Source organism: Chiloscyllium punctatum, chromosome 2, assembly GCF_047496795.1.
Source record: "Chiloscyllium punctatum isolate Juve2018m chromosome 2, sChiPun1.3, whole genome shotgun sequence".
Taxonomy (NCBI): Eukaryota; Metazoa; Chordata; class Chondrichthyes; order Orectolobiformes; family Hemiscylliidae; genus Chiloscyllium; species Chiloscyllium punctatum.
Window position 1 is genome coordinate 12905001 of NC_092740.1, and position 53649 is coordinate 12958649.

Consider the following 53649-nt stretch of genomic DNA (forward strand, 5'->3'; position numbering starts at 1 on the left):
AAGGGTCACAGAGCGACATATCCCGACAAAGCAAGAGGGTGATCATCATGAACCCTGTGAACAGGAACCACTTAACTATCATTACAATCTTTTCCTCTGACACCCACGTTTTTACTTTCTTTCTGTGTCTATCTGTATGCATATTGTTAGAAACAAGTTTAATAAAATTTAGACGAGACCACCAAAACTGGAAACAAGACAATTTATTCTACGATCTTGCAAGAAAGGGCATCAAATGCAGAAACAATTGAGCAATGAACATTCAAACTAGTACACAGTTATACGTTTGAGCTGCGTGAGGTCACCTCTCCCGACTCTTACATTACCCAATCTTTCTTAATATTCTGCCACTGCCCATCTGTGCTCCACCCTTATTGCCCCCTTCTCTCCAAGTTGGCAATCTTTCCCTCTGTAAGTGCTGACATAAGGCTAAACTTGTATCTTGATGTTCTTTTACTTTGCTTGTAACATCTTCCATTGTCCAAAAGTACATTTCATTCTTGAACATACGTTTTAACAATGTATCTTTTCATGCTTGGTTTATGTGTTTCAGCTGTCTCAGCTATTTTGCTGAGACTATTATTTAATTATTTACCCTACTAATTCTGCACTAAAGTTAGTATTTAATTATCATTAAAGATAAAGACACACTTCCCTAATGCTTGCTTAGCTGATATTTTTCTTGTACCCCTTTCCTGCACATACACTCTCTTGCTTTTCTATTTGTGCAAAAACAAAACACTTCCCCGTTTCTTACAATTCCCCCATTTATTTTCTTTAAACATTTGTTGTTTTTGCAATTTTATTTTCTGCCCTCTTTTCACTCTATGGTGCCGAGGTTCACAATCAAGTCATTTCTGTCCTTCTAAGTCTGTCTTTTCTCAAACTCTAGGAGTAATCTGCTACTCTCTCTTTCTTGTGCTTTGGAGATGCCGGTGTTGGACTGGGGTGTACAAAGTTAAAAATCACACAACACCAGGTTATAGTCCAACAGGTTTAATTGGAAGCACACTAGCTTTCGGAGCAACGCTTCTTCATCAGGTGATTGTGGAGGGCTCGATCGTAACACAGAATTTATAGCAAAAATTTGCAGTGTGATGTAACTGAAATTATACATTGAAAAATTGATTGTCTGTTAAGCCTTTCATCTGTTAGAATACAGTGATAGTTTCACTTCTTTCATGTGTAAATCACAAAACCCTTTTTTTTTAAAGTTGCATTCTCAGGTTAGCTGTTAACAATGGTGATAGCTAGACAATATGTTGAAGAATATGTCGAGAGAGGAGGAAAACTTCTTCAAGGCAGGCATCCTTGCAAGAGGATTCCCTGTAGGGTTAAAATCAACGAGGTAAAAACAATGACTGCAGATGCTGGAAACCAGATTCTGGATTAGTGGTGCTGGAAGAGCACAGTAGTTCAGGCAGCATCCAAGGAGCTTCAAAATTTATTCCTGATGAAGGACTTTTGCCTGAAACGTCGATTTCGAAGCTCCTTGGATGCTACCTGAACTGCTGTGCTCTTCCAGCACCACTAATCCAGAATCTGGTTTCCAGCTTCTGCAGTCATTGTTTTTACCTCGTTGATTTTAACCCTACTGCGAATCCTCTTGCAAGGATGCCTGCCTTGAAGAAGTTTTCCTCCTCTCTCTACAAGAATCTCAGGGAGTCCCTCTCCCATTGCAACTTCCAGGTCATTTCCTCTGCCCTGAAGCTCTTCAACCAATATGTTGAAGAATATGTCTAGCTATCACCATTGTTAACAGCTAACCCAAGAATGCAACTTTTAAAAAAAGTGTTTTGTGATTTACACATGAAAGAAGTGAAACTATCACTATTCTAACAGATGAAAGGCTTAACAGACAATCAATTTTTCAATGTATAATTTCAGTTACATCACACTGCAAATTTTTGCTATAAATTCTGTGTTACAATTGAGCCCTCCACATTCTCCCCGTGTCTGCGTGGGTTTCCTCCGGGTGCTCCGGTTTCCTCCCACAGTCCAAAGATGTGCAGGTCAGGTGAATTGGCCATGCTAAATTGCCCGTAGTGTTAGATAAGGGGTAAATGTAGGGGTATGGGTGGGTTGCGCTTCGGCGGGTCGGTGTGGACTTGTTGGGCCAAAGGGCCTGTTTCCACACTGTAAGTAATCTAATTACCTGATGAAGGAACGTCGCTCCGAAAGCTAGTGTGCTTCCAATTAAACCTGTTGGACTATAACCTGGTGTTGTGTGATTTTTAACTTTCTTGTGCTTGTGCTATTGTCATGACCATTATTGATTGTTGTCCTCCCAAAGACATTACCAGCTTAGTCATTATCCACTATAACACATTGAACCCTATCAATAGACCTACTATTCTTCGTAATACATAAATGCCTAAATTAACTAACCATTTTTCCCAACCAGTCAGTCCCCAGTTGCCCCATCCCCATCCTTCACCTTTTCGGAGTTCATCCCCAATTTCTCTTATATTTCTTACCTTTTTCTTTACTATTTCTGCCTTATCTTCCACTATGGAAGAGGTGTCTGGGATGAAGGTGCAACATTCTTTATCAATCAGAGCACAGGTTTCCCCTTTTTCGGCCAAAAAATAGTCTAAAGCGATTTGATTCTGTAAAGCTGTCAGTCTTGTGGCAATCATTTTGGTGGTTATGGCCGATATTTGGGATTGAGTTTCTCCCATCGCACCAGAAGTATCATTAATTAAATTTTCAAGGGCAGCTGCCAGTTTCTGTATTTCCACCCCTGTCCTTGTAGTGCCGTAGTTTGGGAATAGTGTCCACAACAGACGGTCTCCTTCAGAGACCTCTCAGGTCTTACATCTTATTCCCTCTTCCTTTCTCAGGTTGGGCTCATGTTCTTCTATTCGGAGGTGAGGGATTATATAAGCGAGGTAACAGCAGCCACTCCAGCCTTTCTGGTTATGAGGCAGAGGCTCATCAATTTCATAACATGCATGTATTTCTACACAGTCGGTCACGCAAATATATTTTTCCCCGGGACTAAATGGATAGGCCTTAAGACCACATACCCAATATGTTCCGTTTAATATTCGAGGAGTGGTCATGGCCATAGCTTGGCTGGAATAGATGCAAGATGATCTTCCTAATTGGAAGGGTGCGGCGTCATTCTGATTACAGAAACAGGTGGTATTCACTGCTCCTTTCAGTGGGGAAATTCTAAGGCTATTGATGACACCCAGAGTTTTCGGGGCTGGTCTAGGGAACCATCCCGCAAAGTTATATTCACCCCTGTCAGATCTCCACTTTGTATCATTTGAGCCCAAGTCAAATTGTTGTACATCGTACACTTCTCTTTTGGTGAGCGATATTACCGAGGTGGGGATTCCAGATTCGCCATGATGTGGGACTTCTGCACAGACCCAACAGTCGGCAAGTCTCTCTTGTTTAGCATAATTTTGGCATATTCTGGATTAGTGGTGCTGGAAGAGCACAGCAGTTCAGGCAGCATCCAAAGAGCAGCGAAATCGACGTTTCAGGCAAAAGCCCTTCATCAGGAATAAAGGCAGTAAGCCTGAAGCGTGGAGAGATAAGCTAGAGGAGGGTGGGGGTGGGGAGAAAGTAGCATAGAGTACAATGGGTGAGTGGGGGAGGGGATGAAGGTGATAGGTCAGGGAGGAGAGGGTGGAGTGGATAGGTGGAAAAGAAGATAGGCAGGTAGGACAAGTCCAGACAAGTCATGGGGATAGTGCTGACTTGGAAGTTTGGAACTAGGGTGAGGTGGGGGAAGGGGAAATGAGGAAGCTGTTGAAGTCCACATTGAAGCCCTGGGGTTGAAATGTTCCGAGGCGGAAGATGAGGCGTTCTTCCTCCAGGCGTCTGGTGGTGAGGGAACGGCGGTGAAGGTGGCCCACGGGGCGGTGTGGTTGATTGGTGCGGGTGTCCTGGAGATGTTCCCTAAAGCGCTCTGCTAGGAGGCGCCCAGTCTCCCCAATGTAGAGGAGACCGCATCGGGAGCAACGGATACAATAAATAATATAATGGATGTGCAAGTAAAACCTTGATGGATGTGAAAGGCTCCTTTAGGGCCTTGGATGGAGGTGAGGGAGGAGGTGTGGGCGCAGGTTTTACATTTCCTGCGGTGGCAGGGGAAAGTGCCAGGATGGGATGGTGGGTTGTAGGGGGGCGTGGACCTGACCAGGTAGTCACGGAGGGAACGGTCTTTGCGGAAGGCGGAAAGGGATGAGGAGGGAAATATATCCCTGGTGGTGGGGTCTTTTTGGAGGTGGTGGAAATGTCGGCGGGTGATTTGGTTTATGCGAAGGTTGATAAGGTGGAAGGTGAGCACCAGGGGCATTCTGTCCTTGTTACGGTTGGAGGGGTGGGGACTGAGGGCAGAGGTGCGGGATGTGGACGAGATGCGTTGGAGGGCATCTTTAACCACGTGGGAAGGGAAATTGCGGTCTCTAAAGAAGGAGGCCATCTGGTGTGTTCTGTGGTGGAACTTGTCCTCCTGGGAGCAGATCCGGCGGAGGCGGAGGAATTGGGAATACGGGATGGCATTTTTGCAAGAGGTAGGGTGGGAAGAGGTGTAATCCAGGTAGCTGTGGGAGTCAGTGGGTTTGTAAAAAATATCAGTGTCAAGTCGGTCTTTATTAATGGAGATGGAGAGGTCCAGGAAGGGGAGCGAGGTGTCAGAGATAGTCCAGGTAAATGTAAGGTCAGGGTGGAATGTGTTGGTGAAGTTGATGAATTGCTCAACCTCCTCGCGGGAGCACGAGGTGGTGCCAATGCAGTCATCAATGTAGTGGAGGAAGAGGTGGAGAGTGGTGCCGGTATAATTACGGAAGATCAACTGCTCTACGTAGCCAACAAAGAGACAGGCATAGCTGGGGCCCATACGTGTGCCCATGGCTACCCCTTTGGTCTGGACGAAGTGGGAGGATTCAAAGGAGAAATTGTTAAGGGTGATGACCAGTTCGGTCAAACGAATGAGAGTGTCGGTGGAAGGGTACTGTTGGGGACGTCTGGAGAGGAAAAAACGGAAGGCTTGGAGGCCCTGGTCATGGTGGATGGAGGTGTAGAGGGATTGGATATCCATGGTGAAGATGAGTTGGGGGCCGGGGAAACGGAAGTCTTGGAGGAGATGGAGGGCGTGGGTGGTGTTTCGAACGTATGTGGGGAGTTCCTGGACTGGGGGGGATAGGACATTGTCGAGGTACGTAGAGATAAGTTCAGTGGGGCAGGAGCATGCTGAGACAATGGGTCAGCCAGGGTGGTCACGCTTGTGGATCTTGGGATGGAGGTAGAACGGGGCAGTGCGGAGTTCCTGGACTATGAGGTTGGAAGCTGTGGGTGGGAGATCTCCTGAGGTGATGAGGTTCTGTATGGTCTGGGAGATGATAGTTTGGTAATGGGGGGTGGGGTCATGGTCAAGGGGGCAGTAGGAAGAGATGTCTTCGAGTTGGTGTTTGACTTCAGCGGTGTAGAGGTCAGTGCGCCAGACTACCACTGTGCCCCCTTTATCCGCTGGCTTGGTTGTGAGGGTGAGAGGTTGGAGTGGGGGATGGGGGTAGACAGGTTGGGGTGGTTAATGTCCCGGCGGCAGTTGGAAATGAAGAGGTCGAGGGCAGGTAATAGGCCAGCGCAGGGTGCCCAGGTGGATGCAGTGTGTTGGAGGTGGGCGAAGGGGTCCTTGGAAGGTGGGCGGGAATCCTGATTGTGAAAGTAAGTCTTTTATCTCAGTTCATTCCTTCTTTCACAGCTTAACTTTCAGAGGGTTGTCTGTAGGATGAGCGTGCCACTCCGCCAATGGGGTGTTCACAGGACCCTTGACGCGAGTGTGATGACTCCACCCTTTCTCAGCAGTTCGGATAGCTGTCTCAGTAGTCAGGAGGGTTAGGAATGGTCCCTCCCAGCTCGGGTAAAGTTTGGTATCTTTCCAAGTCTTGATCAGGACCCAATCACCCGGCTGTATACGGTGTGCTGCAAATTCGAGCGGCAGTGTCTGTACCAACAGGCCTTTATTTCTAAGAATAGATAATGAAGAGCCAAGTGCTACAATATAATTTTTCAAAAACTTGTCATTAAACTCAGCTGTAGACACCTTTCCTTTCCCACCTAGAAATGGTAGCCCAAACATCAATTCTTAAGGAGAAAGGCCGATATCGCGCCTTGGAGCAGTCTGAATGCGTAATAGCACAATAGGTAAACATTTGGTCCATGGTAATCGAGTCTCTAGGACTAGTTTAGATAATTGCTTCTTTATGGTCTGATTCATTCGTTCCACCCGCCCAGAGGAGGATGGGTGCCAAAGAGTGTGGAACTCCCAAGAGATTTCTAATCTTGCCATTACTTCTTGCAAGATATTAGAAGTGAAATGGCTACCTTGGTCTGAGTCTATACTTACCACTATTCCATATCGTGGCATGATATTTTCGAGGAGGGTTTTCACCACTCCTTTTGAGGTGGCTGATGACATTGGGAAAGCTTCCACCCATTCGGTTAAATGGTCTACTAGTACTAACAGGTACTTTTGTTTTCCCATTGGGGGTAGTTCGGTGTAATCCACCTGTATACTTTGGAAGGGTCTCAACCCTGCGTTTCTTCCTCCTTTGAGCCCTTCCCTTACCATTTTCTTATTGATCTTTTGACAAGTTATACATCCTGCACATATCTGTTTCGCCAACGTATATATTCCCTTACATCCATATTTTCTTAATACTGTATCACATAATGCTTGGGAACCCCAATGACTACCCTGGTGTAAGGTGACTAAGATGTTTCTCATGACTGGTTTACTCAGTAATTCCCTCCCATCTAGGAGGATCCACTTTCCTTCAGTTGTCTTAGTGGCTCCTATTTCTTGGAACTCTTTTTCCTCTTCTTCTGTGTATATGGGGTTTATGGGAGAAGAGTCAACTAAGGGTGTAAGAATCTGTATCCTTATTACTGTATGGTTCATAGCTGCACCTTTGGCTATCTCATCTGCTAGCCGATTTCCCTTTGTTTCTAGAGTATTCCCCTTCTGGTGTCCAGGTACATGGACTATAGCTATTTCCCGGGGTAATTTCAGACTTTTCAATATTTGTGCTATTAACTCTTCATGTACTAATTCTTTTCCTCAACTATTGATTAGTCCCCGTTCTTGCCATATTTTTCCAAAGGTATGGACTATCCCATAGGCATACTTAGAGTCAGTGTAAATTGTCCCATCCCGTTTCTCTAAGTGTTTCAAAGCTTGGTTTAATGCGCACAATTCACAGGTCTGGGCTGACCATATGTTAGGCAGCCAGTCTGCCTCCACTGTTTGGTTTTTGTTACCATCCACTACTGCATATCCATTGTGTCTTTTTCCTTCCACTACTCTCGATGACCCATCTATAAACAATCTATCCCTGTCATGTAAATGTGGATCTCTCAGGTCCTGTCTAACTTTGGTTTGATATTCTATGATATCTAAACAGTCGTGCTCTAATTCTCATTTGTCCAGAGGTTCTCCCTTCCAAAGAAAGGTAGCTGGGTTTAGACAGGTGTCTGTTGCTAACACGAGGTCATCTTTCTCCATCAGGATAGCCTCGTATTTAAGAATTCATGAATCTGTCATCCATCTCCCTGCCTTTTGGTTTAACACAGTTCTGACTTGATGGGGAGTGCTAACTACTAGCGCTCCTCCAAAAGTACGTTTCCGGCTTTCTTCTACCAATATGGCAGATGCTGCAATTGCCTGTATACATTCAGGCCATCCCCTTGAAACAGGGTCCAGGATTTTGGACAAGAAGGCTGTTTCTTTCCCCCTCCTTTCTGGGTTAACACTCCTAAGGCTGCTCCATCATTTACTGTCACAAAAAGGTGAAATGGTTTCTCCAGGGAAGGAAGGGCCAATACTGGAGCTTGTGTAAGACTACGCTTCAACTCATGTAACCTTTTCTTTTCCTCTTCTGTCTAGTATAGTCCTTCGTGTTCTGATTCTGTCAATTTGTAATATAACTTCTTCGTTTTCTGGGCATAGGCTTCTATCCATAATCTGCAATAACCCATCAGCCTCAGGAACTTTCGTAATTCTCGTTTGGTGTTCGGGAGAGGTAGTTCTACTATCCCTCGTGTTCTTTTGGGGTTAATACGTCTAATTTCCTTGCTAATAAGGTGTCCTAAGTATTTCACCTCTTTTTTTCTGCATATTGCAATTTATTCCTAGATACTCTTAAACCCTGTTGCTCCAGGAAATTCAACAATCCATTGGTGGCTGAATTTACATTATTTCTCTTTTGTCCTGACTTAAGTAGATCATCCACATTTTGCAACAGTGACATCTCCCGGGGCATTTTATATTGTTCTAGGACTTGTTCTAGTACTTGCCCGAATAAGTTAGGTGATTCTGTGAATCCCTGGAGAAGTACCGTCCATTGGAATTTTTGTTTTCTGCCAGTGTATGGGTTTTCCCATTCAAAAGCAAACATGTCACGGCTCTCTGGGGCTTAAGGACAAGCCCAGAATGCATCCTTTAAATCTATTACACTAAACCAGCAGTGGTTACACGGTATCCTACTAAAAAGGGTGTATGGATTGGGCACCACTGGGTGCCGTGTCCGGACCAGTTGGTTCACTAATCTGAGATCTTGTACCAGTCGGTAAGTTCAATTTGGTTTCTGAACAGGTAGTATTGGGGTATTAAAGGGTGACATACATGGTTCTAATAGCCCTTCTTTTACTAGAGAGTCTATTACCGGTTATAAACCCTTGCGTCTCTCTAATGAAACTGGATATTGTTTAAGCCTTACTGTTTTATTCTCTTGGGACAGTGTAATTAAGGTGGGATTAACGTTTAAATGACCCATGTTCCCGGTTCTCGCCCACACGTTAGGGTTTATCTGTTCTTCATCACTGGTCGTTAGTTTATTTATTGTTACAGTTATTGAACTATTCTCTACTCCAATCTTCAAGTTTAACAACATTATTAAATCCCTACCCAAGAGATTGCTTCCAACATCAGGAATATATAATAGTTGTCCCGTCACTTCTTCGGTATTTCCCCTTATTAGGGTCGGCTCAAAAATGGGCACTAAGAATCCTTCGCCTTTTACTCCAGAAACCCTGAGATTCTTATTGGTCAATTTAACACCGGTAGGTCTAAAACTTAGGGATGACCGTGCCGCTCCTGTGTCCACCAAAAACTCTGCCTCCTCCCATTCAGGTCCCCCCTTTAGATTTATCAAGGGTTCCCGGTGGGTCTCAGGAGGAAGAAACCCCTGACTCCCCTATTCCTCATCAAAAGTCATCAATGATACTGCTTCTCTTTGTCGTCCTAACTTTGGACATTGCCTTTTAAAATGTCCTGATTTTCCGCAGTAATAACATCCTGCCAGTTGCTTTCTTCCCCTACCATCTGTTCTCTGTCTCTCTTGTTCTCCTCTGTTGTTCTCTGATTCTAACTTTCTCGTCGTAATTTCCTCAACCACTGCAATCATTATTTTAGCTTTCTGTTTTTGTTTCTCGTCTTCCTTTTTCACATACACTTTCTGTGCCTCATGTAACAATTCTTCCATCTGCTTTTCATTCCATCTATCTAATTTCTGTAACTTCTTTTGTATATCCAGCCATGATTTAGTCACAAACTGGACCTGTAAGAGTCCCTGTGCTACCGGATCATCAGGATTCATTCCCAAATATTTTCTAGTGGCTTCTTTTAATCTCTGTAAAAAGGCTGACGGGGCTTCCTCCTTCTCCTGTCTTACTTCAAAGGCTTTAAAGGAATTCTGAGATTTAGGTGCTGCTTCTCTAATACCCAAAATAACCATTACTCGAAAGTCTCTCATTTCTCCTCTATCGTGTTCATCCAGGCCCTGCCAACAGGGGTCCACATTGAGAAATTTGTTTTCTGCTGGTATTACTCCTTCACCCACTGGGTGTCTCTTTTCCCATTCCCTCAGGGCAGCTCTTCTGATCATACCCCTTTCTTCCCCTGAGAATATCGTCCCCAGAATGCTCGTCAGTTCACCCCATGTATACAAATTTAGCCCCAAGAATTGGTCCAACTGTTCTGCCAATTCTACAGGGTCTTCAATCAAGCTTTTCATTTTTTTTAAAGGATCTAACTTCATTGCTAGTTAGTGGTGCATTGACATACCCGATTTCACTGTTACCAACGGGTACTTCTCTAAGGGGATATATTTGTGCCGCTGCCCCGCCTATGTCCCCCTCTTCCCTCCTTTTCACTGATGATGTAGTCTTAATCGGACTCGGGGGAAGGTCTTCCCCGGGCCTTTTTCAAGTTCTTGTACTGGGGAGGACGCTGTGGAAGAGGGAAAAGACGACAACGGACCATTACTATCGTTGTCGTAAGGTTGGGGGGTAAACTTGACAAAGGATCCCAACGGAAAACCTTTGTTTCCTCATCACTTTCTTCTGACTTTTTCAAAACAAGGATTTTCGGACTCCCTATCCAACAGGCAGCATATTCAGATTCTTTACGGGAGTATTTTTGTTTCTTATTTACATATATATTTAAATCTTGACATAGCCAATCTATATCTGACCCATATTTAGGCCAAAATATACTTGGAGTTTTAATGCTTTCCTTCGTCCAGACAAAACAACAAAAGTTTATCATTTCTTTTTTATCCTTTCCTCGTGTCCAAGGATTGTACTTCCAAGTACTTAACATTTTTCCTAAAGGACTGTCCGTTGGGATGTGGTCTTCAGATGTCCCTCCAATGTCTCCTTCTAAACTTATATCACTATTTTTATTCCCCATTTCAATACTCGGCCGTTTCTTTATGTAATTTAGTTAACCTTACTGAGGTCTGGTGTCACCTTCTTCCACACCCACTTCACGGTCCTGAAGTTTGTGTGGGGGATTTCCCCTCTTAACAACCGGTCTAAGGCTGGGTGATCGAATCAGGTAGACACTTTACTCATCAGATTAATCTAGCCAATTAAATACTTTATTTTATATGTTGCCAATTCCCCGTACTTCGCGTACATCCCCGACCACTAAGGCAATACTTAAAGATCCCTTTTCTTACCTTGGTCTGTGCACAAGAGTTACCTGGTCGAATCCCGCGCACCCTGTCCCACGGCAATACCTGGCAACCACTACCATTGTCTATCCCGGTTGCTTACTCGACCAAACCTCCCGCTGCATGTCAGTGCGCCCTGTCCTGCAGTATATCCAACTGGCAGCAATTACTGTTGCCTACCCTGGTCGACCAGATTCGCCTAACCCGGTCGTCCAGAACCCCGGTTCCCCGGATATATCCAACTGGCAGCAATTACTGTTGCCTACCCTGGTCGACCAGATTCGCCTAACCCGGTCGTCCAGAACCCCGGTTCCCCGGATATATCCAACTGGCAGCAATTACTGTTGCCTACCCGGGTCGACAGGATTCGCCTAACCCGGTCGCCCAGAACCCCAGTTCCATGGATCCCCGGATATACCGCAGCGCTTCCTGTCCCGCAGCAATTCCCCGGATATGTCCAACTGGCAGCAATTACTGTTGCCTACCCTGGTCGACCGGATTCGCCTACCCTGGTCGCCCAGAATCCTGGTGAAATCCTGTCCTGCAGCAATTCCCCAGATATAACTGGCAGCAATTGCTGTTGCTTACCCTGGTCAACTGGATTCGCCTAACCCAGTCGCCCAAAACCCTGGTTCCCTGGATCCCCGGATATATCCGACTGACAGCAAATACCGCTGCCTACCCCGGTCGCCTGGATAAATCTTTTAAGACCTTTCTTAACCGGGTCTTGTGCACACAAGAGTCACCCAACCAAACCCGCCACGTCTGCCCGTCTTGTTTCCAGGGTGTCTCAGTCCGGGTCACGCTCGCCCAAAGCCGCAGTGGTAAGGAGGGAAACTAGAGACCGCTGAAATCAGCGAGGTGCACCTTCGCCGTTTTCTCAAAGATGTTGAGCGACCGGAGCTTGGGATCCCGGACGAGCCCCAAATCTGTTAGAAACAAGTTTAATAAAATTTAGACGAGACCACCAAAACTGGAAACAAGACAATTTATTCTACGATCTTGCAAGAAAGGGCATCAAATGCAGAAACAATTGAGCAATGAACATTCAAACTAGTACACAGTTATACGTTTGAGCTGCGTGAGGTCACCTCTCCCGACTCTTACATTACCCAATCTTTCTTAATATTCTGCCACTGCCCATCTGTGCTCCACCCTTATTGCCCCCTTCTCTCCAAGTTGGCAATCTTTCCCTCTGTAAGTGCTGACATAAGGCTAAACTTGTATCTTGATGTTCTTTTACTTTGCTTGTAACATCTTCCATTGTCCAAAAGTACATTTCATTCTTGAACATACGTTTTAACAATGTATCTTTTCATGCTTGGTTTATGTGTTTCAGCTGTCTCAGCTATTTTGCTGAGACTATTATTTAATTATTTACCCTACTAATTCTGCACTAAAGTTAGTATTTAATTATCATTAAAGATAAAGACACACTTCCCTAATGCTTGCTTAGCTGATATTTTTCTTGTACCCCTTTCCTGAACATACACTCTCTCGTTTTTCTAATTGTGCACACACAAAACACTTCCCCATTTCTTACAATATGTAGGGATGGTCTATAAGTTTTAACCTGTAAAGTAAAAATGTTACTGATATATAATTATACAATACAATACATACCAATAATTTGGATGAGAATGTACAAGGCATGATTAGTAAGTTTGCTGATGACACTAAAATAGATGGTATCTTGGACAGTGAGGAAGGCTATCAGAAATTGCAGCAGGGCTTTGATCAACTGGGGAAGTGGGTCCCAAAATGGCAAATGGAGCCTAATATAGATAAGTGTGAGGTCTTGCATTTTGGAAAGTCAAATCAAGGTAGGAATTTCATGGTGAATAGTAGGACCTGAAGTTGTGTAGAGGAACAGAGGGACATTGGAATTCAAGTGCAAGGTTCTCTGAAAGTGGAGGCAGAGGTAGACGGGGCAGTGAAGAAGGCTTCTGGCACACTGGCCTTCATCAGATTTTGAAAAGCCTGGTGCAGCTAAAACTGGTTTGGTGATTAAAATGGCTTTCAAATGGTTGAATGCTTCCTTGCATGGTTCTGTCCACCGAAACTTTGTGTTCTTCTTCAGCAAATCGATTAACGATGTCACTGCACTGCTGAAGTTTGGAACAAACTTCCGATAAAATCTGCTGAGTCCTAAGAATCAAAGCACATCTTACTTCCAGGTTGGGCGTGGAAATTCCTTGATGACCTTCATCTTTGCATTCCAAGGGGTCAATCTTTCATGACCGATGTTATGTTCCAAGAACGTCACCTCTGTTTTCCCAAATTCTGTTTTATTTAAGGTTATCACCAGTTTTGCTTCTCATAGTTATTTAAAGAGCTCTGCCAACTGTACCATGTGATCTTTCCAGGACTTGCTAAAGATCACTACATTATCCAAATAGATTGCACTGTTTGTTAATCCGGTCACAACTCTATTCTTGAGTCTTTGGAATGTGGCGGGTGCGTTCTTCATTCCAAAGGGCATCACTTTAAACTGATTTAGCCCATTTGGGCTTACAGACACAGAAATTTCTTTCACCGTCTCTGATAAAGGTACCTGCCAGTAACCACGCATTAAGTCCAACTTGGTGATGTAACTGGCTTGTCCGAATTTCTTGATGCAGTCCTCCAGTCTAGGAATTGGATATGAGTCCAAGTCCAAGTTTGTTGACCTTCCGATAATCCACGCAGAATTGTTGAGTCCCATCCAGTTTGGGAACTAAGACAATCAGCAAACTCCACTCGCTCTGGCTTGGTTCGATGATGTTCTCATCAAGCAAGGCCTCCATCTCCATCTCGACCTGTCTGGCTTTGAAGGGATTAAACTGATAGGGGTGTTGTTTTATCGGAGCAGTGTTCCTTACATCTCCTTCATGTACAATAGCATTCGTCCTCCCTATCTGATGCTTACGTATGTTCTTCTACTACTGTAACAAACCTTTCAACTGTGTTCTACGCTCCTGAGACAGATAGCTTACTAACCTATCCCACTCTTCAAGGGCTTCTTCATTTTTTAATCCATTTTGAGCCACATCAAAGTCTATCTCACCTGGATTTGATTCCTCACCCTGTGAGGCAGTAACTAATACCTGTTTCTCCAGTTCTTTCTCTCTAGTATAATATGGTTTCATCATGCTCACAAGACATACCCGATACCTTTTTTTGTTGATCTGGCATCATTACTAAATAGGTTGGGTCAGGTGAACTATCATTTGGCAGGTACGACACATTCGGCAAAAGTTAACCACATCCTTGTGCATTCCAGGCCATTAATATTGTTTTTGTACCTTAGCCTGAGTCTTTCATACCCCTAGGTGACCTCCTGCAGGTAGTTCATGTGCTACCTGTAACACCTTCTGTCTGTGTGCTACCAGCAACACAAGCTGGTGCAATTTGGCCTATTTCTCCTCTGCACTAACCTGCCTTGGTCTCCATTTCCGTCTTAGGACTCTATCTTTCAAATAATATCCCTCTGGAATATTCTCTGCCTCCTTTGCAGAGTACGCATCCACATATAGCTTTTATCATGTTGTCTTGCTGTTGTTAAGTCCCTTAGACTTTCAGGACTAAATACTTCTGTCTGACTGTTCCTGTTCTGGTTTTTCTTGCACCATTATGTCAAACAGGGTATCTACTAAATGAATCTCAACTCCTTCATCTTTCTGTTTGCGTTTCGATTCGTGCAGTGACTTATGATTGTGGGATCTGGTTACCACATAGTCAGGGAAAATACCAGGATATTTTGTTTTAACTCCTCAGTTTCTTGGCCTTCCTTGATTTCTCCACAACAAGGGGTGTCACTCCTACCTTGGCTCCTGCCAAATCATTCCCAGGAAAGAAACAACCTTGGTAATTATAGACCAGTGAGCCTTACTTCGGTGTGGGAAAAGTGTTGGAAAGTCTTATAAGAGATAGAATTTGTAATCATCTAGAAAGGAATAAGTTGATTAGGGATAGGCAGTACGGTTTTGTGAAGGGTCAGTCATGCCTCACAAACCTTATTGAGTTCTTTGAGAAGGTGACCAAAAGGTGGATGAGTGTAAAGCAGTTGATGTGGTGTATACAGATTTCAGTAAGGCATTTGATAAGGTTCCCCACGGTAGACTAATGCACAAACTACAGTTGCATGTGATTGAGGGAGATTTAGTGGTTTGGATCAGAAATTGGCTAGCTGAAAGAAAACAGAGGGTGGTGGTTGATGGGAAATACTAAGGCTGGTACAGTTGTGGATAGTGACAAAGGATTTTGCAGGTTACAGAGAGACTTAGCTAAGTTGCAGAGCTGGGCTGAGAGGTGGCAAATGGAGTTTAATATGGAAAAGTGTGAGGTGATTCACTTTGGAAGGAGTAACAGGAATGCAGAGTACTAAGCTAATGTTAAGATTCTTGGTAGTGTAGATGAGCAGAGAGATCTCGGTGTCTAGAAACATAGACGCAAGGTTTGTACTCAGTCTTAAGATGGCAATGGAAGCTATTAAAACAATTTTTGAGTATCTCAGAAGTTTCCATGGTACAGTTGCAGGGTACAAATAAAGTCTAGGGATTATAGTAAAGTGAAAAGAGGTATTCTAAATGGATATGTGTTGGCCCCAAAAGCATACAGGCAGAGGTTTAGGAATGGATGGAAACAACCTGGACAAACTTATACCAAATCTGAAAGTGTTAAAAGAATACATTTGATGGGTGGATATGCTTTCAAAGAAACTATTGCTTTTGAAGAATTTAAAACTTCCTTACCTTCTGTAATCAGAACTCATATAAAAAACCAAAGGGTAGTAACAACAAGATAAGCAGCTATAATGGCTGACGATTATGAACTGATCCATTAACCTTTTCTCCCCACAGAAATTTGAGGCAAAGGAGTGGGAAAGTCAAAGGGAGGCAGGTATCCAAGATAGAGCATGGCCCAAGACCTCTTCCTCAGATTAAGTAGGAAATTGCTGAGGGTGGATGTTCGATTTGGAAATTTCAGTGTTCCTATTCAACTTATTTGGGGCATGTCAGTTCGGAATATTGGAGGTTGTAAGGCAAACCCGTGGGACATACAGGAGTTAATAAAATGAGTCAGAAAATGGAACGTAAAAAGGTAGTACCATGGAGCAGGGTTGAGCTCTCACGATAATGAAAAGGCTAGAGATGAATTCTGTCATTAGTAAAGAAATATTGTTACGACACAGCAGTGAACCCTTCTGTTAATTAAACCAAACATACAGAAAAGCTCATCACGACTCGTCATCTGTTAAAACTTGAATGACAGAGAACTCCCAAATTCCACTATTTAAAGAAATTAAAATCAATTTATTCTTTAACTCTATAAGTGAACATTAAATAACAACTATTCACAACTGTAAGCCCTCCTTTTTCTTAACTGCTTATTACCTGCCTCCAACTCTATAACAATATGCTGTCCCAATAAGATACTTATTAAAATTACATCAACTTAATTTCAAAACCAGACAGCGGCTATCAACTTTGATGTCTGTCCTCTTCTAGTTGAAGGTCTCCCTGGGTCATCTTCTGTCTTTTACTGTGAATATGTTTAATATTAAAAGGTACATTTGAGAAAGAGTGTTTCCTAATTTTTTGGATCTGTGTTGATGGCAGTTGCTCTGTCTGCAATTTTCAAAAGCCTGCATTTTTATATCCCCAGCATCGATCATCTCATTGGTTCAATGTTGACAAACAATAAATTCAAACTCAATTAGATTTTAGTATCCTGGGGCATAATTTAAGCTGATTGGTTAAATTCAAATTGTTGTCAAAACAACAACCAAAACACAGATATCCATTTCACAGTCAAATGTTACATATTTTCAATTTTCCAATACATTCTGAGACTGCTATCTCATCATATCACAGGTGCTTGTAAGCTGTCAGTTCAGAACAGCATTCACTCTCTCTTAAAGGTACCGTATATGCTTTCAACTTCATTACAGTATGTAGGGTAGATGAGAGGGATGCAGAACTTTCATCACAAAGGAAGATAACTCCTTTCTCTTCAGGTGAGGTAGCTTATTCCATCACCATACTAAGCAATACAATGGCAACTCAAATTCTCTCACTGGAGAAAGAATTGATTTTCCCTCTAGAGACTTTGATGGAAGCTAAGATTTTAAATGGGATTGGTAGAGAATATATTTTGGTTTCATTATATAAATTAAAACTTGTATGTGCTTTATCAAGAGAAATAATTGTTGGATTAGATTAGATTACTTACAGTGTGGAAACAGGCCCTTTGGCCCAACAAGTCCACACCAACCCTCCGAAGAGCAACCCACCCAGACCCATTCCCCTACATTTACCCCTTCACCTAGCACTACAGGCCAACTCCTGTTCCTATATCCTGTGTTACTGGGTGAAGGAAGGATGTACATACATTGGAGGTGGTTCAGAGGAGATTTACTGGACTAATTTGAATAGTTGGTGAGCTCAGCTGGCTGGAAAATTGGTTTGTGATATTGTCTAATGCCAATAATGTGGGCTCAATTCCCAGACTAGTTGAGGTTATTGTGAAGGACTCTCCTTCTCAACCTCTCTCCTCACTTGAGGCATGATGGCTCTCAAGTTAACCACCATCAGTTATCTCTCACTGATGAGAGAGCAGAGGTGTGTGTGCAGCAGTGATGCACATGTCTCTTATTAATTCACTTTGTGTAATGGTTTTCCAATTGAAATTCCTAAATCTTCTGTGCAGATTTTAGAGAGAGAGAATAGTCCTCGGCAATCAATGCCTTAACACCTCCACCCTAACTTGATGATTGTAGTTTTCCAACTGCAGTAATTGGCCTCAGAACTCACATACCTCCTTACTCTCTAATGTCTCCACTGATTTCATTCTGTTCTCATTTCCAGAATCCCAAGGCAGCCTATTTAAACAGTAACACCCCTAGCCACAATGGCCGCATACTGAGTCTCCATGGTAGCAATTTGTGCTGTGTTGGAAGCTCAGATTGATCATCAGATGCTCCAGCATTGTGCATGGTCTCCACATCCGTTGTTGAAGGCAAGTGCCCATTCCAATTGGAAATTAATGGGGGCTCCAGATCTGTGCTGATCCAAGTTGGAGATTGGCTCCTCCAAGTTCCCTGGCATTTGGGCATAGACTAAGTGAACTGAGCACTCACCCCCATTAGATTTCTGTGATGCAGCCCATCAAAATCCTCTTTTGAAGGAATACAAGTCTGTGACATTGCCTATGTCAAGCTGGCTGCTGTGGAATGCTTTGTCTGACCCTTCTCCTAAGCTCCTTCTTTACTTCACCTCACCACCCCATGATAGAGGAAGTCCCTCCCCCTTGCCATCTCCAGTGCACCATCAGAGAACTGGGATTCACTCAGGCAGTCTTGTGCTGGATATCTCAGTTTCCCTGGAAGTCTCAAGCCACTTCCCTTTCAGAACTACTGTCTGCTTCTAAATAGCTATTGTGCACTTCCAATTTCAGTGCCCACTCCTGAGTCCAACAGCCAGTCAATAACTTTGGTAACACTGGCTTCACACAGCAATCATTGAAGTGAGCAAACAGCTTTGATTATACCTGTGCCTGCAGCCTCGGGTTAGATTAATGATTGTTTCCCAATGCCTATACCCATTCTCTGCACCAATCAATTTCATTCCCACTCAGTTAGAAATTCTGACAACTGCATTGAAAGCTGATGCACTAACTTTCATTCTCACTCCATGTTGTGGTATGCCTGTTTTTCTAATCTCTGTTCTGGTCTGTTCGTTAACAATATTTTAAGCCATTAGACAATAAGATGGAGAAGCAGGCCATTCAGCCCATCAAGTCTGCTCCACCATTCAATGAGCTCATGCTTAATCTGATAATCTTCAACTCCACTTTTGTGCCTTATCCCCATAACCCTTGATTCTCTTCCCTATTAAAAATCAGTCTATTTCAGCTGACCCTCTGAAGAGTAACCCACCTAGACCCAGTTCACTCTGACTAATGCACCTAACACTATGGGCAATTTAACATGGCCAATTCACCTGATCTGCACATCTTTGGACTGTGGGAGGCAACAGCACCCAGAAGAAACCCATGCAGACATGGGGAGAATGTGCAAATTCCACAGTCACCCGAGGCTGGAATTAAACCTGGGACCCTGGTGCTGTGAGGTAGCAGTGCTAACCACTGAGCCACCGTGCCTTCCTCAATCTTTGAAGTTTCTGTTCACTTTGACCTCTCACTTCCTTTTATATATTTAAAGGAACTCTCGTTTGTTTTTATATCGCCTGCTAGTTAACCCTCGAAGTTTATTTTCCCCCCTTTTTGACATCGATCGTTGGATTTTAAATCTTTCCCAATCCTCTGGCTTATCACTAGTCTTTGCCACATTTGATGCTCTTTTCTTGCAATTTGATTTTCTCCTCAATGTCTCCAGCTTATTTTCTTCTCAGAATCTTCCCTCTTCACTGGGACATAACTTTGTTGTAAGCAATGAACTATTTTCTTAAACATCTGCAATTGCTCCATAACCATCTTGCTGCTAAACTCTTTTCATAATCTACTCCTGCCAATTCAGCTCTCATTCTTTTGAAATTGCCTTTACTTAAGTTTGTTTGTTTAAGTTTTAACAGATGTTCCTGACCCAGGACTCTTATTTCCATACTGAATGCTAAATTCTACCATATTATGATCACTATTTCCTTGGGTATCTATTATTCTGAGATCACTTATTAACCCCGTCTCATTACAATTTACTGGATCCAAACATAACATGATCCCTGATGGTCAGAAATTTTACCAAATATATTCTATGAATTTTTCCTTATGGCTACTTCTGTCGATTTGATTTTCCTAATTTACATGAAAATTAAAGTCACCCATGATTAACGTGTTGTGATTTTTAAATGTTCTCATTATCTCATGGTTTATTCTCGATCCCACTGTGTAACTACTGTTAAGAGACCTTTAGACTACTGCCACCGGTGTCTTCATTTCCTTGTAATTTCTTATCCATCCCATTTCCACCCAAATGGATTTTAACCTTCCAATCCAAGTTCATGTCTTGCTGTTGTATGTATTCTGCCTAGTACAAATAAAGCAAACACAGCACCACTTCCTCCTTTTTGAAAAGCTTTGATCTCCTGGGAAGCACATCTGTGTAATGTCTATAAGAAAAAAACTCATTAATATCTATTTGTGCCATTAACTTATTTATTTTGTTCCATGTAGTGTCACCTAGCAGAATTAGCCCTGGACTATTAATCCAGAGATCCAGGCAATGTCCTGGGGACCCAGGTTCGAATCCTGCCCTGGTGGAATTGAGAATCAAATGATGACCATTGCTGATTGTTGGAAAACCCACTGCTTCACTAAGCTCATTTAGAGAAGGAAATCTGCCATCCTAATCTGATCTGGCCAATATGTGACTCCAGACTCATAATAATGTAGTTAATTCTTAGTTGCCTTCATGGCAAAATATAGATGGGCAATTAATGCTGGCCTTTGAATCCAAATCCTATGCATGAATTTTAAAAAATCAATTTTCCAAGACACTGGTTCCAGCATAGTTCAGGTGAAGCATGTTCCATTAGAACAGTTCCCAGTACATCAATACACTACAACATGAACCTATTCTAATCTGTAAGCCATTCCTTGAACTCACTGACTTTAGTTATTTGTTGCCAGTTTAAATTTCACCACCACCAACACTGGAGTGGCCAGAGGTACCAGGTTTCACAAGAGCCTAAGCTTGAATTAATTACCAGTGCAGCAGGGAACCCTTGCATCATCATCTCCTCTTGTCTCTGTTTTTGCTCAACAAACACAGACTTCCTGTCAGCCACTGAATACGAGGTAGCCAGCACATTTTGGGTAATTTGATGGGAAGTGAAGAAACATTTTGAGCAACTGCTGTATTCTGATGTCAGGAGACAAGAAGCTGTTAATGCGAAAGAAGAAACGCTGAAGAAATGGCAATGATTTCTCTCTACATTTGGCTTTCCGCAGACCTGCTGTCAGTCTTTGTGCACGGATCCAGTGAGTGTTTTCCAATAACTCTTCAAATTCATATACTCTTTTTTAATCACTTCACTCAAAAGATCAGGAGTGGTGAAAATTCAGTGCAGTCACGGTCAGAGTCACAGAAACAGGGACAGGGGGAAATCAGATGGATCATGAAACAGCAAGATCATGTAACAGCAGGAGATATTCAACCCATCGATCCTGTGCACAGATTCTGTGAGATCATGGCTGATTAATATCCAAATTATATCCACCCAGGTTTGTTCCATATCTCTCAAAATCCTTCCCAAACAAAACTGACCAATTCTGATAAGTTCAGTTGTTTCCCAGGAATCCCAGGAAACAATTAAAGATTTTCAGAGTCTGTATGAAGTGGTGCTTCCTGACCTTATTCCTGTACAGTGCAGCTTTCAATTTAAAATTCACTCCTTTGTTCTGAACTATCTCATAGTCATAGAGTCATAGAGATGTACAGCATGGAAACAGACCCTTCCGTCCAATCCGTCCATGCTGACCAGATATCCCAACCCAATCTAGTTCCACCTGCCAGCACCCGGCCCTTATCCCTCCAAACCCTTCCTATTCATATACCCATCCAAATGCCTCTTAAATGTTGCAATTGTACCAGCCGCCACCACATCCTCTGGCAGCTCATTCCATACATTTGTACCACCCTCTGCGTGAAAATGTTGCCCCTTAGGTCTCTTTTATATCTTTCCCCTCTCACACTAAACCTATGCCCTCTAGTTCTGGACTCCCCGACGCCAGGGAAAAGACTTTGCCTATTTATCCTATCCATGCCCCTCATAATTTTGTAAACCTCTATAAGGTCTCTCCTCAGCCTCCAACGCTCCAGGGAAAACAGCCCCAGCCTGTTCAGCCTCTCCCTGTAGCTCAGATCTTCCAACCCTGGCAACATCCTTGTAAATCTTTTCTGAACTCTTTCAAGTTTCACAACATCTTTCCAATAAGAAGGAGACCAGAACTGCATGCAATATTCCAACAGTGGCCTAACCAATGTCCTGTACAGCCGCAACATGACCTCCCAACTCCTGTACTCAATACTCTGACCAATAAAGGAAAGCATACCAAACGCCTTCTTCACTATCCTATCTACCTGTGACTCCACTTTCAAGGAGCTATGAACCTGCACTCCAAGGTCTCTTTGTTCAGCAACATTCCCTAGGACCTTACCATTAAGTTTATAAGTCCTGCTAAGATTTGCTTTCCCAAAATGCAGCACTTCACATTTATCTGTATTAAACTCCATCTGCCACTTCTCAGCCCATTGGCCCATCTGGTCAAGATCCTGTTGTAATCGGAGGTAACCCTTTTTGCTGTCCACTACACGTCCAATTTTGGTGTCATCTGCAAACGTACTAACTGTACCTCTTATGCTCGCATCCAAATAATTTATGTAAATGACAAAAAGTAGAGGGCCCAGCACCGATCCCTGTGGTACTCCACTGGTCACAGGCCTCCAGTCTGAAAGACAACCCTCCACCACCACCCTCTGTCTTCTACCTTTGAGCCAGTTCTGTATCCAAATGGCTAGTTCTCCCTGTATTCCATGAGATCTAATCTTGCTAATCAGTCTCCCATGGGGAACCTTGTCGAGCACCTTACTGAAGTCCATACAGATCACATCTCTGATTAAAGGAAATCTATTAAACATTATAAGCCCCTTGATGAGATTATCTACTGTTACTGTATAAATGAGTTGTACCGGTGTTAAATCCTGAAGTGACCAGACAGCCTATATCCGCACAACAAACTTGCAGTGACACTGCATTAGAAACGGATTCTCAAACCCAACTAAAACCCTGGGTTGAAATGCAGCCTGGAATACCCTGCCTGTTATCCAACACTTGACTTAGAAACCACCCAAAACTCTCAACTGGGGGGATTCCAGCCTCTAACTTACTCCATGGAGTCTGATGTCAGTGTCACCCCATCTCAAATCTGCCTGTATGAAATATCTATTGTCATTTCATGACAAATTCTATGTATTGAGATGTGTTGAGTGTTTTCAAAACCAGTCCCATTCTGTATTAATAATCTCAATCTTTCTCCTCACAGAGATTTATGTTAATGGTTGGTCAATGACAGTCGCGGATGAAGTGAGGGCTGAGGAAGGAGGCTCCGCTGTCTTACCCTGCAGCTTCACCCACCCTGACATTAACCTCACACTCACCGGCTCCATCTTATGGTACAAGAGGGAATCACGGTCTTTAATCTTTAACTGTACATATCCTGGTCCAGACCATTCCCAGGGTGAGCTGTGTGGGAATGTGATACAGCGGGATGGTGGGAATCGATTCAGATTCGTGGGGAATCTCACCAACAACGATGCCTCAATAATGATGGAGGGACTGAGCCTGAGGGATGCTAGTTTCTATGTGTGTCACGTGGAGCTCAATATTGGCAGAATTAAATCAAGGATTCCAACAAATCTGGAAGTGAAAGGTGAGGAACAATGTTCGGATGGTGCTGCTACCCTGACAGCTCAATGAGGACAAGCTCCACCTAGTCTGGGAGCTCTTCAGTTGGCTCATTTTCTTGAGTTCTTTCAGGTCTGAGTCAGGAGGCAGTGACAGAGAGATGTCAGCTGCTATTTATAGAACATCCCATCACTGTCTCTGAAACTTCCCGCAGTCTCTCACACACTCACTCAATGCTGTAACCCAGTTAGGAGGTTTTAGCATGGTGCCAGACTCATGCCTTGGTAACAAGGATTCAATTCCCATGACAACAGCTACTGTCCATTAGGAAAGCTAACCTCAGCCACCATGATCATGAAACTATCGTTGAGTATCATTTTTTAAAAATCCGATTGACTTCAGGGAAGAAAATTTGCTGAGTGTGATTCCAGACCCCGCAGCGGGGTAGTTGACTCTTACCTACCCTCTGAAATGGCCTAACATGCCACTCAGCTCAAAGGTAAGACTATAAGAGATAGGAACAGGAGGAGGCATTCTGCCCATGGAACCTGTTTTGCTAGTCAACAGGATCATGGCTGATCCAATATTCTCCACGTCAACTTCCTCACCTTTTTCTGATAATCCTACATTCTCCTACTGATCAAGAATCCATCCATCTCAGCCCCATATAAACCCTGCCTCTACAGTTCTGTGGCAAGATGTTCCAACGAATCACAACTCTCAGAAAGGAGAAATTCTTCCTCATCTCAGGCTTAAATTGGCACCTCTTCATTCTGAAATTATAACCTCTGATCCAGTACTCTGCCATGAGGGGAAACATCCTATCAGCATTTACCTTGATACGCCCCATAAGAATTCTCTATGTTTCAATCTGATCACCTTTCATTTTTCCAGACTCCAGTGAGAAAAACTCCAACCTGGTCCTCAGCAGACAATCCCTCCATACCTGGGATCATCTCAGTGAAATTTCCATGAACTGCCTCCAATGAATTGACATCTTTCCTTAACTGCTCGCAATACTCCAGATGTGGTCTCACCAGGTTTATGAGAATATTGCAGAAATACTTCCCAACTTTTATTCCTTGACTCCCTTGAAATAAGAACAATGTCCATTAGCTATCCTGATTACCATCTGAACCTGCTTTCTGTGTTTTGTGCACAAGTAGCCCCAAATCCCTGTGTTGCAGTTTTCTACGGTTTCTTCCTATTTAAATAATATTCTGTTTTTCTGTTCTCCCTTCCAAAATGAACAGTTTCATCTTTTTCTGCATTATACTCCATTTGCCATATTTTTGCCCACTTATTTAACTTATCAATATCTCTCTGTAAACTGATTATATCCCTCTCATAATCTGCCTTTCCACATATTTTTATGTCGTCTACAAATTTGGCTACATTATATTCACTTCTTTCTGCCAAGCCATTAATACATACTGTGAGCATTGGTCCTAGCAATGATCCTGGTGAAACCCCACTGTTTACAGGTCACCAGTCTGGAAGAGAACCCTTTATCCCCATTTGCTGTTTTCTGCCCATTAGCCAATTCTCTGCTCATGCCAATATACTACCTTCAATGCCATTGGCTCTTAGCTTATATTAGGCTTTGTGAAGTATTTCGTTGAACATCTCCTGGAAGTCCAAATATAATACATCTATTGCTTCCACTGTATCTACTCTGGCTGAGACTAAGTTGAAAAGCTCTCATAAATTAGTCAGACATGACTTTCCTTTCATAAAGCCATGCTGACTCTCTTTGATTAGGTTCTGATTTTTCAAATGTTCTGCTATTACTTCCGTATTGATTGATTCTGTTCAGATTTAACACTATCATTCCTCAGCACCTGATTGGAAAGATGAGTCAGCTAGGCTTGAATACCTCCATCTGTAACTGGATCCTGGACTTCCTGACTGGGAGACATCAGTCAGTCTAGATTGGGAAAAACATCTCCAACACCATCACACTGAGCAGTGTGGATGTCCAGGGCTGTGTGCTCAAATACTGCAGTTCACCCTGCTGACACACAACTATGCAGCAATGCACAGCTCAAATCATATCATTAATTTCACTGATGACACAACAGTAGTGGGTCTCATTAGCAGGAACAATGAGTCAGCATACAGAGAGGAAATGCAGCAGCTAAAAGACTAGTGCAGAGCCAACAACTTGTCTCTGAGCGTGGACTAAATGAAATAGATGATTGCTGACTTCAGGAGGGCACGGAGCGATCACTGTCTGCTGGACATCAATGGCTGCCCAGTGGAGATTGTGAAGAGCACCAAATTTCTTGATGTCCACCAGGCGGAGAATCTCACCTGGTCCCCCAACACCAGCTCCATAGTCAAGAAGCCCAGCAGTGTCTCCCATCCCCCATCCTCACTACATTCTACAGAGGGTTGCTTGAGAGTACACTGAGCTGCTACATCACTGCCTGGTTCTGGAATGCACCATCTCGAATTGTAAGACCCTACAACAGTTAGTGAGGACAGCTGAGAAGATCTCAGGGGTCTCTCTCCACTCCATTACAGACATTTACAGCACACACTGCATCTGCAAGGCGAACAGCATTGTGGATGACCCCCATACACCCCTCACTCAAACTCTTCTCCCTCCTGCCATTTGGCAGAAGATACCGGAGTGTTCACTCTCTCATGGCCAGACTGTGCAATAGTTTCTTCCCCCAAGCCATCAGGCTCCTTACACAGTATGATCATACTTGATTCCATTTGCAACGTGTGGATGACATTTTGAATTGCTGCTGAAACATTGTTTTATTAATTATCATTCATTCTGGCATTATAATTTGTCTACCACCGTGCCTCTCGTCTTGTCAGGAATTATTGAGCTGTATTGCATGTTTTGCACTTTTCTATGCATTTTATGCTGCCCTGTGTATGACTGTATTCTCATGTAGTCTGTGTGTTCATATAGCACCTTGGTCCTGGAGGAATGCTGTCTCGTTTCTTTATTGTACAAGCTGTATATGATAGAAACAACAAATAAAGCTACTCTCTCTCTCTCTCTCTCCCCCTCTCTCTATCTCTTTTTCTCTCTGATACTTTTTCAACAATGGATATTAAGCTAATTGGCCTACAGTAACCTGCCTTTTGCCTCTCTCCTATTTTAAATTGGGATGCCATGTTAGCACTTTTCCAATCCTCTGGTACTTCTCCAGCACTCAATAAATTTTGGAAAATTACAACTTATGTATCCAATATCGCCGTAGCTACCTTTTTTAGGATCCTCAGATGCAAGCCATCATGGCCAGGGGACAATATCTGCCTTTAACCCATTAGTTTATCTGATACTGTTACTTTAGTGATGATGATAGCCTGATACTTAATTCCTTCCCCATATTCTTTAGTATTGACGGGACATTCAAAGTGTCTGCCACCAGAAAGACTGGTGCAAAATATCAGTTTGATTCCTCTGCCATTTCCTTGTTCTCAAAACTATCCTTCCAGATTCATTTTCTAAGGGACCTACATTCATTTTGACCTCTCTCTCTTCCTTTGCATACATTTAAAGAAACTCTTTTTTTTCGATTATTCACTGGTTTGCCTTGAGTTTATTTTCTGTCTTTATTATCTTTTTAATCCTCCTTTACTGGATTCTGAATTTATCTCAGACTATGGGGCTATCACTGATTTTGGCTTCCTTACATTCTGCTTCTTTCAACTTAATACTGTCCATAACATCCCTCTCTTAGAATCTTTCCTCCTTGTTGGGATGTAGTTTTGCTGAGAGTCATGAATTAGCTCCTTAAATGACTGCTTCTGTTTGCTTATTGTCTTTCCTGCTAATTTATCTGCCCACTTCACTTTACCTAATTCAATCTTCATTTCATTGTAATTTCCTTTAAATTAAACACATTTGTTTCTGACCTAAGTTTCTCACTTTCAAATTGAATATTAAATTCTGTCACGTTATAGATTAGATTACTTTTTTTTTTAGATTAGATTACTTACAGTGTGGAAACAGGCCCTCCGGCCCAACAAGTCCACACCGCCCCGCCGAAGCGTAACCCACCCATATCCCTACATCTACATCTAGATCTACCCCTTACCTAACACTACGGGCAATTTAGCATGGCCAATTCACCTGACCTGCACATCTTTGGACTGTGGGAGGAAACCGGAGCACCCGGAGGAAACCCACGCAGACACGGGGAGAACGTGCAAACTCCACACAGTCAGTCGCCTGAGGCGGGAATTGAACCCGGGTCTCCGGCGCTGCGAGGCAGCAGTGCTAACCACTGTGCCACCGTGCCGCCCAATCATTATGATCATTACTTCCTCAGGGACCTTTTAAACAGAGGTTATTTATTAAGTGTGCCTCATTACCTATACCCATGGGTTAGCATGGTGGCTCAGTAGTTACCACTGCTGCCTCAGCACCAAGGACCTGGGTTTGACTCCAGCCATGGGCGATTGACAGTTCTCACTGTGTTTGTGGGGGTTTTGGCTGAGTGCTCTAGTTTCTTCCCACATTCCATAGGTGTGCAGGTTGGATGGATTGGCCATGATAAATTGCCCAGTAGTATCCAGGGATGTGTAGACTAGTTGGATTAGTTATGTAGGTTTACAAGGATAGCTTAGGGGCCAGGTCTGGGTGGGATGGTCTTCAGAGGGTTGGCATGGACTCAATAGGCCTAATGGCCTCTATCTGCGCTGTAGATATTCTACAATTATCAGATCAAAGATAGCCTGCTGCCTGGTTGGCTCTGTGATACATTGCTCTAGGAAACTGTCTCTAATGCACTCCATGAATTTGTTGTTGTGGCTATGCTTTCCAATTTTGTTAACCCAATCAACATGAAGATTCAAGTCACCCATAATTATTGCTTTATTCTTTTACATGTAACTATTATTTGTTAATTTATTGTCCAAGCCTGTATTAACACATTTTGCCTTTCTATAGTATAATTGTCTTCACTTACAAGATCCGTATCCATCTATTCCCTTCCTATTCATGTATTCATCAGGTGCTTCTTGAATGCTAATTTCTTGTCTACTTCTACCTTCTCCTCTGGCAGCATGTTACAGGCACTCACCATCCTTTGTGCGAAAAACATACCTCACACATTTTGAAATTTCGCTCACTCCCCCCTTCCCCCCCATCGCCACGCACCTTGAACCTGTGAGCGAAATTTCAAAATGTGTGAGGTATGTTTTTCGTACAAAGGGTGTTGATTGCCTGTAATATACTGCCAGAGGAGAAGGTGGAAGTAGACAAGTTTTCTGTCCCATTTACCGCAGTGGTAATGCCACACAACATGATCGAAGTGTCAAGTTGGGACTTCGTCTCCACAAGCACTGTACGGTGGTCACTCTAACCAATACTGTCATAGAGAGATGCATCTGCAGCTAGCAGATTTGTAAGGATGAGGTCAAGTACACATTTCCATCTTGCTCGTTCTCTCACTTGCTGCAGACCCAGTCTAACAGTTATGTCTTGTAGGACCTGACCAGCTCAATCAGTAGTACTGCTGTTGAGCCACTCTTGATGGTGGACATTGAAGTCCCCCACCCAGGGTACATTTTTGTGTCATTGCTGCCCTCTGTTTCCTCGAAGTGTTGTTCAATATGAAGGATTACTGATTCATCAGCTAAGGAATGGTAATCAGCAGGAGGTTTCGCTGCCCATGTTTGACCTGATGCTTTGACATTTCATGGGGTCTGGAGTCAATGTTGAGGATTTTCAGGGCAACTCCTTCCCTGTATATGAATGTGCTGCTACCTCTGCTTGGTCTGTCCCGTAGGTGGGACTGCATATATCACTGATCTCTGTTTAATGTCATTCCCAACATCATCACTAGAGTTTGGTGGTCTATATACCATCCTCACTATTATTTTTTGCACCTTGACATCTTTCAATTCTATCCACACATTGTCTGGGTAGAATATCTTTCCTCAATATTGTGTTTATATCGTCTTCGACTAGTAATGCAACTCTATCACCTTTTTCTTTTTGTCTGTCCTTCCTAAGTACTGAATGTTCAGTTCCCATCCCTGGTTACCCTGCGGCCATTTCTCCATAACCCCAGCTATGTCATACCCACTTACATTTATTTGTGGGATTAATTCATCCACTTTATTTAGAATGATCCGTGCTTTCAGGCACAAAGCCTACCTTTTTAGCATTTCTTGTCACATTCCCAATATTTTGTATTGTTGCCTTGTTTGATTCTGTTCTTTGATTCATTTGCCTATCACTTTTCTTCCCCTTTCTGTCTTTGGTTATTGTCCTTGATTCCTCTTCCTGTGACTGGTTGCATAGGTTCCCATCCCCCTCCATCTCCATTGCTCTGATGATGCCATCTTCCACTTCCAATCTGTGGTCCTATATCTCTAAATGGAAGATTTCCTCCACAGTAGATGATAGCAATCTTGAACATCTCATTACCCATACATCTTTTCTCAACTTTACTCCTCTTGTAGAACCATGGTTGGGCTTCCTATTTATCCTGTAATAATCTGTAAACAGCATAATCTCAATCCTTTTTTTTATTATTCTCTCAACCACCCTCATTTTTCTGTCGAGAGTGTGTTGCAAGACACTCTCTACTCTGATCTCTAGCATCTGTAGTCCTCACTTTCTCCTTACCCTCATTTTTTATTCAGTTACAGATTAGAGAATGTAAACAAGAAGTTTATTTAATTTAAACTGGCCCACAATATCAGACAGAGACACTTGGAGAATTAACTGGAGTTTATACATGTATATGCAAGGGAGAATCACACTTCCAATCGAAAAAATGGATCTCCTAGAGGCATTACAAAGCATTGGTTATTATACTACCTTTAACTTAGGCTTTACATGATTTGATGCTCCTATCATCTATAATACATGTGATTCCATTCATCTAATCATGGTCAAATCCCTTCTATGACGTTTGAATAGTAAATTAATGCCAGGGCACATGCACAGAAAGGAGGGGAGATAAACAGATGGCCACTTACTAAGTCTCTAATCTTATTTTGATGGTACACCTAATCTTTATGGACTGGAACATCTGATCTATTTTTTGCCACAGTACAATGGCTTCATGTGGCACATCTGCCTTTCTCTCACAGGGATGGAGCCATACATTCTAGACATAGCATTGTTCACCAGGAATCTTACCATTTCACTGTCCCATGTAATTCTTTGTAACTTTGAAAAATAACAATTTAATTTAACCCTTTTTTCTCTATTTGTTCCTTGTCTGTTCTGCTAACATTTCTGAGTGCATGCAGCCATAATATATTGGATTCTTACCTTGTTCTCATAAGTTACATTGCTCCAAATACTATCCCACTGATGATTATTTCAAACTTTCTTTTAACTGACTTTTTTCCCCTTTCAGTTTGTCAGTGGCTGGAACAGTATTTATTGCCCATCACTAGTTACCCTTGATAAAGTGGTGGTGAGCTGCCTTCTAGTGGTCTATGTGCTGTAGTTAGACCCATAATGCTGTTGGGGAGGGAGTTTCAGGATTTTGACCCAGTGACTCTGAAGGAACGGTGATACATTCCCAAGGCAGGATGGTGAGTGGCTTGGAGAGGAACTTGCAGATGGTTCCCATGCAATTGCAGAACTTGTGCTTCTGGATAGTAAGGGCTGTGTCTGCTTTTCAATGAACCTTGGTGAATTGTTGCAGTGCGATATATAGCACTTACTGCTGCTAATATGTGTTAATATTTGAGTGGGTGATTTTTACGTTACAGATGGGATACCAATCCTTGGGCAGCTTCTTGAATGTTACTGGAGCTGCAGCCATCCAGGCAAGAGGGGAGTATGCCAGCACATTCCTGACTTATGCCTTGTAGCTGGTGAATGGCTTTGGGGAGTCAGGAGGTGTGTTACTCACCTCAAATTTCCTTACCTGTTCTTGTAGCCACTGTATTAATCTGCCTAGTCTGTTCATTTTCTGGACAGTGGACCACCAGGATGTTGATAGTGGAGAATTCAGAGATGGGTATGTCATCGAATGTCAAGGAATTGTAGCTAGATTGTTAATTATTGAAGGTGGCTATTGCTTAGCACTTGTGTGGCGTGAATGTTACCTGCCACTCTTCATGCCAAGTCAGAATATTACGTTTGTGTCAGACTTGTGAGGAACTCTGAAAGGTGTTGGACATTGTGCAATTGTCAGCAAATATCCCTACTTTTGACCTTATGATGGAGGCCTAGGACACGATCCTGAGGAACTCTCTTAGAGATGTCCTGGATTGAGAGTAGATTGATGGGACGGTGATTGGCCAGGTTGAATTTGTCTCGCTTTTTGTGTACAGGATACACCTGGCTAATTTTCAACATTGTTGGGTAGATGCCAGTGTTGAAAATGTTGGAAGACCTTCGTTAGGGTGCGGTAAGTCCTAGAGCACAGGTCTTCAGTTCTATTGCCAGAATGTTATCAGGGCCCATAGCCTCTGCAGTATTCAGTATCAGCTATTTCTTGATGTCACATAGAACTGAGTTGGCTGAAGACCAGCATCTATGATGCTGGGGACCACTGGAGAAGACCTCATTGGATCATCCACTCAGGATTTCTGGTGGAAGATGCTGGGAAGCCAAAGCAAGTAGGCTTTTGGAAATGTGTTAATGCATGTTGAACCACTTCTCATTTCTGCTAATCTGAGAAACTTCGATATCTCTCATATTCCCTATTTGTAGCCTTTTCCAAAATCTGTATTGCTACCTGACCCTACATTCCTTGTGATCTTTAGTAGCTCTGCACTACACTGGCTAATGTCTTTACCAACTAGACCACAAGGAGAGCTTTGAACTGGTATAAATTAAATTAAATAAATTTCACCAAGGCACTAATCCATTCTGATGTTTGTCCTTTCCTCAGCTGCTCGGGGAAATGTCCCAGTGGTGAGAGGGACAGAGGGAGATTCAGTTACTTTACCCTGTATCTTCAGGAGCTGGGACTCCCACACCCTGACCACTGTTACCTGGATGAGGAAGGAGCCCTATCGTCACGTCATTACATTTAGAGCCCAATCACAGGGAACTTGGACAACTGTACACGGTGGAAATCGGTACGAGCTCATTGGGAACCCAGAGGAGGGAAACGCCTCGACCAGGATAAACCAGCTGAGAGTGAGGGACAATCACACTTACCTGTGTCTGGTGGAATACAAGTCAAAACTCAATTTTCAGTTTTATCAGTACCTGATCCAGAAAGAGGTACAGCTGCAGGTTGTACCTGGTAAGAACCCATTCTCACATTCTTTATTCTACAGAGAGTGACAGTGATGATGAGGTATCATGCAAAAAATTTATGAGCCATTGGTACTATTGATATGAGTCCAACTTCTAAGTTATAAGGACATGGGTTCAATTTCCACTCTAGATATCGTGTGACACTCCAGTGCAGCACTGAGGGAATACTGCACGGTTGAAGTCACCATCTTTCTGTAGAGTTATTAAACTGAGGTTCTGCCTCTCCCCTCAGATTTGTATAGAGCATATTTAAGACAGTTTCTTCAGACAACTGTTATGGACAGGCCAGACCCCTTCAAAATATTTTAAGTTAGCCTGGATCCTAACTTTTTCTTAATTTTAAGACATTTGTGAAACGGATGTCCTAAATGCAATGCAAAGGTCCAGGCCAGTCCAGGCCAGTAAAAATGTTTGATATTTTGGCTTGAGTTTTTCTTATCCCCAAAAGACCCTTTACTGGTAATTCATGTGCTACCTGCAATATCTCCTTTCTATAACCCACTGGTAATACAACTTGATGAACGTCTTCTCATTTCTCCGCCATTTCCTCATCAAGACATCATTTTCAACATGGCAACATTTGGGAATACCCTCAGATTCTTCTGTGTATCCTTCTTGATAAAAAAACTCAGATTATTTCTCTGAACTAAAAATATCCACTTGGTCCTCCACCTGTTCTTGTTTTGTCTCAACCATTTGATCAAACATGGTCTCTGACATGACTTGGAGGTGCCAGTGTTGGACTGGGGTGGACACAGGAGAAAGTGAGGTCTGCAGATGCTGCAGATCAGAGTCGAGAATGTGCTGCTGGAAAAGCACAGCAGGTCAGGCAGCATCCGAGGAGCAGGAGAATCGACGTTTTGGGCCAGAGGCCTTCATCAGGAATGAGGCTGGGAGCCTTGGGGGTGGAGAGATAAATGGGAGGGGGTTGGGGCTGGGGAGAAGGTAGCCAAGAGTGCAATAAGTGGATGGAGGTGGGGGTAAAGGTGATAGGTCGGAGAGGAGAGTAGAGTGGATAAGTGGGAAGGAAGATTGACAGGTGGGACAGGTCATGAGGACAGTGCTGAGCTGGAAGGTTGGAACTGAGGTAAGGTGGGGGGAGAGGAAATGAGGAAACTGGTGAAGTCCACATTGATGTCCTGGGGTTGAAGGCTTCTGAGGCGGAAGATGAGGCGTTCTTCCTCTAGGTGTCAGGTGCTGAGGGAGTGGCGATGGAGGAGGTCCAGGACTTACATGTCCTTGGCAGAGTGGGAGGGGAGTTGAAATATTTGGCCACGGAGCGGTGGGGTTGATTGGTCCGGGTGTCCCGGAGATGTTCTCTAAAGCACTCTGTGAGAAGGCATCCAGTTTCCCCGATGTAGAGGAGACTGCAGCAGGAGCAACGGATACAATAAACAACATGTGTGGAAGTGCAGGTGAAGCTTTGATGGATGTGGAAAGCTCCCTTTGGGGCCTTGGATGGAGGGGAGGGAGGAGGTGTGGGCATAGGTTTTGCAATTCCTGCGGTGATGGGAAGGTGCCAGGAGGGGAGAGTGGGTTGTTGGGGGGCATGAACCTGACCAGGTAGTCACGGAGGGAATGGTCTTTGCGGAAGGTGGAAAGGGGTGGGGAGGGAAATATATCCCTGGTGGTGGGGTCCGTTTGGAGGTGGCGGAAATGTCGGTGGATGATGCGATTTATTTGGTGGACAAAGTTAAAAATCACACAACACTAGGTTCTAGTCCAACAGGTTCATTTGGAAGCACTAGTGTTCGGAGCACTGCTCCTTCATCAGGTAGTTGATAATGAACTTGGTCTCTGACAGTTCTACTTCTGCTTCCTTATCTGCATTCTTTGATTTCACCTCCTGTTTCAACCAGTGGCTTTGTGACCTTATTACCAAACAGTCAGGAAAAGGTCTCAGGATATGCTTCGTGTAATACCTCAGTTGCTTGATTTTCCACTGCTTTTTCAACCACAGTAGGCAGCCTTCCTATCTGTGGTCCAACTATGTTGTTACCAAAGACAAATGATATTACTGGAACCAAGAGTTCCTCCAGTGCTCTACCACCATTTTGCCATTTTGCACTGGACAATCCAACCTCTCTCGACATAATGGGGCACTTCTCACCACGACTTCCATGTACTAGCAATAGTCTGGCAATAGTCCTTCTGAATTACATATCTCCTCATCTCTCAACATCCAAGTTTGACACGATCCCATATCTGTTAAGACGGTAACTCATTTACTGCTACTCCTGGACTATGTGAGTAAACCTTACCTTCGCAAGTATGTGGTTTAAGAAGATCTGACACACTTCCTTCTCAACCAATCGGGACAGGTTGGACCGAAGGGTCTGCTTCCATGCTGTACATCTCTATGACTCTATGTTGTACATTCTGAGACAGCTTTTTCACCTCCACTGTGCTTTCCTTTACCACTTTTACAAAATTCATTGGATTATCCTGTTTTTCAATATCTGTCTTCCCACTGCTTTCTTAAAATCACCAACACTGTGACTTCATGTGACCTACTTTATTGCTGTGAGAACATCTGAGCTTTTTAACTTCTTCTTTCCCTTTATGGGTTTCCTTTTCACTCTGTGGTAAGCTAACTTTATTATCTTCACTGAGATCTACTTTTCCCTTACCATCTGAAAATTTCTCTTTACCTCAATTTCTCTCACAAATTGGAATTGATGTCAAAAGCCAAACTTTGATTTATGAACTATCTAATAATCATCAGCCATTTCAGCTGCTAATCTTGCCATTTTAACTCTCTGTTCTTCCACGAGTTCTCACTACCTCCCAAAGTGAATTTTTGAACTTTTCCAAAAGAATCTTAAGAGCATCATAAGTTTGATGTATTTTTAATGCCCTTATTTATCTCTCAAAATTACTTTGTTTGATCCTTTCAAACTCAATGATTCCTGATACATAGTCTGAAGGCTTCTAGCACTGGCTCATATACATTTTAGATGGCTTTCTCCATCTTCTCATACTCCTTGGATACCTCCTCTGGTAATGATGCAAATACCTCCCGAGCTCGATCGACCAACTTTGTTTGGATCAACAACTTGTCTGCCAATTCCAACAGCTTTGCTTTGATCGCTTTTAGTAAAACCCTGAAAGTCCCTTCTTCCACCCCAAATACTCTTAGTGATTGAATGAGTAATTACTATACAAAGCACTGTTTAAACCAACCAAATTCAACACCTAAAGCAAAAGACTAACACCTACCACTCACTACCTTTGAGTCCAACAACTCTAAACCCAAATTGGAATGATAGAATCATCCTGATAAAAGCCCCCAGTCTGTGACTGACCACGCCAGACCCCCTTAAAATATTTTAAGAAAGTATCCTAGACCCTAATTTTTTTTCTTATTTTAAAGGCAGATGTGAAGTCGGTGTCCCTCCAGGTGTCAAACCACTCGGCTTTAAGCAAAACAAAATTTATTTAAACACAACAGTTTAAACACGAACGATAGAAAAGGGAATTTAGAATAACTTAAACTATTGGGAAACTTAAACAAACCAATATAGCAACTTAACGAATTAACTGTCCCAATATAGTAACACACTATAAATACATTCCTTGGCAGAAAGGTAAATTCAAACACAGATTCTTACGGGCAGAAAGGAACAATATCCAAAGAGAGATTTCAGAGAAAGTCAGTCAGGAATTGTTTCCTGAAGCTTGCAACTCTTCTGGTACTCAAAGCACCTTGTGACCGCGACAGCTAAAAACAAACTCAAAAGAACCTGAAATGGGAGAGCTGGCCACTCCCCCAACATTTCTGCCACCTCCAAACAGACCCCACCACCAGGGATATATTTCCCTCCCCACCCCTTTCCGCCTTCCGCAAAGACCGTTCCCTCCGTGACTACCTGGTCAGATCCATGCCCCCCTACAACCCACCCTTCCATCCTGGCACTTTCCCCTGCCACCGCAGGAACTGTAAAACCTGCGCCCACACCTCCTCCCTCACATCTATCCAAGGCCCTAAAGGAGTCTTCCACATCCATCAAAGTTTTACCTGCACATCCACTAATATCATTTATTGTATCCGTTGCTCCCGGTGCGGTCTCCTCTCCATTGGGAAGACTGGGCGCCTCCTAGCAGAGCGCTTTAGGGAACATCTCCGGGACACCCGCACCAATCAACCAAACCGCCCCGTGGCCCAACATTTCAACTCCCCCTCCCACTCTGCCGAGGACATGGAGGTCCTGGGCCTCCTTCACCGCCGCTCCCTCACCACCAGACGCCTGGAGGAAGAACGCCTCATCTTCCGCCTTGGAACACTTCAACCCCAGGGCATCAATGTGGACTTCGACAGTTTCCTCATTTCCCCTTCCCCCACCTCACCCTAGTTCTAAACTTCCAGATCAGTAACTGTCCCCATGACTTGTCCGGACTTGTCCGACCTGCCTATCTCCTTTTCCACCTATCCACTCCACCCTCTCCTCCTTGACCTATCACCTTCATCCCCTCCCCCACTTACCCATTGTACTCTATGCTACTTTCTCCCCACCCCCACCCTCCTCTAGCTTATCTCTCCACGCTTCAGGCTCACTGTCTTTATTCCTGATGAAGGGCTTTTGCCTGAAACGTCGATTTTGAAGCTTCTTGGATGCTGCCTGAACTGCTGTGCTCTTCCAGCACCACTCTAATCCACTCCCTTCTATTGTTAAACTGTTACTCCCTATATTCTTCGGAATCTCTGCTTTTACAACCTACCATCAAAAACATCAAGGACAAAATATCCTTTTTAAAGTGACAGCACCGTCACATAACTTATTTTGAAACCAACCAGTGACCAGTCTATTTTGGACCTGACTCTGAGTGAAAATTAGGGTTTGCACAGTGGCTCAGTGGTTATCACTGCTGCCTCACAGTGCCAGGGATCTGGGTTAAATTCCAGCCTTGGGCAGCTGTCTGTGTGGAGGTTGCACATTCTCCCTGTGTCTGTGTAGATTTACTTCAGGTTCTCTGGTTTCCTCCCACAATCCAAAGATGTGCGGGTAAAGTGAATTGGCCATATTAAATTGCCAACCATGTTCAGGGATGTGTAGGTTAGTTACAGTAATCAGGGGAAATGTAATGTAAAAGGGTAGAGAAATGGGTCTGAGTGGGTTACTCTTTGGAGAGTTGGTGTGGACCTGTTGGGCCAAATGGCCTGCTTTCACACTGTAGGGATTCTATGACATATAGGACAGCAGTAGAAGCTTTTCTACATATGTAAAAAAGAAATGAAGAGCTAAAGATGAGCATTGATCCATTACAGGATATGGGGAGATTAATAGTAGGAATGAAGACAATGTCAGGTTTAAACACGGTGGCACAGTGGTTAGCACTGCTGCCTCACAGCACCAGAGACCCGGGTTCAATTCCCGCCTCAGGCGACTGACTGTGTGGAGTTTGCACATTCTCCCCGTGTCTGCGTGGGTTTCCTCCGGGTGCTCCGGTTTCCTCCCACAGTCCAAAGATGTGCAGGTCAGGTGAATTGGCCATGCTAAATTGTCCGTAGTGTTAGGTAAAGGGTAAATGTAGGGGTATGGGTGGTTTGCACTTCGGTGGGTCGGTGTGGACTTGTTGGGCCAAAGGGCATGTTTCCACACTGTAAAGTCATCTAATCTAATCTAAAACAAAGATTTTGTTTTCACAGAAGTAAAACCAAAAAACCCCAAGAATAGTAGAAACAAATCACATTCCCAGCTTTATATCATTGCAAATTTAGAAATATTATATTTTGTTCCCATCTCCAAGTCATTGATATGCAGATAGTTCTTCTATCAGGTCATTCTTCTATAACACGTGTTTTGTCAGTGAATTGGCTGTATCATGATTGATAAATTGTGGATGTTGGTTGCAAAATATAAACTTTCTGCTGAACATGTGTAGCAGATTTCCCATAGCGCAAGCTTCTATTGCACAATTGCTATAGCAGTTTCCCATGGCGTGATTTTCTGTAGCATGATGTTGCCAAGGAACACACCAATTGCAGAACATTATCTCATAGCAGAACAACTTGTACGTTGGACCAAATGGTCTGTTTTTGTGCCGTACAACTCTATGACTCTATTTACCTTTAACACTGAGTATTTACCCCTTAACATTGTGATAACAACAGTTTTGACTGATCATGGTGATTATTATTGTATTTACCCCTTACACCAAGAGTTACAGCATTTATCCATGCCAATGTATTATTTAGGAGAAAGTGAGGACTGCAGATGCTGGAGATCAGAGCTGAAAAATGTGATGCTGGAAAAGCGCAGCAGGTCAGGCAGCATCCAAGGAGCAGGAGAATCGACGTTTCGGGCATAAGCCCTTCTTCAGCACTGTATTATTTACCCTCAGCAAGGAAAAAGAATTACTAGAGAGAGAATAAGGCCCATCAAGGACCAAAGTGGACATATGTGTGTAGAATCACAGGAGGTGGGCAAGGTTCTCAATGAATATTTCTCCTCTGTGTTCAGCATGGAGAAAGACATAAAGATTTGAGAACTAGGAAAAGTTTGTGGTCATATCTTAGGGATAGTTCATATCATAGTAGAGGAGGAGTTGGATGTATTAGAATGTATGAAGGTGGATACATCCCCTGGTGCTGACCAGATGTATCCAAGAACACTGTAAGAGGCTAGAACAGAAATTGCAGAAGCCCTGGCTGATATTTTTGCATCATTGTTACCCACTGGTAAGGTCCCAGAAGACTGGAGGGTAATGAATGTTATGCCCTTATTCAAGAAGGGCTGCAATGAAAAACCTGGGAACTACAGACCAGTCAGCCTAATATCTGTGGTGGGTACATTACTCGAGAATATTCTGAGGGATAAGATATACATGCATTTGTAAAGACAGGGTTTGATTGGGAATAGTCAGCATGGCTTTGTGCATGGGAGATCATGCCTCACAAATTTGTTAGAGTTCTTTCACGAAATGACCAGGAAGGTTGACGAGAGCAGGGCAGTGATGTAATCTGTATGGATTTCATTAAAGCCTTTGAGAAGGTTCCATGTGGTAGGCTGCAATGGAAATTAGATTGCACAGAATCTAAGGGAAGCTGGCATAGTTGGAAACATAGTTGGCTTAATGGTAGGAAGCAGAGGGTAATCGTGGAAGGATGCTTGTCAGACTGAAGGCCTGTGACTAGTGGAGTACCTCAGGGGGTCAGTGCTGGGCCCATTGCTGTTTGCTATCCATACCAATGATTTGTATGAGAACCTATAAAGCATGATTCGTAAATTTGCTGATGACATTAAAATAGGTGGTATTGTAGACAGTGAGGAAAGTTAGCAGAAATTGCAGCAGGATCTTGATCAGTTGGGGAAGTGGGCTTAGAAATTGCAAATGGAGTTTAATATAGAGAAGTGTGAGGTCTTGTATTTTGTAAAGTCAACGCAAGGTAGGAGTTTCATGGTGAATGGTAGGGCCGTAACGAGTGTCGTGGAACAGAGGGATCTTGGAGTTCAGGTTCACTGTTCTCCGAAAGTGGAGGCACAGGTAGACAAGGCAGTGAAGAATGCTTTTGGCACACTGGTCTTCATCACTCAGAGCACTGAGTATAGAAGTTGGGAAGTTATGTTGCAGTTGTACAGGATGTTAGTGAGGCTGCACTTGGAGTATTGTGATCAGTTTTGATCACCTTGCTTTAAGAAGGATGTTATTGAACTGGAAAGGTTGCAGAAGAAAATTACAAGGATATTGCCAGGATTCAACAGTCTTAGTTATAAAGAGAGGTTGGACAAACTAGGACATTTTTCTTTTGAGCATAGGAGGTGGGGGGTGGGGATCCTTATAGAAGTATGTAAGATCATAATAGGGTGAATGCACTCAGTCTTTTTCCCAGGGTTGGGGAATCGAGGACTGGAGTGCATCAGTTTAAGGTTAGAGAGGAAAGAATAAAAGGGAACCTGAGGGGCAACGTTTTTCACTGAGGGTGGTGTGCATATGGAATGAATTGCCAGCAGAAATTGTTGAGGCAGGTACATTAACAACATTTAAAAGGCATTTGTCAATATATGGATGGCAAAGGATTAGAAGGATATGGGCCAAGTGCAGGGAAATTGGGTTAGCGTAAATGGACATTTTGGTTGGCATGGACTAGTTTGGGCCAAAGGGCCTGTCTCCATGCTGTAGGAATCTATGACTCTAATTGCCATTGCATTTACCTGTATCAGCTTACCCACATTATTCACCTCTGAATATTGTGTAATTCGCTGTACCATAGTAATCACCAACATCATCTCAAACTATAATATTTGCTGTGATGGGCAAATATACAGCATTAACCTTTATACTAGATTTAATCCTGTCATGACAAAATATGGCAAAATTCAATCCTTCATTGTAAATATATTGACATTAATTCCTGTCACTGTGAAACGCTGTTATTTGGTATTCTCCATTCTGTCTTGTGCCATTACATTATCCTCGCCTTCCAACCCTGCAATTGAGTGTCATACCTGCCCACAGAATTTGATTAACTGTCCCTGGATTGTTTGTCTGTAACTTGTGTTTTGATCCCTCATTTTCTGTTCATTCACAGAAACTTTCCCCATTGTGATATTATGTATTCCACTTGTGGTGAAACTCCCTCCTCTTCTGGTGATGTGGATCATTTTATACAAGCAAAAAACCAGGTATGGAATATCGCTGGCAGACTCTTATCTACAAATGCCTAAAGCTTGATTCATGGGTAAGCCTTGCTCATTCAGTGTTGTTGGCTGATTCAAACACTTGAGCCATCCTGGTCAAACCAGTGATCCCACAGTAATACATCCAGTAGAGGTCACTGGATACCAGCAGGAGTAGGAACCTTGGGCAGTTTTCTATCTCTATCCCAGTAACAGAACACTTGGAGAGCCCTTATAGCTCCAGCTGAAATTCAGCTCAGCTCAGACCAGGAGATCCTGATTTGCATGATTTAGCTCCTCATAGTATGAATGTGCTGAGATACTGAGGACCTAATTAAATCTCCCAAATCATTTCAATTCAGTGGAGTGTACTTTAAACTACAACCTCAGGGGGATGTTGGATTAAAACCTGATGGAGTTGAATTTTATTCCAGATACTGACAGATTCCTGCTCACTTTCCAATCTCAATCTACCGAATTTCATGGAAAACACTAATTACACACCACAATACTTGGAAAAACAATAGAACTCCATGGGTATTGGTTGCTGTCCAGATAATGACAATAATTTAGCCGCTCTTCACTTTAATGACAGGGTTTTATTGAAAGGGCTTCATAATCTCTTTCAAAATCAGTTTTACCCAATAAGATTTTAATGCTTGCCAGATTTGGGGAAGTCAGGTCATTACATTCAAAACACAATACAAAAGGTATGCAATATTAATAAATTAAGTGCATAGTCCAAATGGTTTTGCAATCCAGCAACAAGTCTCAAACACTACAATATCTGCCAAGCTAGCTCAGTTAGGAGAGCATTAACACCAAGTCTAAAGGCTCCCTGGTTCAATCCTGAGCTTCTGCATTATAAGCTGGACAATTCCATTTTAGGGGCTCTTGTGGTGTTATCACTCCAGACCAGGAGGCCTGGGTTTAAGTCCTACTTTCTCCAGAGGTGCATTATAACAATTCTAAACAGGTTAATTTTTTTAAAATCAAAGGATGGTGTCTACCTATTAACGGATTTGGAATATTGTGAACAATTCTGGGCCCTATATCAAAGGAAGCGTGTGCTGGCCTTGGAGAGAGTCCAGAGAAAGTTCACAAGAATGATTCCAGGAATGAAGAGCTTGTCATATGAATAGTGTTTGAGGACTCTGGATCTGTGTCCGATGGAGTTTAGAATGATGAAGTAGAGATCTCATTAAAATTTACTGAGAGGCCTGGATGGAGTAGATATGAAGAAGATGCCATCATTGCTTTGTGTATAGGAGTTTGGAAGTCATGTTGGGTTATACAGGATATTGGTCAGGTCTCTGCTGGAATACTGTCTCAAGTTATAGGACGGATATTATTAAGGTAGAGAGGATTCAGAAGAGTTTTAAAAGGTAAAAACAATGACTGCAGATGCTGGAAACCAGATTCTGGATTAGTGGTGCTGGAAGAGCACAGAAGTTCAGGCAGCATCCAAGGAGCTTCGAAATCGACGTTTCGGGCAAAAGCCCTTCATCAGGACTAAAGGCAGTGAGCCTGAAGCGTGGAAAGATAAGCTAGAGGTTTACCAGAGGGTTGCCAGGTATGGAAGGTTTGAGTTATAAAGATAGGCTAGGATTTTTTTCACTGGACCATAGAAAGTTGAGAGGTGACCTGATAGAAGTTTATAAAAAAATGACAGGTATAATTAGGGTTAATGGTAGTTATCTTTTCCCTAATATGGGAAATTTCAAGACTGGGGGCACATTTCTAAGGTGAGAGGAGAGAGATTTTAAAAAGACATAAGAGGCAAATCCTTTACACAGAGGGTGGTTCACGTGTGGAATGAGCTTCCTGATGAAGTGATGGGTGCAGGTACAATTACAATGTTTAAAAGTGTGGAGGTCCCGGTGTTGGACTGGAGTGGACTGAGTTAAAAATACAACCTCAGGTTATAGTCCAAACTGTTGGACCATTACCTGGTGTTGTGTGATTTTTAATGTTGTCAATATTTAAAAGACATTTGGACAGATAGATGAATAAGAAAGGTTTGGAGGGATAGGGCCCAGGAGTATGCAAGTGGGACTAGTTTAGTTTGGGATTATCTTCAGCAGGGACTGGTTGGACTGAAGGGTCTGTTTTTATGCTATCTGACTCGATTGAGTCTTGTCTTGATTTTCACTTTGTGACTTGGTTTCAAACTGCCTAATTACATCTCAGTAATCCTGACATTAGGGTGAGTTAAAGATGATACCTAAATGCAAGTTTTACTTTTTCTGCCTGAATACACAGAAGGTCAAACAGTGTCAGTATTGAACACAAATACTGGTGCGCGTGTGTGTGACAGACAGAGAGAGAGAGAGAGAGAGAATCCTATGGGAACGGCCACTCATTGTATCTGAAGGTCAGCTTTTATTTACTGTCTGTGTGGTTAACTTAAATTTCTCTTGTTTTGTATCCAGGAAGGCTGATCCATCACAGGTGGCTGAAGTATCTCATGTGCAAACTGCAATGTAAACATGTTCCAATCATTTTGCATCAAATCCAATTCACACCTTAATCTGGACTTGCTCTACTGTTCACCCATTGTGTGATTTGATGGGGGCATATAGAGTCATTGGGAAAAGACCTTTTGGTCCAACTCATCCATACTGACCAGATATCCCAACTTAATCTAGTCCCATTTTCCAGCACTTTGCACATATCCCTCTGAAACCTTCTTATTCATATATACATCCAGATGCCTTTTAAATGTTGCAATTGTACCAGCCTCCACCACTTCCTCTGGCAGTTCATTCCATACATGTACCACCCTCTGTGTGAAAATGTTGCCCCTTAGGTCTCTTTTATATCTTTCTCCTGTTACCCTAAACCTATGCCCTCTAGTTCTGGACTCCCCCACCCCAGGGTAAAGACTTTGTCTATTTATCCTATCCATGCCCCTCATGATTTTATCTCTCACCTTCCTAAGGCCAGTTAAAGATGGTTGACAAAATGCTGGTCATACAACTGATTCTCACATCCCACAAAATTACAACAGCAAATTCCTGGGTCCTGAGTGCAAAGTACCTCATCCTATTCAATTTCTAAAATTAATTTACAGCATGTAGGCATCACTGACTGGGGCTGGTATTTATTGGCTATTCTTAATTTGCTCAAAGGGCAGTTAAAACTTAATCACACTGCTGTGGGTCTGGCAGAACAGACTTGATGGGCAGAATAGACTATTCTACACAGACAAAGAAACCAACAAAAGGAGTAAACCATTTAGCCATTCAGCCTGCTCCAGCATTCAATATGATCATGGCTGATCCTTTATCTTAAGTTAAACATCACACCACACCAGGTTATAGTCCAGCAGGTTTATTTGAAAGCACTAGCTTTCGGAGCACTGCACTTTCATCAGGTGGCTGTGCCATATAAGATTGTAGGATACAGAATTTATAGCAAAAATTTACAATATAAATTCTGTGTCTTACAATCTTATACTCCACAATCACCTGATGAAGGAGCAGCGCTCCAAAAGCTGGTGCTTCCAAATAAACCTGTTGAGCAATAACCTGGTGTTGTGTGATTTTTAACTTTGTACATCCCAGACCAACACTGGCATCTCCAAATCATGACCTTTATCTGAATGTCACATTCTTGCTTTTTCCTTCCTTGAATCCAATAAAAAAAGTTGAAATTAAGAGTATAATAATGACCTTTTTGGATGTTGAAACCCACGTGATTCACTAATGCCCTTTAGGGAAGGAAACTGCCATCCTTACCTGGTCTGGCGTACATGTGATTCCAGACCCACAGCAATGTAGAACATAGAACATTACAGTGCAGTGCAAGCCCTTTGGCCATCGATGTTGCACCAACCTGTGAAATCAATCTGAAGCCCATCTACCCCACACTATTCCATTTTCATTCATATTTCTATCCAATGACCATTTAAATGCCCTTAAAGTTGGCAAGATCACTAGTGCTGCAGGCAGACCACTCCACGCCCCTACTACTGATGGGCAGAATCAGACAGAGAGGGATACACAGAGAGAGAGATAGAGAGGGTAAGAGAGAAAGAGAGAGAGAGACACAGAGAGAGACAGAGGGTAAGAGAGAGACAGAGAAAGAGAGACAGACAGATAGATAGACGGAGAGAGCGACAGAGAGAGAGAGAGTGGGAAGACAGAGGGGGAGAGGGAATGGGGAGATAAGAGAGGCAGAGGAGGAGAGAGAGTGTGCAGGGCAGTGAGAAAAGAGGGTGGAGGAAGGGAGAGCGAGAGAGAGGACAGAGATAGATGGGGAGGTAAGAGAGACAGAGGGGAGGAGAGCGAGAGCAGGAAGGGACAGCAGATGGAGTGAGGAACTTTACCTCCCTCACTACGACCCCATCCCTCGATGACAGGCTGCAGATTTCCAGTGAAGAAACCACGTCACCACGAGATGCCTTGGCACCGCAACGTTAGATTGTGACTGAGCAGCTGATGAAGACGGAGTGTGTAAACGTTTCCCACAGACTTGAGGCAGCGTGTTTCCCATCCACTCTCCTCCCTCTACCAGGCTGCGAGGGTGTCCGTGGGGAGAGGAAGGCGGTATCCCAACACAGCCAATTGGGTTGGGAGAATCAACGGAGTCATTTACAAACTACCAGAGCCACCCTGATCTCCGAGACGATCTGACTCGCTCTCTGCAGAGCCTTGAGCATGTTGACTCTTAACTGCCCTCTGGGTAATTAGGGATTGGCAATCAATGCTGGCCTAGCCAGTGACACCATCATCCCACAAATAAATGTTTTAATAAATTATGCTTTTAACATCGACAAATTTATTAATTTATTTTGAGGAGTCTCTGTGACTTGGCCTCGATAACTTACTGTGGTACTCTTTGAGTGATGAAATTTTTCTTCAGCTCAGTCCTAAATGATTTAACCTATACCCTGAGACAGTTCTGAAGAAGGGTCACCAGACACAACCTGTTAACCCGTATTTCTCTTCACAGATGCTGCCAGACATGCTGAGCTTTTCCAGCAATTTCCATTTTTGATCCAGAGACTATCCCCTGGTCCTAGACTGACCAACCAGAGAAAACATCCTCTCTGCATCTAATCACTACAGACCTGCTCGAATTAGAATCATAGAATCCTTACAGTGTGGAAACAGGCCATTTGGCCCAACAAATCCAAACTGACCCTCCAAAGACCCACCCAGTCCCATTAACCTACCCTATTACTCTACATTTACCCCTGACTAATGCACCTAACCTACACCTCCCTGAACTCTATGGGCAATTTTGCATTGCCAATTCACCTAACTTGCATATCTTTGGATTGTGGAGAAACCATAGCACCCGGAAGAAACCCACGCAGACACAGGGAGAATGTGCAAACTCCACACAGACAGTCACCTGAGGCTGGAGTCAAACATAGTTTCCTGTCACTGTGAGGCAGCAGTGTTAACCACTGAGCCACCATGCTGCCCCAATTGTATATGTTTCAACCATATTCCCTCTAATCTTCTAAATTCCAGTGAACACAGGCCCAGTCAACCAAGCTCTCCTCATCAGACAATCCTCCTTTCCCTCACTCAATGGTAAGTGGATTATTTTTCAGATAGGTAGACCAAAACAGCACATAATATGCCAGGCATAATCTCACCAAGGCTCTGTACAAGTACAGTAAACCATGCTTGCTTCTGAACTCAAATCCTCATACAATGAAAACCAAATATACCATTTGCCTTGCTAACTGCTTGCTGCACATACCTGTTGACTTTCATTGACTGGTGTACAATGACACTCACACTCACACTTCCCAATATATCACCATTAAAATGATAGTTTGCCTTACTATCATGTTCCCATTTATATATCATAACACATTACCAAATTATTTTCCTATAATCCCAGTATTCTCACCCACATAACCAATCTTTTTCTCTTGAATCCTTGTTATCTTCACTCACATTCCCAGATATTCTTCCACATGCCCAGTTATTATAACACATACCTGATGACACACATTGCCAGTATTTTCACTCTATTCCCATTTATTTTCCCAAAACTAATGACATTTTCAGGTCCCAGAATATTCTTTCTTATTTCTGATGTTTTCCATTCATATTCCAGGTGGATCATTCTCACGTTCACAATTTTTTAAACTTATATTCCTGGTGTATTCAGTCACATTTCCAGCTTTTCTTTCTCACCTGCTCAGTGGTTATCGATAACACCATAAGTCATAGGAGCAGAAGTAGTCCATTCAGCCCATAAATCAAACCCAGACGTCACAGGATGACAAAGGAGGTAGAAATTAACATTAGAAAGAGAAAGTGTGTTTATGACAGGTGGAAGGCAGAAAATACAATTGAGAATCAACAGGAATACTGAATGCTTGTGGAGGGGTGAAAAAGCAAAGAAAGAAAGACAATTTATGATGAAACGCAGGAGACATAAAGGGAAACCCCAAAGTTTTCTACAGATATATAAAAGAGTGATAAAAGGAGGAATAGGTATGAAGAGAGACTAAAGCAGGGATTTCTACATGGAGGCAGGTGACATGGCTGAAGTGTTAAATAAGTATTTTTCATTTGTCTTCATGAAAGAGGATGCCACTGCTGCTCAGACCATGGTGACAAAGGGAGGAACACTGTCACTAAAAGAGTTCAAAATTAATAAGAAATCAGTCTTGGATTGACAATGATATTCCACGTTGACAAGTCACTGGGATCAGATGAGATGCATCCAAGGAATTTAAAGGATGTGAGGATAGAAATTGCAGGGTCAACAATCTTAATCTTTCAATCTTTCCTAGGTTTGGGGAAGGTGCCTGAGGACAGAAGAATTGCAAACATTACAGCTTTGTTCAAGAAAAATTGTAAGGATAACTCCACAATTACAGACCAGTTAGTTTAAGTTGTGAGAATTAATTAATTGGAAATAATTATTTGGAATAGAATTAGTAGTCAAATGGAAAAAATGGATTAGGGATGTCAGCACAGATTTCTAAAGGGGAAATTGTGTTTAAGTAACTTCCTAGAATTCTAGAAGAGGTATCAGAAAGGGTCAATGAGGGTAATGGAGTGGATATGAAGATTTCTAAAAAGACTTTTAGAAAGCATTCAATATAATCCCACATAACAGGCTTCTAAGGAAAGACATAGGATATGGTATAAAAGGGACAGTAGCAGCTGTGTTTTAGGGAATGGAGACTAATGGTCAATGGATATTTATTAGGCTGGAGTAAGGTTTATAATGGAGTTCTCACCAAGGTTCAGTACTGGGACCCATACTTTTCCTAATGTATGTTAATGATCTAAATCTTGGTGTGTAGGGCACAATTTTGAAATTTGCAAATGACACAAAATTTGGGAAGAATTGTAAACCACGAAGAAGACAATGTGGAACTCCAAAATGACATTGACAAGTCGGCAGAGTAGACGGATTCGTAGCACGAGATTCAAATAGAAAAAAGTGTGAGGTCATGCACTTTGGTCAGAAGAAAATTCAGTACAAAATAAGGGATACAATCTTAAAGGGGTTGCATGAGCTGAGGGACCCGTGTAAATATATGTACAGATCATTAAAAGTCAAACAAACAAATACTGCACAGAGAAAAAAACCCAAAGAACTTTGGGTGATGTAAACCAGAATCTAAATTAGAAATGGCTGGAAAAACTCAACAGATCTTGTAGCATCAGTGGAGAGAAAGCAGAGTTAATGTTTCGAGTCCAGTGGCCCTTCAGAATTTCTTCTAGAGAGAATGCTGGACTGTTTTCACAACTATTCTTGAGAAGAGTCATGCCGGACTCAAAATGTTTTGTTCCTCTCTTCACTAATGCTGCCAGAATGCTTTTCTAGCATCTGTGATATTTTGCTTTTATTCAATCACTGGAGGTGGCAGGATAGGTAGAGAGAGCAATTAATAAAACATACAATGCCCTTGGCTTTATTAACAGGGACATAGAGTACAAGAGGATGGACGGGATGTTGAACTTGCTTAAAACACTTGTTGGACCTCAGCTGGAGTATTGTGTATGGTTGTGGGGGTCACATTATGGGAAAGATGTGAATGTACATTATCGATTTACCACAATGGTTTCAGGAATGAGAAACTTTAATTACAATGATAGATTGAAGAAGTAGGGACTTTGTCCTTGGAGAAGAAACAAAGCTGGTAGAGATTTAATAGAGGATTTCAAAATCACGAGGGGCTGGATAGAATAGATGGGGAGAATCTGTTCCAGAACAAGATGGCATAGATTTAAAGTGACGTGCAAGCAAAGCAAGAGTGATGTGTGAAAGAAAACGTTATTTTGGTTAGAGTGTGGAATGCACTGTCTAAAAATGTGGTGGACGCTGGTTCAACTGAGGCATTAAATAATTATTTTGATAGAAATGGTGTGCACGGATATGAGGAAAAGGCAGGAGATTAGCAATAGATAACCATGCTTGTTCCACAAGCTGGTGTGGGCATGATGGGCCAGAAGACATCCTTTTACACCATTAACAGTCTGAGATTCCAAGTCTGTTCCACCATTGGATCAGATCGTGGCTGATCCTGATAATTCTCAACTCTACTTTTCTTCCTTTCCTACATAACCCTTGATTCCCTTCCTGATCAAAAATGTCTACCTCAGCCTTGAATATGCTTAATGACCTCATTCTCAAAACTCTTGCTGTAAGCCATAAACTATTTTTATTCATGGTTCCTCAACAATCTTCGTTACTAAATTTCTTTGCCAGTGCACTTTAGCCAGCTCTTCCCTCGTTCCTTTGTAATTATCCTTCCTCAAGTTGAGCACCATTAATTCCAAACCAGCTTTCGCCCTCTCACTGAATGCTAAATTCTACCATGTTATGGCAAATGTTTCCTGGGGGGAGTTCTTTCACTCTGAAAACATTTTTTTAAACCTGTCTCCATTGCGCATCACCAGAACCAAAATAGCCTGATCCATGGTTACATCCACAATATTTGTTCAAGGAATATACTCTCAAATACAATCTTTGAGTTCTTCCTCATGGCTATCTCTTCCAATCTGACTTTCCCAATCTACATGGAGAACAAAGTCACCGGTTTTAATGTATAACCTTTTTTACATGCCCAGATTACTTCCTGATTTATTTCCTACTTGTAGGGGGCTGCTAGACTATTCCTCCCAGTGCCTTCGTCCCTTGATATTTCTCACCTCCACCCATATGGATTCCACATTATTTTTTGCTATTGTGCTTATTCCATCCTGGATTGACAAAGCATCACAAACAGATTTTCCTTCTGAAAAGTTGCATATCTCTATTTAGTTCCCAGATTTGATCTCCTTAAGACCATGCATGTAATGATTATAAGGTCATACCTATTAAACTGTTAATTCATTTACCTTTATTTGCAGTATTTCTGTTTGCCCTAGCTCAGCTAGAAATCTGAGAATATTACCTCGGAGATTCTGCATTTTAATTTAGGTTCTAACTCTGCAGAGTCTTTCAGCAAAGCATCCGTTCTAGTCCTATCAAAGTCTCACATTCCCAGAGCTTCCTCTCATTTTCCTGTTTTTCATTGTTGTCCCTCAAATGTTGTCTCTCCAGCCTGACTTGGAACTAGATCATTGTTCTCTTTAGCGTCACTGGATCAGAATGTCCCTCCCAACAGCACTGAGTGTATCTATACAAATGGGCTGCAGAAGTTCAAGAAGAGAATTCACCAGTGCCTTCTCTAGGACAACTCAGAATGGGTAATTCCCAATGTTGTCTCTCAAATTCTCAATGTTTTTAATTCCCTAACCCAGTCCCAGTTTTATCAAACCCATCTCTGGGAGGTTTAATTTGAATTTCAGGTGTCTTCTTTTCCATCCCTGGTATTCTATCCCATTCCTGTTATTTTTTGCATATCTCCAATATTTTCCATAAATTTCTGGTGTTTTTTTCTTGCATTCCAGTATTTTCCCACATTCAGATATATTTGCTCACATTCCCAATGTCTTCTCTCCCATTCTTTGTATTATCATTTCAGGTGTTTACATTCACTTTCACTCTATTTTCTATCCCATTCCAAGGAATTTTACTTGCACTCCTGATGTTTTATCTCTCATTCCCAATATTTTCTCATACATTCCAGAAATGTATACAACATTCCAGAAATTCTTTTCTCCCATTCCTGATATTACACTCAGTCTTGCTATTTTCAGTCACATCCTCAATATTTACATACAAATTTCCAGTCATATCAAACTAATTCCCAATACTTCTCTCAAATTCCCAATGTTTTTACTCCAATTCCAAGCATTTTCTCTCCCATTCCCAGTAATTTCTGTTATGTTCCCAATGTTTCTCTTTCCCATGACTGGTATTTTTTTCCTTACAATCCAAGGGGTTTTCTCCCCCATTTCAGATGTCTTCTATCCCATTTCCAGTATTTTCGCTGTCATTCCTGATTTTTCATTCTCATTCAGTGTTTCCTCTCCCATTCTTGTTTTTTCCACTCACATTCCTGGTGTTAAAAAAACATTTTCACTTTGAGTACTTAAGGCATGGAATTCACTGCCTGGAAGTGTGGTGGACACATTCAAGGAGAGACATTCGATAACTTGTTAAATGCAAACAATGTGCAGTTTCATTGGAAAAAGGCTGGTGTTTGGTACAAAGCCAACATGCTCAGAGAACCAGTGCAGATAGGAGGACCTGAATGGCCTCCTCTGTACTGTAATAATTCTCTGACTCTGTTTCATTCATAAGCTGTGACAGCACTGGCTATGCCAACATTTATTTCCCAGTTGGTGGTGCACATTCTTGAACCACTACAGATCACGTGATGTGCAGATGCTGTACTTACTCTATTCCCTGAGAAACAGGTGCTGCATAGATCAATCCACAAACCACAGGCTTTATCTATGATGTAAATTATGGTGAGTTTAAGGGTCAGAGGGCGATTGTGAGAATGATAACTTTGAAATGCCAACTCAGGGGCTTTGCTCAAAGCTGTCTGCTATTTCCAACTCTTTCATTGTCACAGGAGAACCTGCTGCCAAAAAGCTGTCAGTTGTGATTCAATGCTTTGTACTGCCAATCTATCAAAGTTATATGATGCAGCTGAATGATTGTGAGTACTGCAATAAACAATTTTTGTATCTGCATATTGGCTCAGCTTCAATATCAATTTACACATTTCAGAGATTCTTACTTCACAGAAAGAAGCCATGCAACTCATCACATCCATGTCAACTCTTGGAAAAAATTATCCAATACTTTGTTATTGGTTCACGTGACAACACCATCTCCGGCAACACTAATATTACCCATTCTGAGTTGTCCTACAGAAGGCACTTGTGAGTTCTCTTCTTGAACTTCTGCAGCCCATTTGTATATATACACTCAGTGCTGTTGGGAGGAACATTCTGACACAGTGACACTAAAGAGAACAATGATCTAGTTCCAAGCCAGGCTGGAGCGTGGCTTGAAGGGTAATTTGCGTCGAGTGGTGTTCCCATGGATCTGCTCGCCTTTCCCTTTCCTTGGTGGTAGACATTTGGGTCTAGAAGGTGTAGTCGAAAGTCCTTTAGTGACTAACAGCAGTGCATCTTGTGGATGGTACGCACCACTGTCAGTCTGCATTGGTGGTGAAGGGAGATGTTGAAGATGGTTGATGGATTGCCAATCAAGTGAGCAACTTTGGGCTGGATGATATCAAGATTTTTGAGTATTGCTTCAGCTGCACTTATCCAGGTAAATGGTGAGTAGTCCATCATGTGCCCGAATTGTACCTTGTTGATAGAAGATAGACACTAGTAAGACAGGAAATGAGTTTCTCACAGACTTCCCATGATCTGAGATGATGTTATCTATATTATACCCATAGAAACAGACATACAAAAAGACAAGTCCAGACACAAACATTACTAGGGAAGAAAAAAAATAATGAAACACAGTTCAGGCACTAGTCTGGAATACAGACATTGATAGATTAGTTTCCTTCATTTCAATTTTGATTATTTTGACCTTTTGAGCAGGAGTTGAGGCTGTGGTCACAATTCTGACCGAATGAGGATTTACCTTTACAGTGTCTCTGAAAGTGCTTTATGCATTTTTTTCTTTCAAGGGAACTTGCAGATAAAGAGAGAGAGAGAAGGCAGCTGATGGGAACGTTTTTCTACATCTCCCCAAATTTGTGGGGGGGGGGGGGGTGAGGGGTCAAATTTGCTGCTGCATTGTCCAAATATAAAGTTGCAACTGCTCATCTCAGAGCCAATCCTGGGGTGGCACGTTGGCTCAGCAGTTACAACTGCTGCCTCAAAGCAGCAGAGACCTGGGTTTGATTCCAGCTTTGGGTGACACACACACGTGGGGTGAATTTGCATTCGCAGATACATTCTATTTTATTCCAAAAGCACACAATCTATAGGCAGTCAGTCCATGTGACATATTATAAGTTCCTACTTTGGAAATAGATCCAGAATGACTCAAGTTTGGAACAAAGATAAACTCTAACCTTACACCTT

The 53649-nt window shown here is 42.6% G+C and overlaps 1 protein-coding gene across 2 annotated transcripts; it reads left to right on the forward strand.

The window, feature by feature from the left end:
* The first annotated feature begins 20842 nt into the window (after window positions 1-20842).
* On the forward strand, window positions 20843-52252 carry LOC140494424 (uncharacterized). Of its 2 annotated transcripts, XM_072593616.1 has the most exons (6): window positions 20843-20954; window positions 23019-23405; window positions 32218-32577; window positions 41122-41215; window positions 47976-48038; window positions 52167-52252. In XM_072593616.1, exons 1-5 carry the CDS (start codon window positions 20888-20890, stop codon window positions 47992-47994), a joined length of 927 nt encoding a protein of 308 aa, XP_072449717.1. In that variant the 5' UTR covers window positions 20843-20887; the 3' UTR covers window positions 47995-48038; window positions 52167-52252. The 2 variants fall into 2 exon arrangements, with proteins under 2 accessions (XP_072449717.1, XP_072449710.1); XM_072593609.1 differs by lacking the exons at window positions 47976-48038; window positions 52167-52252 and adding an exon at window positions 43642-44534.
* Window positions 52253-53649: the final 1397 nt, after the last annotated feature.

What these genes read in the sequence shown, in the direction of transcription:
- LOC140494424 (XM_072593609.1), top strand. Translation starts at nt 20,888, where the DNA reads ATGGCAATGATTTCTCTCTACATTTGGCTTTCCGCAGACCTGCTGTCA. An exon ending in AGTCTTTGTGCACGGATCCA is followed by an intron (nt 20,955 to 23,018) that starts GTGAGTGTTTTC and finishes TTCTCCTCACAG; the next exon opens with AGATTTATGTTAATGGTTGG. An exon ending in AACAAATCTGGAAGTGAAAG is followed by an intron (nt 23,406 to 32,217) that starts GTGAGGAACAAT and finishes TCCTTTCCTCAG; the next exon opens with CTGCTCGGGGAAATGTCCCA.